At 31.9% G+C, this 69,266-nt stretch overlaps 2 protein-coding genes and 4 non-coding genes across 6 annotated transcripts; 2 read left to right on the forward strand and 4 right to left on the reverse strand.

Moving 5' to 3' along the window:
* Positions 1 to 1,763: 1,763 nt before the first annotated feature.
* Cht5 (chitinase) lies at positions 1,764 to 21,775 on the forward strand. Its single transcript, XM_013310891.1, has 11 exons — positions 1,764 to 1,964; positions 8,135 to 8,199; positions 9,089 to 9,258; positions 10,834 to 10,999; positions 15,987 to 16,209; positions 16,927 to 17,050; positions 17,763 to 17,960; positions 18,841 to 19,137; positions 19,740 to 19,955; positions 20,141 to 20,215; positions 20,744 to 21,775. The coding sequence occupies exons 2-11, from the start codon at positions 8,142 to 8,144 to the stop codon at positions 20,861 to 20,863; spliced, it is 1,647 nt and encodes a 548-aa protein (XP_013166345.1). The 5' UTR covers positions 1,764 to 1,964; positions 8,135 to 8,141; the 3' UTR covers positions 20,864 to 21,775.
* Positions 21,776 to 23,255: 1,480 nt separating this feature from the next.
* Positions 23,256 to 23,327, reverse strand: TRNAP-AGG (transfer RNA proline (anticodon AGG)). Its single transcript has one exon. It is a non-coding gene; the product is annotated as a tRNA-Pro (tRNA).
* A 1,469-nt stretch (positions 23,328 to 24,796) lies between these two features.
* On the reverse strand, positions 24,797 to 24,868 carry TRNAP-AGG (transfer RNA proline (anticodon AGG)). Its single transcript has one exon. It is a non-coding gene; the product is annotated as a tRNA-Pro (tRNA).
* A 2,735-nt stretch (positions 24,869 to 27,603) lies between these two features.
* TRNAP-AGG (transfer RNA proline (anticodon AGG)) lies at positions 27,604 to 27,675 on the reverse strand. The gene has a single exon. It is a non-coding gene; the product is annotated as a tRNA-Pro (tRNA).
* Positions 27,676 to 29,682: 2,007 nt separating this feature from the next.
* Positions 29,683 to 29,754, reverse strand: TRNAP-AGG (transfer RNA proline (anticodon AGG)). Its single transcript has one exon. It is a non-coding gene; the product is annotated as a tRNA-Pro (tRNA).
* A 24,643-nt stretch (positions 29,755 to 54,397) lies between these two features.
* On the forward strand, positions 54,398 to 58,494 carry Dopr2 (dopamine receptor 2). The gene is made up of 3 exons (XM_013310538.1): positions 54,398 to 55,650; positions 57,393 to 57,477; positions 58,435 to 58,494. Exons 1-3 carry the CDS (start codon positions 54,398 to 54,400, stop codon positions 58,492 to 58,494), a joined length of 1,398 nt encoding a protein of 465 aa, XP_013165992.1.
* Positions 58,495 to 69,266: the final 10,772 nt, after the last annotated feature.

The following is a 69,266-nucleotide window of genomic DNA, read 5'->3' on the forward strand; positions in this document are numbered from 1 at the left end:
AAGATCTGTCCATAATCAAGACTTAGATTGGGTTATTTTATTTATATTGCGGGCATGAATATCGTCATCCCTCGTTTGTGTACGTATAACGTCTAAGGTTTAAAAGATAGGAATTTAAAATTAAAAAGATTAAAAAGAATCATAGTCCGTTCTTTGGAAATACAGTGTCTAAAATCGAGCCCTAGCTGCAATTTTGGGCACGCCTATAATAATAATAATATAATATTTATTTATTCTCACTACAAGATTTACAAACAAATACAAACATTAAGTTCAAACACAACTTTGTTGTGACATATTCGTGATTTATATGACCCTAAGTTATGTAAGTATTAAACAGAGCTAATATAAAATACAAAGCAATAAATTTCTACATGCTAATATTTATTTATAACTAAGTAGTCTGATATGCAAAATTACGCTTCTTTACATTATAAAGCTATAACATGTATATAGAAAAAAAAAAATTACAAGTTATTTTACCACTATTACGTATACATCTAAATTGTTCTCTTTTGTAATTACTATATTTTTTATTTATTTTTTTATTTATTTTTTTACAAAGTTGTAGACAAGTTTGTTTTTAGTATTGTACAGCTGCCCTCCGTACTAGTATAAAACTGTATTACGGCAGGGCAGTGAATAGCCTAGTGGGCCTATAAATTGACAAAAAAAAAAACTTTCTAGTGCTAATTTAAGGTTTAACAATTTGGATTAATCTTCTTTTCATTTGTTCGCTTTCTTTTTAGCCGATTTCAAAAAGAAGGAGGTTAATTCGTCCATTTTTTTGTGTGTTACCGCGTAGCTCTGCTCTTGGTGCTCCAATTTTGAAAAAAATTGATGTAAAGGTTGCAGGTTGGGTACCATTTTTTTAATAAACTTTTAAACTGACTTTAAACACGAAAATTTCTGACTTTTTACTTCGTTTATTTCTAATAATGACTACCCTGAAAATTAAGGAAACAGGAGTATTATCAAACTGTTAAACTAACAGTTTGATAATTCTTTCAGAAACAGGGACTTAACAAAAGAGAATCTAAAATACTAATTTCCAGTATCAAATGTGATCGCTTTGTACCACAAATGTTTGCTCTATAACTCTCAATATTAATATTCATTATAAACTTATGTTTACAAGTCAAACAGCGTTATAGGCTGTATTTACATACGTGATTAAGGCAACGGGACATTTGTTCCATCGGTATAAATTTAACACGATGATAAGCTGGCGCTAAGGAGTTTGGAGAACCTTTCCCCGTATACTGGTTTCCGCTGTTCCGTTGTTCGACCTGACCGCTCTCCTTACACAATGCACTTTTTCGGTTTGTCAATGCTCATTATTATCGATAAATAACACTACAGGATGTTCAGATTTTGATTTTTTTATTATTTTTTTAGATCAGTAGCTTTATTATTTATTTTACATTAAATAATTTATGCATATTTCTAGAATATTGCATCTTTAATTTGCAGTTATGCCAGTTCCCGACGTACCAAGATTGAGTAATTTTAAAATTACTTATAATATAATACAAATAAAATTAATAAGAAAGAATGAGTAACGATGAAAAAGATGATAAAATAACTACTAAAAAAAAAGTTAGATTTAATGATCAGTAGTAAATTATAAAATATGTAGAGATTAATAAACTGGTTTTCAATTGATTGAAATCTTCTACTAATTTCGGCATTAATTAACCTTTACAAAAAATATTTACATTTTATTTCTATTTCCTTAACTTGTGATTACACGTCCGATGGGACGTGTAATCACATGTCAGGAAAATTACACTAAATATAGTAATTCTGTGATAAACAGACTGTAGCCTCATACTGTTCCTTAGATGAGATACGAGGAAGTTTCTGATTTGGGACACCCTGTGTAGTCGCGGTGTGCGCACGCGCATATAACCGAGGTGCAACGGACGGATAGACGCACTCGCACGCACGCCTCCGTCACAAACGTGAGTATTATTTTTGCGAATTTGTTACAGTATATTTTTTACGTTTATAAAAATTAAAAAAATATTTTTTTTAAAAGTGCTCAAAAGTGATAGTGTATAAATGTGTGTTTTCTATAAAAAAAATATGGCATTTATAAGCATTTTTTTTTATTAGGATTTATTGCTTATATTTACTTATATTACGAGTACCAAAATTTATATGAAATCCAGAAATATGGTTTGTCCTTTATTTTTGCTTAAAAATAATATCAAATAGCATAACGATAAAACTAATTTTGTTACTTGACACAAAAAATAGAAAAATATTAAAAAAAAATGTCTCATAATTAAATAAACTAATCATCGTCAGCTAAAAATGGCGTCGTGTTTTTTTTTGCAAATCGCTCTTTGACCTGTAATTTAAAAATTACCAATAAATATTTTGTTATATGTAATAAGCATTTAAGATATTCAAAGAATTAAATCTACTCATAAATGTTAAATTTATTTTCAATTATTTAAATCAGTTTTCTCCTTTCTTGCTCTCTTAATCCTCAACAATTAACAAGAACATAATCAAAATCATAATTAATTAATTCTATGAATATTAAGACTTTAAATATAATGTTCTTTGAAGTGGAAAATATTGTACTAACAAGATTTAACAGTTTTACGATATTTATTATAATATTTCGAAAGGTATCGACCAAGTAAATAAGTCTTGGCATTTAATACAAAAAACTTGTTATAAAAACAAATACATTTTTTATTTTTTTTTTGTATTGTTATGTACATTTCGAACATAAACATTCTGCTTAAAAGTAGACAAAGAGATTCTTTGTCATCTTAAAATAAAAAAAAATTGTATCACGTTGTAATCTTAGCGTCGGTGGCTCAAGGGTTTCAACCCTTGACTTGAAATCTGCAGGTCCGGGGTTCGAATCCCGTCATGTACAAATGTGTTTTTCGATTTCCGATTTACATATGTATATATCCGACGTTCTTACGGTGAAGGAAAACATCGTAATGCAACCTGCATATATCTGTGAAGAAATTCAAATATATGTGTGAAGTCAACCAACCCGCACTGGGCCAGCGTGGTTGACTAAGGCCTAGTCACCCTTAACTGTGGGTAGGCTCCGAGCCCCTCAGTGGACATGTAGTGAGCTGATGATGATGTAATCTTACTTATATTATAAATGCGAAAGTTAGATGGATGAATGTCACAGGCGTAGACTATAGTCTGGAAGAACACATAGGTTACTTATTATTTTTTAATTCCGCGCGGACCCAGTTGTAGGCGACAGCTAGTTCTTAATAACTACAGTTCTTAATAACAATATTGATAATGAATTATTTGCAATTGAAATAGTAACATTTAATTCGTAGTGTAATTGTAAACAGATTAAATATTGTTAGCGAAATGTGATTTATTACAGGTTTGTTTGGGCCTCGGGGAGACTATTAGGTTAGATTTGTTGAATGTTAGAAAGGTTTAGCGTGATTAAGAGTAATGCTGCGTCACGCACAACCAGCACGCAGGGAGAAATGTTTTCTTTCAAGGGATCAATCAAATAATGTTTATGTATTATTTACATCGCAAGTGTTTCTTAACTTATATTTAAGATATATAAACGTTGTTGAATTAACCGTTGGTTTCTGAGACGTAATTCTTTGTATAAACATATCGTCATCTTTGTCATTATCTTTGACAAAACAAAGATAATATTATGTTTTAAACGGCGATTTTAATCTCGGAAATCCACGGTAATTGTTTACATCAATATAATGTTTATTAACACATTAAAAAATATTTATTTTTCGTTATAAGACATTACACTTTTTAAAGTTAACGCGTTTACGAGGTGTCGCACCTTTTAATAAGTATTTATATGTTCAATGTTGCCTCAAAATTTATTTGTTAAAAGTTTTTTTTAATAAACTACCTATTCTTTTGGGCCAAGTTTTTAAAGTATAGTTTATATATTTGTGCTGTATCAAACATTATGTTCATGGTTCACAAAAATTTTAATTAAAAAAACTTAATTGACAATTTTATAGTTATACGTTAAGTGTTAATTTGATTATGTAAAAATTTATTCGCATTAATACATGACAACGTATCAGATAATACAATATATAAACCTTTATGTAAATTGGAATATGAGATAGAGTTTTAGTTGACCCGAGCTAAAATTACTTTAGTTAAGGGCCGCTTGAAGTCCACAGATAATATTAGTCTTCCAGTTCGTTGCTTAACACAATATAATAATTGGAGACGTTTGTTGAATAGCACCTGAGTTATTAATTTCATTAACATATGTAACTACGAGGGAAATGAACACTACTCTACTTGTTAGAAATATTAAATCAATTATATAGAATTTTCTACAATGTTTAAATTACTATTAGGGTAAAGTGATAGTGATTAATCGTACAATTCATTTTTTTTTAAGTTTATTATATGGTGTAAAAAAAACTTACTTTTTTGTGTCGTAAATAATTTTACAATAAATAAACTAAATATAGCAAATAGTTCTCTTTGGTAGTTAGAAAAAAATATTAATTATCTAACAGAAGTAATAAGTTGTATAGCGAATAATTTTTTTTTTAATTCGCTGTAAAACTTTTTACTTTTCTTAGATAAAAAAAAAATTAATAACTCGCTAGTGTAGTTTATTCAATTAAAAAAGATTTGGAGTAATAGATACTCGATAGTATTATAATTTATAGATATAATAACCCCACTAGATACGGCATTGTGAGGTTTCACTTTCATGCTGGAAAGGATAATGACACTTGAATATGACTCATCGAAGACAATTTGTATGCTTCATACATTCTCATATGCAGTGGCACGGTGCGTTGGCGTATGCGTGATGTGCAAACTAATTTAATGCAGATTTTCTTGAAATTGATACCATTTTTTTTATCAAGTACCGTTTTATGAATTCCTTTGTTTTTTCCTATTTGTTTTGAAATGGGAGATTTTCTTGAAAATTGAATTTCGAACAATTAGGTTCGAATTTTAAAAAATGTTCTTGAATTTTCTTGTCATTATTGTTTTTGAAAACATGTAAAGTTTTTTAAAATTTTAGTAGTTAAATCAATTTCTTACTAATATTATAAATGCGAATGTTTGGATGGATGGATGTTTGAAGGTGTCTCGAGAACGGCTGTATGGATCTTGCTGAAATTTGGCAAATATGTAGAACATAATCTGGAAGGACACATAGGCTACTAAGTTTTTTTAATATCCAATTTAAAGCTTTTCTTAGTAGGTAAATTTCAATTATTTACTTTATCTTCAACACATATATAAACAGATAATGTTATAGAATATAATTTCATTTAAGAAAATACTGGGACTCTACACAATTATCTCAAAGGTTAAAGTTGCGTCTAGTTAAACTTTTACGTTCGTTGTCTGAACTTTCTGGAAATTCTTGTAATTCATAAAGTACAAGGATAAATAATGAGGCTCTCTCTAATTGTACTCGCATGGCTGTGTACCGTTTTTAATTCAGTCCTTTTCAACCCCTAACTGTTGAATACGATTTAGCATTTTTAAAATGAATTTAACCGTGTTTTAAACTGAATTTAAATATTCAAGAACATATTCATGCATAAAGTTTTAAACGTGTATTTGTTAATATTAAAACTGAAATTAAAATTACATTTAAATATAGCGAATTTATTTTTAAGACACTTTTAATGGCCATTAATATAACTTTCTATTTTATAACATCACAAATAAAACACTGGTCGAAAATAAATTGCTCGAAAAAGTAGAAGTAGAGAAATGTCAAACCGAAAAAAACAATAAATCGGTTGAGGTTAAGGTTTCGTACACACTGAGTCAGACACCGGTTTTTATTAGCATTGCTAATAACGTTGAACTTGATATTTGCTGGTGTACAACCGGTTTTTTTCTTGTCACATTAAGTGCTAATTCTTAACAACTAGAAAACTTTCGCTGGCTTTCTTATTAATGATAATATTAACGTTAGAAATCTTAATTTGTATCCTGTTTTTGTAAATATTATTATAGTTTCAAATGACGTTAAAATAGTAGTAAACAGTGTAGAAACTTGAAGTAGATGATAATTTATAATCATTTAGGTATAGTCAATAAAAAAAATAAGCTGTACATAGCATCAATTAATATTTAATGTCATACTATTATAATATTTTAAATACGAATGTTTGGATGGATAGATGGATGTTTGTTAGAATGTATCTACCGAACGGCTGCATGGATCTCGCTGAAATTTGGCACAGATGTAGAACATAGTCTGTTAAACACATACGCTACTAATGAAGTTTTTTGTTTAATTCCGCACAGACAGAGTCGCGGGCGACTACTAATACGTATTAAATTAAAACAAATGTCACAATATTTGTGAGAAACATTTTATGAAAAGAATAAACATGAAATAACACTATTACAAACTAAATAACTTTTTAACTATCTTTGTAATAAAACCTTTTCATTGATTAGCGACATAATTATTCGAATTCAGTACAAATATAATTAAACATATGTAACCCTGTCTGAATAGTCATTGTGGGTAGACAAAGGTTGTGACGAGTTGCTGTGATGAATTTCAATTGATGACTCAAGTCAACTATTTATCCTGCTTTTGAGGTCTATACACTTTTGTTCTTTGTCCATTAATCGCTTCCTATAATTTATGAAGGAAACAATAGTATATGTTATTAGAATACACGTTTAAACCAATGATAAAACCTTAACTAGAGGTTAAATATTAACTTTTTAAAGATTATTTTAAATACTTTGTTATCGAAAAATAAAGAAAAATATTGTTTTCATTGTTATTACTTATCGTAAGAAAAGTTAAACTTAAAGAAAATGGATAGAAAATTCTACCTAAGATAAGTACGATTGACTGTGGGTTTTTGAGGCCAAATTAAAGTTTAAAACATATTATAGCTGTGTTGGCAACGATGACAGACGATATGTTTTTTATAGAGACAATGGTATCAGAAGCCTACGGTTAATCATTTTTGTTATTAGTCTTTTGTTTTGTTTGGATTGATCTTAAGGTGTTCGGTCGTAGTCTAATTGGGGGTAAAATTTAATTGGGGGTAATTATAGCAATCAATCTATAGAATAGATCTGTCGTCATATGTTCAGATATATCGGATTGCGGTCATGTTTGAAGCGACCAGGTTAATGGGTGAGTGTAGAACTCGAGCAATAGTCCCGTTATGTATAGTGCCGTTATAACGTCGCATGTCACCGTACAATTTTGAATATTGCCAATTTGCAATCACTAGCAATGGCAAAAATCAATTAACCAATTAAAATATTGTTAATATTTAATTAGTTGTACTCATATGTTATAACAAGTTGCATTATTTACAATTTGACGACGATAGATTATAAACTGGTTAGCAGACATACTATTGGTATTTGAAATGATTTAAGGCAGAGCTTTCGTTTTTGTAACTTTAAGATTTTGTATTATTGGGAAGATTATATAATGTCAATATTTATAATATTACGGTAACACAGGACATGTCCCCTCTCTAATTACTCGCTAGAGACTCACTTAAATAACATCGTTAGAACGAGTGCTCGAATTTAAAAAGTTTTGTCGTTTTAATGTTCTTACTCGGATTTGTTTGAGGTTCGTTGCAAATTTTTATTTTTATTCTGCAATTTTGTTGAAACTCATATTAATTTTGAATTTTTTATGCTAATGCGATTTTATATTGCTTCATTGAGCTTTTCTATTTGATATAAAAGTATCACATAGAACTAATGGTATTTTGTTAAAGTTTAAGTTTGGGGCAAGCGACAAAGAATTATACGCTTGAAAAATTCTTAAGTTGAATTTTACGTTTGTTTATGACCTTTAAATACATTTTAATAATGTTCAATAATTCATGCTCAATAAGTCAACCAACCCGCACTTGGCCAGCGTGGCTGACTATGGCCTAGTCACCCTTAACTTAGGGTAGGTTTCGAGCCCCTCTGTGGGGGTGTATAGTGAGCTGATGATGATGAAATCATGCACTGCATAAAAGAGGTTTTAAGAATAAACAATAGGGTCTTCAAAAAAGTACTTTTAGTTTACTTATTTTCTTCCTACAAGACTTAAATCTTTGTTTAGATCTGTATTTCATAATTCATATAAACATAAATATTATCTTTCTTGTTTCAGATATAAAATGCGAGTAATACTAGCGGCGTTGGCTGTCCTGGCAGTCGCGACTACCGCGAAAGAATGTAAGCATAAAAACCAAAATAACTTAGAATTAAATGAACTAAGTATAAAAAAAAAGATTTTCATAGTTGCTATACTAAACTATAACGAACTTCTAGATATTTCACACTAATATTATTAATTTTTAATGAAATATTTATCATAAAACCTTTGTGGTGAAGATCTCTTTGATTAAAAACGTATTAAGCAAGATTTATTAGTAGCCAGTAATCTAGAATTATTAAAAAGAAATTATCTTTTCAATTTAAAAGACCTTGACCGGTGTAATAAAGAAACGAAGCATAAACAAAGATATTGCTGAAAATGAGTTTGTCTAGAATACACGTAGAGAACGCGATGTTACGTTCCTAATTATAAAACTAAACTAGATAATTTTGTACTATGTTAATATGTGAAATCTCTAAGGGGTAAGCAATTCAACTCTACAATTTTACAGCTAATTTCTAAACTTTCTAAGTATAACACATGACAGTTAAGATAATTAAAGTTGTAACTTTACCCACACAAACTCTCATACACCTATCATGCACACATATACAAACATAAAGCAAGCGATGGTTTTAACTTACCCATCACAATATCACCAAAATTTAGTTACAGTGAAGGCTGAAAAAGCGCTGTTCAGTATTGAGCTAGTAGTAATAGCATAGCCCCTTCTTTATGCCTAATGCTTTTTTCATTATTAGCATTTTTTTAGCTTCGTAATTTTCCTTGTAACCATTTCAAATAAACTCGAAACTTGTGCTAAGCCCTAGCCTAGCCTGGGCTATTACATGACAATCGATTGGTGGGATTCGAATTTCGAATCCACGATCGTTAAATCGGTCCGATAATCATTAGGCTATTGGCGCTAAATTGCGGCTAATGTTTTACTATTTTTGTTTCTTGCAGCGGACAGCAGAGCGCGCATAGTATGTTACTTCAGCAACTGGGCGGTGTACCGTCCCGGGGTAGGCAGGTATGGAATTGAGGATATACCTGTAGACAAATGCACTCACATTATATACTCCTTCATCGGTGTCACCGAGCACTCTAAGGAGGTTCTCATCATCGACCCAGAGGTAAGAATATTCAATATGACTGTATTATAAATCGGAATGTTTAGACGTATGGATGGATGGATGGATGTTTGTTAGAAGGTACCTCCAGAACAGCTGCATGGATCTCGCTGAAATTTGTAAAATGTAAATCATAGTCTGGAAGAACACATAGGCCACTGAGTTTTTTTTTTTATTTCGCGCAGACAGAGTCGTGGGCGACAGCTATTAATATACATATATAAATTATAACAGACACATTGCCAAATGTTTATCGAGATCCATTAAGCCGTTCTGATGATACCTTCTAACAAACATCCATCCATTCATATAAACTTTCGCATTTATAATATTTAAGTAAGATAATTTGATTTTAATGATATTTATTTGAAGCATCTTTCCCTTTACAATCTCTAAATCATTTAACAATAAAAGGCGCCAGACAAAACGCCCAGAAATCTTTATTAAATTCTGAACTTGACTCATTTCCATACAAAATACTTATAACTTACCAACAATTCAGTATTCGTTTTTATTATTTGAATTTTTATAAAAAACTTTGCTTTGAAAAGACTTCATTATAAAGATGATTTACTTTTAAAAATATTTGTATACGATTTGTGTAATGAATAAAGACTTTAAAAAAATATAAATACATCTATTTGACAATTTTAATATTTTAAAATTGGAATAAACGTTCACTAAATAATGTGCCCTTTACCATAGGTTTCTGACACCAAAATTTCTGTATAAAACATATCGTCCTCCCTGTCATTATCTTTGAAAACACAGAGACAACAATATGTTTTAAACGGGATTTTTCACTCAGAAACCCACGGTTACCACATTCCTTCAAAATGGCTTGATCGATTTTTATGAAATTTTATTTGAATATTTAATAGATCTGAGAATCGGCCACTATTTTTAATCCCGCGAGGATGGATTCGCGGGCGACAGCTAGTTTATATAGATATAGTTACTTACTATTCAAATTTTTTATATATTGTGTGATTTGGTTAAAATAATTTTGCTGTGCGTTTAGATTAGATAAAACTTGTTAGTAAGTTGCTAATCAATTACTGTACCTAAAGTAACTTGTGTTTTGTTAAAACTATTTATTTTACGAGTAATTCTCATATTTAATGTTCTAGCAATAGATAAACTTGCTTCTTTGTTGATAACATCTCGCTAGACGGACCTTCTCTTAATTAAGGATCCTTATCTGAGAATTTTATTACATTTCTTCGTATATTTTCTCAACTGTTTCTCTAGAACTATATATAGATGCGGGGAAATCGGAAATCTTATTTTCTTGAATGTCAGATTACCTGGTTTTAAATAAAGATCTTTAGTCTAAAAACTCTAAAACTTATTCTAAACACCATAGCAAAGTTTCATAAACAAAAATAAATTTATAAACATACACATTTATATGTCTTGTAAAAACAACTAAGCTCTAGGTAGGCATATTGTCCACGATAACAGTAGAATGCCGTGATTTGAACCTATGACTTAGAAGTCACAAATCGTGTGTATATCTTTAACCATTAGTCTATTGGCATATCTCTAATTTATATTTTTTTAATTTATAATCCGCAGTTAGATGTAGAGCAGAATGGCTTCAAGAACTTCACTGCATTGCGTGGCTCCCACCCTGACGTCAAGTTCATGGTGGCGGTGGGAGGCTGGGCCGAGGGAGGCTCAAAATACTCGCAAATGGTAGCACAGAAGAGCACGCGCTTGAGTTTCGTTAGAAGCGTTGTTGGTGAGTAAAATCAATTTTATAATACTACACAGTTTCCTCTGACATAAAAAATTATAATCTCAGTTTTAGACAGAGAACGACTGACAATATTTTATTGGCTAAACTCAGTTATTGCATTCTTTACCGGCTTTTCACTGTCAGCACTTACGTTATATAAATAATAGTAAATTAAAAACAAACTTGACTAATAAACTCCGGGGGAGCGAGTCGAATAACACCTCATTCAGTAAATGCGTTCCAGTCATTTAGGCTTCAAGAAGTTTCTATGGAATATACGACATACACAGTCTTGTCAGTAGTCTAATTAACTCTTAAGTCTAATTTATAATTTAGTCTCCGAGGCTTCGTAATATCGTATATTAAGTTTGCATTTTCATTTTATATTCTAATTCCAACGTATTTCATACGAGTTCACTTTCTTGCTACACTAATACGTATATTAAAATATCTAGTGTTTTTAATATATCTTAATATATATTTTACCTTATTTTTAGTTAAATTTTAATATGAACATACTTTACATTTTGCTTTACGTTTGATATTAAAATGTACGTTATTTTTAAAATCTAATCTTTGTTTAATTTTAGGATTAAGTTTTTTGTTGCTATGTTTTTATTATATTTAGATAAAAGGATTTTTTCATTAAAATCCATAATTCAAATTGTTGTTACACAATTATGTTTTCTCGTAATATTGTGAATAGTTCACAATTTGACGATTTGTAAGAGACAATTTATAAAATGTCGGGATATTATCTGTTAAATTGTACGTAAACTAGCCAGTATAGAATTTGCTTTACGTGATACCAACAATTATTATAAAAAAACAATTAAAATTAATACTATTCTTTGAAATACATCAACCTACCCTTATCCCTATCGAGGGTCGGCACAGCATGTACTACTCCTCCAAACATCTCTATCAGCCGTCATATCCGAGTCTACCCCCTTCTTACGCATATCCTCTTTCACACACTCATTCCATACTTTTTTGGTCTTCCTCTACCCTTGTAGCCATCCACATTCAATCTCATTACTTTTTTGCTTATATCATCATCATCCCACCTCATAACATGTCCAAACCACGCTAATCTTTTACTCCTCAATTTCTCGATCACTGGCGCTACTTTCAAACTTCCTCTAATATACACATTTTTAACTTTATCCTTCCTTGTCACACCACACATCCATATTAGCATTCGCATTTCAGCTACATGCAATCTTCTTTCATCCGAAACCTTGGTTCCCAACATTCAGATCCCTACTATTCTTTGAAATACAATAATCAATTTAAATTTAATTTTTTTTTAATTTTATTTTATATCATAGATTTAAGAGTTTATGTATTATAAGTATATATATGTATAAGGATGTAAATAATTAATAATCAAATATTCTGCATTATTTCTGTTAATTACATTTTCAAAAATCCTAGTTGTTGTATATAAAATTCAACGAGAACGTTTATGTGCGAATAAAGAGAAAAAGCAGTTTGAGATATTACCCGTTCTTTACACGAGAGGTCGCTACGAGCGAGTGAAATTCAGAAAGGATTTCGTGCAGGAAACGCAAAGCCGATGTGAGAATGCTTACGTGCAACCTGCATATGGAAATGTCTTTAAATTTTGCTTCCAAGTTAAGTCGTATTAAACGATCTAGACGTGTTGTGAATTTTTAAGTTTTGTGAATTCCCGACTGTCAAGTTTTTCATACTAATCCTAGGTGAATTTGTATTTATTTTTTTATATTTTTAGTGGAATTTGATGTTATTTTTTCCTAAGAAACGTTAATAAAAAAAACTGAACAGAGTATGAAATTTGTTGTCGTTACTCAAGTTCGATAGAGCGGTACAAACGTTATACAAATTTTAACATTAATCCTACGAACACTTTCTAGCAAGTTTTCGTGCTAAGTAACCTAAGTGAGCAGACAGTCTGTTCTGCAACTGCGTACCTAGGACGAATGACATGCACCATCGTATCGTCATCTACAAAATTTATATTAAAACTAGCTGTCGTCCGCGACTCCGTCCGCGCGGGATTAAAAATAGATGTTGGCCGATTCTCAGACTTACTCAATATGCATACAAAATTTCATGAGAATCGGTCAAGCCGTTTCGGAGGAGTATGGGAACGAAAATTGTGACACGAGAATTTTATATATATGATTTGCACAGCGCACGCTGTCGGGTGCAAAGTACATTAAAAATATACATCTATCATACTAATCGAATGTTTGGATGGATGGATGGATATTTGTTTGACGGTATATCTGGCATATCTTAATCTTGCTTAAATTTGGTACAGATGTAACTCATAGCCTGGAAGACGTACTACTAATCGAGTTTTATTTATTCTGATTCAGCAAGTTTGGACATAATTCGCGATGATGATACGAAAGCGCTTGTCGCAAATTTCGCTAGGCCCAATGAAGTTGTGTAGGCTGCTTTAAGCGAATGATATAATGGAGCAATAACAAAGATAAATTGCCTGCAACATACACATTATGCAATTTCTTCTGATTACTGTACTAGTCATAAACGTCTCCATGAATTCTTATACAGTAATAAATTGAGTATACACAAGGAAGAATATCTATTAAGAATGATTTTAACACTTTTTCCTACAATTCACCACAGTATGTTATGAGCTATGTCACATAAATTTGACATTGATTTTGTTTTCTAATTAAGGATAATAATCGTTTTAAGTTCTCTTTTTTCAAAGAACAGTTACCTATAATACCGAAAAAATCCTGGAAATTTAATAATATAAGGAGGAGATATAACAAAAAGAATTATAAATATCGTTTTATTTGTCATTTTTAGGGTTCCGTACCTCGAAAGGAAAAAAACGGAACGCTTATATCACTTTGTCCGTCCGTCTGTCAAGACCCTTTTTCTCAGGAACGCGTAAAGTTATCAAGCTGGAATTGATTTAAATATATGATCATTAACACTAGTTCCTTGTAAAATAAGATAGGGAAAGCATGTAATCCCGCGGGCAACTAGTAGTTATGTCACACATACGGCATTCTATCAACATAGCTTTTAGAATGTTTCTCCCACAATTTAGTTTATCGAGACACTTTAAGCAATTTCGCGGCAGGAAATAGTGAGTTACGCCTCCCGTAGGAATTACCTAGAGAGCTTGGAAATTGTCATTTCCTGATGGATGTTTAGGGTTTGCCGAGCAATTTACTGACAGTTTGAAGTTAACACATTTTATATAACATATAATATATAATGATATATTTATATCAGTGATAAATTTTATATGCTTGTTTCTGTTTTGTTCAGTTTATTTCTGCTCTGTGTATTCGTCTAAGATTCAGTCAAAAATTACATTACTTATCGTGTGTTTCTGAAACTATGATATCTTTATAAAACATATCGTGATCCCTATGATGATAGCAATGTTATAAATGGACATTTTGGACTCAGAAAACCGCGGTTAAACATTATTTATCGCAATTTATTTCTACTACTATTTTGCAAAACTTTATACAATGTCAGGAACCTTTAAAACCGAGCATTTGTGACCTTAAGTTAATCAAGAAATGTGTCAAAGATTATTTAATCGTTTATTAAATTCGTTAATAAACTTACAATTTTTTTTTGTATTATAATATAAGTAATAAAAATAATCAAATATCTCTACAAGTAGAACTTTCTTTGTGTAGGACAAAAATAAGGGGCAATATTTTAATGCGACCTCCATTAGTGTCATTGCAGTGTAGCGAGCCTCCGGCGACGCACCGCGCTCGGACTGTTACTGCAAATTGCTTTTTTGCCCTCCTTAATATGTAGTTACGGCTAATTGCGTAATTATTTTATAAAAGCCTTTTCGGTAATTGTCTTATGAATTATATAAAATTCTTTTCACGCGCTTATTAATCATAGTTTAATAAAAAAATAGTAAGCTTTCTAAAATATTATCATCAATTAATTCTTGATTGTTTTTTCTCTGCTACGCTCAGAAAAATGTAGCAACTGTTTTTAAAAATCATGGTTCGTCTTCTTATTAAAGTCAAACCTTGATAAACGAGAATTTAAAAAGCTAGTAAAATATCACGTTCCCTTAGACTCTTGCTTATCTGGTTTAGACTGTACTTCAAACGTTTATTAGCACATCATTTCGAATAGAACAATTTACAAAAGTTTTATATAATATAGTTGTTGCCTGCGACTCCAGCCACGATAAAAAAAAATAATATATAGCCTATGTGTTCTTCCACACTTTGCTCTCCATCTATGCCAAATTTCAGCTAGATCCGTTGCATCCATGCATCTAAACATTCGCATTTATAACAAGTAAGATATGAAGATTACAAAATTTCGTAAAACTTTCTCTAAAATTTTAACTCTAACCTCCAATTCTAACAACAAGCGGTATTCAGGCAAGTGTGGAAGGCAGTTAAAATAATACGTAACGTTTACAGCGTGACATGACTCCGAGTTGTACGAGAGAGGAACATTTTTATATCCCCACATTACCCGAGCACGGCTTCGGGTATGCAAATAAATGTCATATTTCCAGGGGACTTATTACGAACTGAATCCCGGCGAATGCGAGGCACGGCATACTCGCTTTTAATTATTTTCCATTATCGTTTTAGAAGAATGCTCAGACGAGTTAATTTAAAACTTTGCCTTTTGATATTTTTGTAAGCCCATTATGCTTTTATTAAACAAATTTCAAATTGTTACATTTTTTGTATCAAAATAACGTTGTAAATTAATATTTGAAAACAATAAAAGGTAATTTTATCGTTATAAGATGAAAAAAAAATGTAAAATGTTAAGTGTCAAAGCTTGTTTCCATTGCTTAAGAGGGGAGAACTTTTGCCTCCTGATAACTCATTTTCTTAAAAAAACAGTATTTTTTACATGTTTTTGTAAAGATTAAACACTAGACAATCACAGTTATATTCACGAAGTTAAAACACCATGTATTCACATAAAGGATAACTATAGACTGTCGTTACAGATTTCCTAAACAAATACGAGTTCGATGGCTTGGACCTTGATTGGGAATACCCCGGTGCTGCTGACCGAGGTGGCTCCTTCTCCGATAAGGATCGCTTCCTGTACCTCGTGCAAGAATTACGACGCGCCTTCATCAGAGAGGGGAAGGGATGGGAACTGACAGCGGCAGTACCAGTTGCAGCGTTCAGACTTATGGAGGGTTACCATGTACCTGATCTGTGTCGGTGAGTAGTGTCATACAAATTTTATGTCGGTGCGGAATTTTGTAAAGACATGCAGTGATTAAAATTCAATCTAATAAAAATCGAGATAGTTACAAAATAATCTTAAATTCAATTTAAGTTGGTTTGGAAATAGACAACACGAATTGTTTCTCTATCTATGCAGATTCAGTTCAAAAAATGCGGGTTCTTTTGTTTTCAGTTGTAACGATTATAAAATAAATCGATTTATATTCCAATTTTTCATCAGATCGGAAAACCTCTAGGAATCAAAAGCTCAGCTAAGCAATAAAATTGAATATTACGAAAGACATTTCATCACCACATTAGCGTGGTTACGACTGTTATAAAATTGGAGAGAGCAATTGAAATTTTAATAGCAGTAATATCGGTACCTTTGAAAACATTCTCCCTCATTCCATGATGTTTTTAACATTTTTCCTCTCTCGAATGAAATTATATCTCATCTTGTTTGTAAAGAAATTTTCACGGCAATATAGTAAAAGCGAGTGGCTCTTCATGAATAAATGATTAACAGAATCATAAAGCAATTCAGGGAAGATGTTTCTTAATTCTCAGAGCTTGTTATAATAAATGCCTTATTCAAATGTAAAAATCCAGTGGAAATCTTTATCCGACTTCAAAAAGAATTTTTATGTATTTAAGTATTAAACCCATTCAGTCATTTTCACAGTATTCGATCGTGTTAAATATTTGCAGAGAATTGGATGCTATTCACGCGATGACTTACGATCTGCGTGGTAACTGGGCTGGCTTCGCAGACGTCCACTCGCCGCTATACAAGCGTCCCCACGATCAGTGGGCTTATGAGAAACTAAATGTGGTAAGTGACATAAACCGTTCACGACAAGGTCCGTTTAAGATCCGACAAGTTAACACATCCAGTGCCACCGACCCACCGACGAGTTTACTTTAATAAAACAATAGCATTGATAGTGTTTAATCACCGTGTCAGATCATTCTATTGTACTATATGTTATAGAATCTTTGACTAAACGTTAAATATGGTCTTATACTGTTAGTGTTACTACTAAAAAGCAACTTAGTACTTAGGAAGATTATTACATAAAATATGTCAATTAGTATTTTTGAATTCTCTGACATCTGTTATTATGTTTTTAAATTACAATGTTCAATTAATTCACATAAATTATTTATTGTTTTTGTTTAATTCTTATTAATTTCTTTTTGTATTGGCAACATTCAAATTATTATAAACTTTTTTCCTATGCTGGCAACAATGGTGCATTAGACATTCATTGGATATAAGTGTGCTACAGGAAGGCGCGCTATTTTTATAACCTAACTAACTATTCAATAAATAGTTAAAAAAACCACACGACCTCTTGTTTAATTATACAACAAACTGTTTAGCATTAAAATAAATATTCTTGATGGATTATTAAAAAAGAATGAAAAAAATATCCCAAATATTATTTTTTATTGTCTGAGTTAGAAATAATATTATAACAAATAGAAATATAAAATCTGTGATTGATTAATCGTCATACAACTGTTTATATTAAATATTTCAGAACGACGGTCTTAATCTTTGGGAAGAAAAGGGCTGCCCGTCTAATAAGCTGGTAGTGGGTATTCCGTTTTACGGGCGTTCGTTTACATTGTCAGCGGGCAACAATAACTATGGTCTGGGGACTTATATCAATAAAGAGGCCGGCGGAGGAGATCCCGCGCCTTACACCAATGCTACTGGCTTCTGGGCTTATTACGAGGTAACATTGTCTATTATAACATTCAAATAGGCTCTTATACGTTTTCTTATAACCCTGTGAAGAGATTATACTTTTGTTATATTTAATATCAAGCTAAACTAGACTAGATATTTACAAATTCAAAGGCACTAAAGCAATTTAAAAGGACAGTTGTTCCATTAATGTTCAAGACAATAGACATATATTTAGACATTTTTTTAGACATTATGTTTTCTTTCTAAAAGGCTGTTTATTAAAGTTGTGTTAAAAATATCAAGTCATTTTTAGATTTAACTTTATTTCTATGTTGGTTTGTTAGTTATTTAGTAAAGTCGTCGTATTCGGGTTATAGAGTTAATTTTCATAATATCGATGGTCGCGAATGCTATTTAAAAATTCAATTTGTTCGTACTTGAAGTAAACGAAGAAAGCAAACGTTTGTATCAACTTAAGAGGGTTAAATAAAGTACAAATATAAGAATGAAGTATTAAAGAGTTTCGAGAAAATTCCATTGTTTCAATTGGAAAGTTTTTCCAAAGTTTATTTTGTGGAATTTTCTCATTGCGGTTCCCTCGACTTTAAAATTATTGAACGCAATAAAGTCTCGTCGAATGAAATGAAACTATTTTCAGTATTTTCTTATAATACACAAGCTTTCGAATTATTAAAAATTGTTTTGTAAAATTTCGTTTAAATTTTCATGACGTTAAAATGTATTTTAATCGTAATTTTAATTATAATCATTAGCAAACTTTAGCTTACGATATTCTTTAATTATTTTAAACTTGCAGGGTGCATTATTTAGATTTGGGTAATAAATTAAGTTCCCTTCATCAATTTTAACAGCTAGGTATCTTGCTTGTAAAATTGTAGTCCTTTAATTATGTTTTTAAATTCCAGATCTGTACTGAAGTAGATCAGAAAGATTCTGGCTGGACTAAAAAGTGGGATGAACATGGAAAATGCCCCTACGCGTTCAAGGGAACACAGTGGGTTGGATACGAGGATCCGCGGAGCGTGGAAATTAAAATGGATTGGATAAAACAGAAGGGTTACCTCGGAGCGATGACGTGGGCGATCGATATGGATGACTTCAGGGGTCTGTGTGGTCCCAAAAATCCTCTAATTAATATCCTCCACAAAGAAATGTCGGGCTACACCGTTCCCCCACCCCGCACCGGACATACCACCCCCACAGTGAGTATCCAAGGCAAAGAAAACAAACCTCTCCAGATTACTCCGAGCTCGGGCAATATAAGTAAAGTTTGCGTACGAATTTATTAGGCTTAGGACTAGGGATGGATATTTTTTGGCTTTAATCGATATCGAGTCGGCAACGATTTAATGCAATTTAATCAATCGAATACAAATGATTATCGCTGAATAGAAGATATGTTAATTTGGAATTTGATACCTAAGTAAAGTTTTTTTTTATATCGATTAAAATTAACACAGAAAAAATATTTTAGGCTACGATAACTTATAGTTTACCATTATTGAAAATATTTAAATTACATTTATTGAAACTATGTAAAATTGATTCCTCAAAATTTGCAGAAATTTTAGTTTTGAAAAAAATAGAATACAAATGTCAAATATATTACGTGATAATAAATATTGCACTTCATTAATTATCAATTATGAAAGGAAATTTTAACGTACAACACTATTTTACTTGTATATTGCTCCTTAAAGTAACAAGAGATAGGGTATTTACTGTCAAAATATGTTGGCAATCGAGAGGCGATAAATCCTTTGGACAAATGGAAGTCATAAATCATCGCGATAAAATCTTTTAGCCGGAATGGGCGCGGCCACCGTCGACACCTAGCGACCCAGCTGAGGGCGCCCCTGTGATCACCACGACTACAAGGCGACCCACTACTACAATGTCTACTTCCACTAAGACTACGACTATTAAATATACAACTACTCGTGTGACGACAACAACAGAAGCTGCCAGTGAAGCACCTGAACCTGAACCGGTCAATGACCATCCCGAGGAACCTCCAACGGTAAGTTTTATTATTTTTTTCATTGACACTTTTTTGCTGACCATCCATTGATTATACTAAGAACCAATGAAGCAAGGAATGTGTTTGTACATTGATAGATTGTCATTTCTTTCATTCCTTTTGAAAAAACTGAAATAACAATAATTTGTATATTATAAATAATAATTTCATTCCATTTTAAACAGGAAAACGAAGTTGACAACCCTGATATCTGCGATACGGAGGACGATTACGTGCCTGACAAGAAAGCTTGCGATAAGGTACGATAATACAGACAATTTCATATTATCATAAAAATAAACAGCTTTTCTCAGCACCTATTGGTTTAAAATAGTTTGTAACACACTCGTAATGAAAATAATACGTATCGTGACTGTAATATTTGAGAGATAATTTAATATAATTCGGTCTTTAATAAAGCTTGAAGATTCATTCAGATTCAAAATTGCATTCTTAACTTATATGAGATTAGGATGGGTCTCGTATACCGTTAAACGCCTGACGTATGACATTACATTACCATCGCGAACGTTACGACGCCAGATTTGCATTTAAATTATTATCAGGCGCATCTTCGACATTAAATTGCTTATTTATACTATATAAAACTCTTAGTAATCACGTAAATTTTATTTATCATAATTTTGCTTGGTACAAAATCTTTAGAATCTTACTGAACAAAAAGTTTGCTTGACTTGTTAGTGATAACGAACGTAACAATGAAATAACAAGAAAGTTCGTTGCAGAATTAAGTTGCCCGTTTTGAAACAAAATTATTTATTTTTCAGTATTGGCGCTGCGTCAATGGAGAACCAGTGAGATTCACATGTCAACCAGGGACCGTATTCAACACCCATCTCAATGTTTGTGACTGGCCACAAAATGCTAAGCGACTTGATTGTAATTAAACCCAGAAAAAAAACGCAACACGCTCCAGACATTAAAACGTACAAATGTGTTTCTTTTACCAAACACGTGCTTTATAATTCTTGAGCGTGTCAGTAATAATGGAGGGAAAGTTTTTGCATTTGATTTACTGCTGTTTGTTTTTTTTTATAATTTGCGGCGTAATTATCGTGTAATCTATGTAGATAGACATCACTAAAATTGTAAAATACAACAGTCCGTTGACAGCTGTCAAATTAACTTGTTCGAAATTTAAACACTAATAAGAAATTTTAAATTACTCAAAATAATTTTAATTTTGATTGATAATTCATAGAAATATAAAGTCATAGTATTTGTTTCGTATTTTAATTTCTTTTTTTCTTTTAGCTGTCATAACGGACTTTTAATATTTAAAAACTAGAACAGTTTCAGTATCAGACTTGTACAATTCGAAGTAATATTGATACTGAGATTGTTTTACTTTACCAACGAACATTTTAGAATAAAATTGATTGCTGCTCAAATTATATAAAGGAATTTATATTTTAAATCTGAAAAGCCACGAGAGCTTGTACCATAAGTAATCCTATTCAAGTTTCATATAGTTTATAATTTGAAAATTGGTTCAACGGATTTACGAAGTACGAAGATTTGCGTACGTAACTTTTGGATTTATATTCTAAGATATTGTGATTGCTCATTAATAATAATTTGTTTGTATTTAGGTTAAGTTATAAACATTGTTGTGTGACATTTTAAGCAAAAATTATATCTTATCTAGTACTTAATTCGTTGGGAGCTGGGAGCCAATTATAGCTCTTGGCTTCCGTTGAATTTAAATGGCTTTCCAGCCTCCCCCCAATCCCCACCACTCGTCGGAAATGGACGCCGCTTCCCTTAGGTTAATTTATTTATTTTTCCAATAAAATAGTGAATGAAAATATTGACTTTTATTTAAGAAAAATAGTTTGAAGCTTGCCAGTTATAATCTCTTTGGTATTTGAATGAAATAAATACGGTTAAGTTTGTTTAATTGGAAGATTTATCCCGCGATAAATATAAAATGTAACCTATAATCACTAATTTGTAATATCTTGCTATTCAATTAATAAACCTTGGACACTGTAACAAAATTATATATTGTAAAAAATTAACCCGCATGCAGTTTTTGCTTTGAATTATTGAGTTCATCAATTCTTCATAAGTATTTACCAAGCCTTGTAAAGTGTGTCGACGGCTCATTTTGCCGACACTTCAAAGGCGTTGTCAGCATAAATTACATTTCAAACCTTGGATAGTAATGTAAAGAAAAACGTCAATTCATTTTTTATCACGTTTAAAATTTGCAAGACACGTTATTAAGAATGTTTATCGCTTAATGTGCCCAATAACATAATAATCAATTGTATTTTTTTACTAGCGGTCGCCCGCGACTTTGTTAGCGCTCATTATTTCGTTCTAATTCTTCCAAGATTATTATCCAGAACAAACACGGTCTTGAGGACAGACATACAGAAACAACATAACAGACAGAACAGAATAACATATCGATACGATACAGAAATTACATCATGTGTACTGTATATATATATTTTTTGATATTACATACATACACTCCAATTTTATTAATATGTATAGATGGGACATAAAATTATTTTAAGCGCCTGCTGCATTTTAATACCAAAAACTTAGTATAAAAGAATTGCTAAACGTGACACTTAATTATTTATAACGCAATCTCTTTCTAACCAATTTTTTTTAATATGTAGCATTAAAATTACAGTTACCTAGAAAACTTATATCGTTTAGGACACGCTCAATAACTCAACTGTTCATTTATTTAATAGAAAAGTTGATGAAAACGTGTTTCACGTGGCAATGTCTGTTACATGTTTGTGGGTTTATTATAATAACATTTTAAAATGAAAGTCATGTAAAGTTTGTTGCTGGTTTAGCTCAGTAAATGTTATCTCGGATCCTTTTCGCTGTTGGCTATTTTTCGAGAACTTTCTAATGATACCGATTGGAATAATGTTGACTTCTCGTAGCTTATTTTGGGCTTACGAAAATATCGTATCATTTGGAAGATTTTCATGGATAAATTAAATATTGTTGATGAGATGTCATAAATCTTAGTCGTTGATTACAATTTAAAATATCTTTAATATAAGATAATCTTGTCACATTTATCTTTTATCTTGTTCAAACTATATTAGTTAAATGATGAAATAGATAATAGACATTATCTCCGTGTGTATTTTTTATCTACATTTACAACAATAAAAAAACCTAAAATGTAAGTTTTTTTATATGCGAAAGTCTAAGAACTGTACCAAAGAAAAACCTTCTGATAATTATTAAACTGTGTACTTTAGAACAAAGCTAAGATTGTACTACATTAGAAAAAAAATTGGGCTCGTCCGGGATTTGAACCCGGGACCTCTCGCACCCTAAGCGAAAATCATACCCCTAGACCAACGAGCCGGCTGCCATAGTGATTGAAATAAAAAATCTGACCACGCAAAACTCGAGTAAAGTGAAAGTTATTTAGTTGCGTAATTTACTCACGAATATCACTAGATGCTAATATGACGTTGCCGTAAAATTACGCTAACGCAACAATTATATATTACAGTATTGTCAACTCTATCATTCTGATGGAACAGACAGAGACAACAGCATCGATAGGCATTTCGGTAACTTACAATTAGAGTGACACTAATGTAGAGTATGAAGAAAATTTACCTTATAAACTATTTTAAATGCATATCCGTCAATAAAACATCATCATCAGATCAACATGCCCTTTTCCCTATGGAGGGTTGACACAGTATATGCTACTCCTCCATACATCTCGGTCAGCCGTCACATCTGAATCCACCTCCTCTTCCGTATAGCCTCTTTCACACAATCCAAACATACTTTCCATGGTGTTCCTCTACATTTGTAGCCATCCACAACGAATAAAAAAGAAAGTATTTAAATACCTTACGGCTTTATTTTGAATGAAATAGTATTTGTGAGTGTTAAGGCTGTATATTTTTCGACGTTCATCATTTTTATCTATACGTTTTATGTGCTATTTGTCAGCATAATTGGGTTTATAAATCATTCCGACTTAGCCATTGGAATCTCGAACAAAAACTATTTTAACGGGATATTATCATGAAGAATTCTTGTAGACGTATCAACGATTTATTCCAAGCTAGTAGCGGCTCGCGACTCCGTCCGCACGGAATTAAAAAATCTTAATTAGTAGCCTATGTGTTCTTCCAGGTTATGTTCTACATCTATGCCAAATGTAAGCAACATCCACGCCGGTCTGGAGATACCTTCTAAGAAACATCCATCCATCCATTTAAACATTTGCATTTGTAATATTAAGTAAGATGTAAGATTAATTTTTATTGTTATCAATTAGATATCAACAAAACCGATCTTTAGATATATTGCCCAAATACTTGTAACACATTTTCGTCCTACTAACATTTTTTATTTGACACTTATGCGTCCTCCGTAAGGGCGCTTTTTTATCGCGCGTTTAAAAGCCGTTCAAATATTACAAATGAATTTCAATGTAATTTCGAACGCTAAGCGAAGGTAAGAAGAGTTATTTTAAAGCTTTTGTTGCTCGAGAGCCGCCAACTCCCGAATTAACGCGACGTTAAAAAAGCACCCGTGCGAAGGAGGGTTAAATTATTTCCAAAGATGTGCTTCTCTTTAACAACATTTGCTAACGTCTTTATGAGGTCATCAGTATATGAAAGTAGGCCAACCTTATTCCCTTTTTATCACCCCATCTTAATTCGGTCATTCGAAATTTTATATTTTAATGTAAAACATGGAACTGAAAGTAATAAAATTCTTATGTATAAAAATTAGAAAAGTTATTATCACTGCACCTAGGAGACAACATAAGTATTGTTTATTGTAATCTAAAAGAAAAAAAAATTGGGCTCGTCCGGGATTTGAACCCGGGACCTCTCGCACCCTAAGCGAAAATCATACCCCTAGACCAACGAGCCGGTGTTGTAAGTTTAACTATAGCATTTCTGATTCGACAAAGTGAATGTTTTAAAATGTGAAAGTTGTGTCAGAATGTGGTTTTAATACATTGCTATACGATAAAAAACGTGTAACGTTTAATCATAACATTCCACTGCAGTAAAACTTGTATAACAACATGTTATCAAGAAAATAAGAGGTTACAAAATATGTTTTTAAAATAGAAATGCATTGTGTTATTGTTGAAAACTTTGATGCGTTTTAACAATTTACTTTTTCCGTTCACGTGAATAATGACGTAAACGAACAATCTAGTGAATTTATCGTGTTATTCGTTTTTTGAACGACTTTGTTTTTGTTACGCAGTTAGAATTAAAATACCTAATGCATTTATTAATTTATGTTTAAATTAATTAAACGATAAATGGATATTCAATAAGATCATCTTCGAAGATTAGTTTTTAGTATCTGTCCTTAAATCATCATCATCAGCTCACAATGCGTCCCCACTCAGCTTGGAGCCTCCCCTAAGTTAGGAGTGACTAGGCCATAGTCAACCACGCTGATCCAGTGTGGGTTGGTTGACTTCACACATATATTTGAATTTCTTCGTAGATAGTTAAACCACACAAAAGTATATAAACACACAAAAACCATACATTCCTTACATTCAAAATCTGATTTACCAGTCTTTGTATAGGTAATAGCAGTGGAAACTCACCGTTTACATGTTTAGCAACATACATGCTAGTATAAGCACACGTTTCGTGGTTAAAACGATTCATATTATAATTCTGAATGAAGCAATTTTGTTTTATAAAATAATTACCACGTAAACTATAAGGGAACATACCCATACTACGTGAGTTATTTTTTTTAGTTTTTTTGGCCCTCCCTCCCCTCGGTGACCACTCGTAGGATATGCCAAGACACCCGTCTTCCCCTTTAGTTTTTAGGTAGTAATCCATAATTATGATTTTTGATTATTTCACAGGCAAAAATTGAAAAAAAAATTGGCTCATACTCTTCTTTATAGCATAAGACTGCATGCATTCTTAAATTACTAGTGAATTATGTATTATGAAAAAGAACAACTAACGATTACGTGACAAAAACCTAAGCCCCCCCCCCCGCTCCTGTGACTGACCGTAGTATTTTAAGGACTCCGCCTCCCCCACCTAAACGGGTCACATAGTATGGGTACGTTCCCTAACTTAAACACAAAGGAGTTATAAAAAGGTTGAATTGCGTGTATTGAGGTTATTTTTCTGCAGCAAAAGTAGGCTAAGTTCTTAAAATTTGCATTTTATTACCATTAAAAGTATATCCCTAATTGCATCGCTTCATAGTTGTTGTTGTTACTTTTAAATATATATTTTTTATCTTATATAACATGTTAGTTTTAAGATTTATGTTTGGCTTTCCAGCGCTGTAACTGGCGTGCGGACAATCCTATGGGTTTTCACGGAAGATCAGCGCTGCGTGGTCAAGAGAGGAACACCCAGCATACAAAGCTGAGTGAAACCTTATTCGGTCAGCATTGCAACACTCTTTATAAATATTTCCTGTTTCTTATTAATGTTATGTTTTTATGTGTTATCTTTATATATATAATTCTTCTGTGAGTGTGTATGTCACTGAACTTCTCTCAAACGACTGGAGCGATTTTGATGAAATTTTTTGTGTGTGTTCAAGGGGATCTGGGAATGGTTTAGATTCACAATTTTGTCCGCTGGACAATGATATTTTTAATTAATTTTTAATTTATCAGTAGTTGTTGATTTTGGAATGTTTTACATTGGATCCGACAGACGGCGCTACCATCGCAGTGTCAAATTTTAAATAATATTCGAATTTTAATTTTAGTTTATAAAAAAAAGTTTGAAATTTTCAAATTAAAAATGTGTAGACAGGACAACGTCTGTCGGGTCCGCTAGTTTCTCTATAATTATTGTGTGCTGTTTGTGCTTATTGTGTTGTAATATTGAAAGGATTAAATGTTATTTTATTTATTTATATTTATTTATGAACACTACTTACCAAGTAACGAAATAAAACGTATTGTAACAAAACAAATTGTAAAAATAAGCATTCTAAGTGGACTGTTATATTTTAAGTTTAAGTTAAGTTATTGTTAAGTAATAAGTAATTTTAGCCCATTAATATTTTAATTTTTAATGAATATCATTGGATTGAATTTATCTGATTATTAATAAACTATAAACATAGAAATACTTGTAGGTACTAAAAATATTATTGTGTACTGATCCAAAGAGAACACGACGGATAATTTTAGTACTAGTATTTAGGTGTATAAACTTATCTATCTTATATATATATGTAAAATGAAAGTCGTGTTAGTTACACTATTTACAACTTACGAACGGCTTTACTGATGTGGCTGAAAATTTGTGAGGAGGTAGCTTAGAGCCAGGAGACGGACATAGATTTATTCACTTTTTTTCGAATTTATGTCTTGAAGAGCTGCTTTTTATTTAACTTACTAATATTATAAATGCGAATGTTTAGGTGGATCTGATGTGGATGGATGGATGGGTGTTTGAAGATATCTTTAGAACGGCAGAACGGATCTCGATTCAATTTGGCATACGTATAGAACATAGTCTGAAAGAACACATAGGCTACACTAATTAAGTTTTTTATATATAATATATCCACGCAGACGGAGTCGCGGGCGACAGCTAGTATTAAATAAATAGATGTTTTTTTTTTAAAATTTTATAAAAAGATGTTAGGGCTCGTCCGGGATTTGAACCCGGGACCTCTCGCACCCTAAGCGAAAATCATACCCCTAGACCAACGAGCCGGTGACAATGTTGCCGAAATTAAAATTCATAACTGGATGTCATGCTTTGGAAAACTTTATTACATGTCCACTGTTTAACTGTTACTTTTGGTATTGACCTCGAGTTAAAAGTGAGTTCTCTTAATAGATCTTTAAGAGCTCCGCCCAGCTCTCATTACCATTATTAGCCCATACTAATATACTAGCTGTCGCCCGCGATTCCGTCCGCGCGGAATTAAAAAAAACTAATTTGTAATCTATATATTCTTCCAGATTATGTTTTACATATACATATACCAAATTTCAACGAGGTCCATGCAGCTGTTCTGGAGACACATTTAAACAAATATCCATCCATCTAAACATTCGCATTTATAATATTACGAGTAGTAAGATTGTCGACTTATTGAGTTAGCGAACGAAAATAACGGAATTGTTTTGATCGTAAAACGCGGTATAGCCTCGAGCAACCAATGCTGGCTACTTGTAAACAATCTGGCTATAAAAAGTACTGAAGTGTCGGTATTAGAGAGGAATAAACCTTATTTAGGATTTATTTTACAGACTTAACTCAGAATTCAGATATTCAGAACGTAAACAAACAAACCTAAAATGAAATTGTTTTAATTTTTAACTAAAAATACGACACCCAATAAAAAAACTAAACTAAGATTAATCGTATTTAAAAACTTCTGTCTCTGACATTTTAATTATTATACTATATACGGTTTTTAACGAATTGCAAAACAGATGTAAATGGTATAAAATATTCCTTACGAATTTCTTTATTTATTACTAGAACTATATAAAAATCGATTAAATATAATAGTTTTTTTTTAGTTTTTCTCGTTAAAACAGACAAATGGGTAATACATTTTATCTTTTCTTACTTTTTACTATACAATATTTATTGGTCATTTTAAATTACAGGACAAAGAGAGATTTCCAAAAAGAATCTTCGTATGTATACAGAGTCCTCTCGACAAGCACTGATTTCATTTTTTTTTGTGTGACGTGGTCCGACAGTCGGTTGTAGACTGCAGGCCCCATGACGTGGGTCGACTTCTCCGTCCTGGCTAATAAGTGTCGGAGCCAGTTTGTATAAGTATATGGCACAGATATTTAACTAATGCATGCGAATGTTTGGATTCATGGATGTTTGTCAGAAGGTATTTCAAGAACAGCTGCATGGTAGTCGCTAAAATTTGGCATAGATGTAGAACATAGACTAGAAGAACACATTGGCTAATAATTAAGCTTTTTAAAATTCGAATAGATGGAGTCTAGGCCCAAAGTCGTAGCTAATAAATCCGTAATGATTGAACTTCATTCGGCGTTATAGTAAGCCGCCTTATTTCTAATTAAATATAGGGATTAAGCTAACGTGGCTTTTCTGTTAGCATAATATACGAGACGTGTGCGTTGAATTAAGGTATAATTAACGGGAAAATGCGGTCGCCGCTAAATTTAATTACGTCTACGAGACGCAATTGAGATAGAGTTTAGGGGAAGCGCATTTATTTGGAGATAATATTTAAATACTATTTTTTTGTTTAATTTATTAAAAGTCGCTATATCAGATAATAATCTAAAGTTTTGCTTACATTAATAACGTAATTAATAAACTAATTTAATAAAGAACGATTAAATTAACTCTGTTTTTTTTTCAAGGTCTATTGGTGTTATTATTATTATGTGCGGTTTTTCAGCAGTGATAACGCAGCATAAGATCGAAATAAAAGCAACGAAATTCATTTTGTGTATGTTTTTTTGGAATCAAAAAGCAACTAAATTAAACAGCATTTGCTTTCACAGCGTAGCGGACTTAATTCCATTACCATGAGGCATATCCCTATCTGAGTTGTACGCGGCTGTCACCATGAACGTGAATTAAAAAAACAACGTCCGTAAATTTCATCTAAAAGGAATGTTGTGATTTTGTGTTTAAAATATAGACCCTGACAATAAAACTATCGGTTAGTGAATAGATTTTTTTAAACAATACATAATGTTGTTAAAAAAAATATTGGGCTCGTCCGGGATTTGAACCCGGGACCTCTCGCACCCTAAGCGAAAATCATACCCCTAGACCAACGAGCCGGTGAAAGATTACTACTAAATTAAAGAACTAAGATTTTTTAGACGTATGATCAAATTTACAATCATTTTCTATTTTAAGAACAGAGGGCCTAGCACGAATATTTGCGACAAGAGATTAATAACGTTATGGACAAAATATTGCTTTCTAACAGATTTGTTTTCTTTTTTTTTAAACAGAAGGGTGCAAACGAGCATCGGGACACCGAGGTGTTCAACGACGCCCATTGACATCAGCAATACCAGAGGAACCGCAGATGCGTTGCCGGCCTTTGAGATAGTGATAAGCTCGCTTCTTGAAGGACCCTAATTTGTCGATGACGTTACGAAAATGTTCTCACAAATATTTGTAATAGGCCCTCTGTAATAAACCGCTACACAGACTAGAATGCCCGACATAATTTCTTTAAAAAGTCACGTTTCAGTGTTACTCTTTCCTTATTATACTGTTTTTATGTAACTCTACTTTGTGACCTCTTGTAAACCTAAGCGATTTGACTAAATAAGAAGAATAAGGTGTCATTCGAATTGTATTCTTTCCCTCTGTGGTAAAGCATACAGTTATCTGTAGAATAAAAACATGCATCGTAATATAACATCTATATATATAATATATTATATATAATATATAAAAGAAAGTCGTGTTAGTTACACTATTTATAACTCAAGAACGGCTTTACCGATACGCCTGAAAATTGGTGAGGAGGTAGCTTAGAGCCAGGAGACGGACATAGGACTATTTATTCATTTTTTAATTTTTTTTTTTCGAATTCATACCTTGTAGAGCTGCGTTTTATTTAACTTACTAATATTATAAATGCGAATGCTTAGATGGATGTGATGTGGGCTACACTAATTAAGTTTGTTTATAACCACGCGGACGGAGCTGAGGGCGACAGCTATTGGTATATATTTACACCACCTTAAAACATCGTGAAACTAGGTCACAGTTTTTCAATTATGTCGACAAATAAAGTGATTTTGCATTGTAAAAGAATCACTATTAATCTATCAACTCAAACAAAACACAAAGGTTAATTAATTAAAAGTCGGGTTGCGTGCAAACCGGTTATTTATTTCTTGTCAGTATACTAGCTTCTCTAAGTTAACTTCTTTTTGATACAAAAATATCAGTGACTAGCTAACGCCCGAGACTTTGTCCGCGCAGGATTAAAAACAAACTTAATAAGTAGCTTATGTGTTCTTCCGGGCTATGTTATACATCTATGCCAAATTTCAGCGAGATCCATGCAGCCGTTCCAGAGATACCACCAAATAAACATACATCCATCCATCCTTCTGTCCATCCATCCACCTAAACATTTGTAATATTAGTAAGAACGATTATTCCAATTACCAGCAAACGAATACGGAATTCAGATAGTAAAAATAACTAGTTTTATATTACTAGAATATACTAGTCTAAATCTGTACTGAATTGAATGATTTCTCTTATTTTTATCTAGAAAATTGAGATCGAAAAAGCTTATCAAGTTAACGATCGTTGTTCAGAGTTTATTTTTTAAAATTATATCGCAATTTCCACTTTGGCTTGCTTACAAATACACTCTATGATTTTGTGTGAATTATTTTTAAGTAAAAAGGGATATGTGTTACAGATCTATAAAACGACTTATCATTGGTTTCCGAGACCGATATCCTTGCATAAATTTTATTATTATCTTTGTTTTGTCAAAGATAATGATAGGGAATTTGGTCTTAGAAACCGATTATAAGACACGACACAATTCTTATCCATTTTCTAAACCTATTTTCTCAATTTCAATCACAACATTTCAATCTGCAATACTCCGTTAGATTTACGCAATTATCTATTCAATTTATTCTCTTGATTGTCTCTGGCCTTCCTTAATGTAAATAACTTCCGGTGTTTACCTTCATATTGACCTCCACGAGGTTACGCGTCAGCTTTTATTCCCAATGTCGTAATAAATATTATAGCAGCTATATCTATAAACTAGATAAGGAATAAAAACTTCGACGCTTGATTTATGATCGGTACAGTCAGCGACAAAGTGACCTCTAGTGGAAAAAATGTGAAAACTTTCAAATTTAATACATTACAAAATTTGGTTACGTAATTTCAAGATCGAGGTTATGTTTCTTGCATAGTTATTTCAGAGGGTGTAGACAAAATGCATTCGCTCCAAAGCGATTACATAGTGAACTTCAAAAATGTATGGAACTGACGAGCAACAATCACGTGACTAATCGAAAATTATTGTCAGTTCCATACATTTTTGAAGTTTGTTATCGAATCGCTTCGCAGCGAATGCACTATGTCTAACCCCACTGTGGCCTTATTTTTACGTTTTGGATTTGATTTTAAAAATCATATAATACTTAACTAGTAAGGGTGATATTTTTATCCTGCGCTTTAACTTCCCAAATAAAAAAATGGACATTTTATAAAAAGTCTTCAGTACCCATCCCAGATGTTAAAAGAAGATTTAAGATTATTAATTAAAGTAATATTAATAATCCTTTGTTTTTAAATTTAATGTGAGATACAAAGAACTTATCAGTGTGACTCAACAGCGAAGTGAAATAACTGAAATAACTTCCTTATATTGGCTTACTACTGACCTATATCGGTTCTGTATGTTTTTATCAGCGCGTCAATAAGCACTAATGGGGCGTTATCTGCACTCCATAACATGATATTGACCTCATTCTCATGGTTTATTTATATCGCATGGAACTAGAGTCAAGTACAGCTCTACTGAATTGCAAAAAAAATGCTTCATATTAAGTACAGTCAGCTGCATATGTATGCATTTACACAGCTTTAGTAACGTCTATACGCCTTCGGTTTTAAAAATACGTAAGCATGTATCTGTCCTTGTACTTACAACTGTGAATATTTCCTATTGGCGAAGAAGTGCTTACGTATTTTTAAAACCGAAGGACAAATTTCTAAAGTAAATACATACCTTACTAATATTATAAATGCGAATGTTTAAATGGACGGATGTTTGTTTGAAGGTAACTCCAAAACGGCTGCATGGATCTCGCTGAAATTCGGTAAAGATGTAGAACATAGTTTGGAAGCATACTTAGGCTACTAATTAAGTTTTCTTCAATTCCGCGCTGACGAAGTCGCGGTCGACAGCTAGTAGTACATATTTATGCATCTGACTGTACATTAGACAACTTCGTAGTTTTGACTATGCCTAAATGTGATTTTGCGTCAAAACCAAGATGCATAAATATATTCTTTGTTATTATAAAGAGAATAATAAATTACTCTTATAGCACGTATTTAATTTGTGACGTCATGATGTCGAGTGGGACGTACAGAGGCGTTATTAAGCGGTTGTTTAGTAACGGGTAACGCATGAATGAATGACGCGAATGGAGACCCGATGTGGTTTAATATAGACCGAAAATACATGCATCTAAATTTAGACTGACTACGTAAATAACTAACGTAATTGTAATTTATGAACTGAACAATTAAGCACAATACATCGAATATTGTTTCTCAATCAACAGAAAGTTAAGTCAATTCTTTCTGAAAGAGCTTCAATATAAAATACACAATGCCTTCGAGAGAAAGGCAAGTATTGTGTCTAGTCTCGAACAAAAAAGTGCACCAACTTCAAACATATAATTTAGGTTGATGCTCTGTCATAGGAAACCTAAGGTGAGGTCTATAGCCGGAGCCCGCTGCCGCGAAATAAAAAAAAATCAATTTATAGTTTGTGTCCTTCCAGGCTATGTTCTGTTCTACATTTGTGCCAAATTCCAGCGACATCCATGCAGCCATTCTGGAGAAACCTTCTAACAAACATTGACATTTATAATGTTAGTAAGATTTTGAAATTCAAAAGATACATGGAAATAACAAAATGCATTTCGTTTTGCAAACGTCTTTTAAATTCCTTTGCAATACAATTTGTTTTACACGCAAGTTGAGTTACATACGAACGCCTCTTTGACTTCTCACTACATCACAACACGGAGAAGTTAAGAAATTTGAAATCCAATTTTCACGTAGACGAGAAATTTTTCAATCCTTTGTAAATTCGTATAAGATTCATGTTGCATTTAATTTACAAACGTTGATAATTGTTTACAAATAGGCGTTAGATTATTATTATTATTCAATGGTCACTATTATTCAGCCCTCTCTTTTTAGACTAAATACACTTTAAGAAACAATTTGTAGCAAGATGTGACATGAACGGAATTGGGCCAACATCACTATTATCGGAGAAAATGTAAAATGACTACATAATCATTTTGAAACAAAAGATATACGATAACATTAAATACTTTAAACCATAAATAATAAATTAAAATAGATAAATATAGTAATAAAATTCGGTTGTAAAATATTATCGGAAAGACATGTACTGATTATTTGGTATAGACTTATCTATACATAAAACTGAATAACAGACGATTAACTCTTAATAATACAATATTCACATCGCAGATATAACATTGACCCGCTTCGCAGCGCTTTACAATTTACTAATTAAACTAATAAATTTAATTTGTAGTTATTTTTAATTATATACTTTGTTATTTATGGTCGTAATCCAGGGTTAAAGGGGGTGTTGGTTTACATGGAAATAATTAATAGAAATAGGTCAATGAAAGTATTGGAAGGTTGCGACTTTATTCACTGTCAGATTAATCATCATACAGGGTAGCTTACGGAGGCAGTTTTGGGTCCTGATTGTCCATCGAAGTGGTCGCGGGATAAAGGTGACAAGAGTGGTCCTGTTGCCGTAAGACTGTGGAGCAACAGGGAGAGTTTTTCTTCTGGATTACACTCAGAGATAACGAAACCCTCTCTAATGTACTCAAGTTTGGTCACAGAAGGGATTTTAATGGATCAAACCGCACATAACTCAGTCTTCTTCCAGATGGTGGGCTATGTTTCAAAGATGCGGTACTAACATTAAACAAATTTCTTAATCTTGAAATAATTTTCAAGGTCATCGTTAATCTACGTTTAATAATAAGTGCTTATATTTAACTTTTAAACTTAATTAAATTGGAAAAAATGCTATCTCATTAATTTTAGTTTCCGAAACTGTTACATACGAGTAATGATAGGCGACACGAAATCAATCATTATTAATCTCCGCTAAAGCCTAAATGAATTGAAAGCAAAAAGTTTTCATTAGATAATTAGTAGATTATGTTTTTTGTTAGTTCAAATTAATAATAATATTTACAGTAAACTTACACTGCTGAAATACTCCAATGAAAACATATTTCTATCCCTGTCACGCTCTACTTAAAAAATAGAGATACTGATAAGTTTCTATACATGTTTGGAACTATGGAGATTTACAGTTACAGAAAAATATTCACAAAGAGAAGCAAAAATATCAAATTAGACACAGTAAAAATTAATATGAAAACGAAGTTAATGGAAATATTATAAAAAAATGATTATGAATTATGATCGAATTAGGAATGGGTGACTAGTAATTAAAACAATTTTCATATTAAAATGTATTACGATTTTTCATTTACCTTTTCGAAAATTATAGTATAAAATACATACATACATTTAAGTATATAATTAGGCGGATAGATTATAGAAATAATCCGGCTTTAAATTCATTTTGTGTGCAGACTTTAAGGCTATTGAATGGAACATATTTATGTTAGCTGATTTATATTCTAGCAACATTTTGCTGTTTGCCTGATTAAATTGAACACGACTATGGGCGACGTAGGCGGGACATTGTGCAAGTTATTTTTAGTTTATCTCAGAGCTTGTCTTATTCTTATCTTATACAAAAGTAAATCTTGATAAAAGAAAAATTAAACGAATTGTTTTTTATAAAAACTGTTTTGTAAGATTGGTTAAATTATTTAGTTGCATTATTTAAAACTTTTAAAAAGCTTGTACTAAAATTGTTTATTCCCCTATACCTAATGCACAGAAAGAAAATATTTTCTCTTCCCATGCATCCTCTCATCCGGAAAGTCCACTTCCACTTCCCGTCCTTTCCTTATAATAAAAAAGGGTGCGAAGGGAAAGAGGACTAAATTAGGCCTCCGGGACGCACACTCATCAGACGAAACGCGGAATTGCTTCCACTTCACGCCTGTCTTCTGTGTGGTCGTGGTATTTCACCGGGCGAGACGGGACAATTCGTGCGAGGATGTTAAAGCGGGCTATACCACTGTTAAATATATGTTTTTCTATTTCATTTATTATTAACTAACAAAGGGAATTGACGATAAATCAAAGAAGGTTAAATAAAAGAGTTGGTACATTTCTAATTTAGTTTTATAGCTTCACACATTCTGTGTTGTGCGAGCTAGATTGTTCAGCTCAGGCGTAGTATGTTATTACTTAAGGGCGAGACGCTTACAGGTTTTAGTACAAATACTATATCTAGATTATAAGCTTGGGTTGAAATCTGAATAAATCCTCCTTTAAAATACATGTGGATACATTGGAGTATTTACTACACTTCACTGGTTCTTAGTGTCATGGTTTTGACTCTACTTCAATATGAATGAACGATAAATTAACAAATGAAGGAACAATGAAAAAATATTTTATACCCTAGTTTTAAATAGCATTATTGTTATCATTTATTTTATAGAGCTATGCATATTTAATTTGTTTAGTTATTTACTATTCATGGTTATAAAATGAAAAATTTACATATTTGCTTGCCATTAATAATAAAAAAGGTCAATTATTTCAAAATAAGCTTACGTAAGTTCAAGAGTTTTGTCTTAAAGTAACAATTTTAGAGGTCACTGGAAATTTTTATTCCAATGAAAACAATGAATATTTTCCGTACATTAAAACGATATAAAAACGAACGATTTGCTACTTCTTTTCATATAAGTTTTAAATATTACATTTCTAAATCTGGAAGTAAAGCGCTTTAAAATCCGCAAAAGACTGCTAAAAGCGTTATCAGAACAAACAGACGAATAGGATTTTATAGGAACGGAGAAAAAAGGCTTTGTTTTTTAAACATATTTTAGTTGTAAGAACAACCAACCTTATATTTTTTGTAACCCCTGAGGAGCGTTATGTTATGTACGTATGGTTTAATATATGTTGTACATATGTATTTGGTGGTGTCCTTGGATTCATATTTTCCAGAATGTTATAAGCCTACAGTCAGACTGTTTTTTTTTAATTCAATCAAGTTGTAAAACTAGCTGTCTCCCGCGACTCCGTCTGCGCGAAATTAAAAGAAAACTTAACCAGTAGTCTATGTGTTCTTCCAGTCTATGTTCTACCATGCCAAATGTCAGTGCATCTGAATTGGAGATACCTTCTAAGGAACATCCATCCATCCAAACATTCTCATTTATAATATAAATAAGATTAAAAATTAAAATTTCGTACATAAATCTATTAACCATTTTATTATTAAAAGAAGATAAGGTTGATGAACTCTGGTATGTATTATAATTAAAAGTTGAATGCTCTTTAAATGGTAAAATAAATTTAATAATTAAAAGACGCGTAGACGATTAACATTGATTTATGATTCTATGCCAATTGAATTAAAGTTTTTGTAGAATATAAATTAAATATTATAATTCTAGTAAATAAGTTATATAAGGTATAACTTACATATGTTGGTTAATTGTAGAATCCTACGTATACATAAGTTTGTCAAAGTTTAAACAATGAATATAACTTCTATTTGTTTTCAATTAGGTATGTTTTAAGCTCCAAACGACATACACTGTAATCCTCGCAGTAACTTAAGCTCAAAGTAACATTCAAGGTACAAGTCGTCGAACGATTGTTGATCTCGTCGATTTACAATTACTACAGTAATAAATTTTAAAGAGTAATGATTTCATTGCTTTTTTGTGTAAAATGAATAAGCTTCGAAACTACTGAACTGCTTTTGAAATTCTTACACTATTGGGAAGCTACACTAATCACGTTGACAGGCTATATTTAATATTATTATTAAGTTGCGGGCAATTGCTAATGTGAAGGGAACGATTTTTATACAATTTAATGTTCACGTTGAAACATCAATCCCATTTTTTCTATCATAATCCCGTTCTAAACCTTATCTTAATGTATTATTATTTTGTATAGAAAATAAAATTTAAAGATTTTTTACTTAAGGACAATAATTCACAATTAGACGATTTGACATCAGCTAAATTATTGAGAAATAACATCGATTATTTAATTATTTAGTTAATTATTGTGTGATATAAAGTCTGTAGTAAGATTACAAAGTGTCGAATTTCACAATCGGTAGATAACATAGACATTTAAGTTCTCGTATTTCGAGTAACAGAGTTAGTAGGTACGCCGATGTCTATTTTCCGGTTGGGCGATGATGATCCGCGCACCTACGTGCTTTTATAGAACGAGCTTTTAGAGCTTTGCAGCTCACACAATCAAGAATCGAAAAAGCTTTTTGTTTCTTTTTTATGTACGATGAATATTTGGCACTATCGATATTTCAAGTCTTCTATGTTAGATCTCTAAAAAAACTAAAAAAAAATTACATGCAAAATGTGTACGCCAATATAAAAACAAAATTATAGAATTCATGAAAGAAAAAATGGAACGAAGATAAAACAATTTGTTTATTTGGGACATTTAAAAATATATATTTTTTTAAATTTCGTTCAAAAAAGTGTAAAATTAATACAATGATAAAAGTTGTGTAAAATATGACTTGCGCATCGAACGGCGCATTTACTTCTAAACGTTGGACCCGCTACGCGCTAGTATGCCTGTAGCATCTGCGATTGCCACGTCCCTGCTACGCCGCTACGCCGTAGCGATTTGCGCGCGTAAAAGTTATATATCAAATTTATCGATATCAAAACGTTAAATAAAACTTTGTATATAAATTAAATATGTTGTACAAAAATAACTTTGTCTATATGTTTAAATGTATGTTATTCTAAATTCAAGTTATGTGTAAATAAAAATGTCTAGATTTTAATAATAATGTGTTTAGACCAAGTTAAAACTATGTGTGATTTGTTTGTTAAGTGAAATTGTGTAAGTGGTTTTATGGAAATAAAAAACGGAAGTTTTTTATAAGTAATTTAAATCGCAAGTAAGTTTTTTTTTCAATTAACTTGAACTGAAATTTAAGATCAAAAATTATTAAGTGAATCTGAATTATGATGCAATGACTATTAAAAAATTAAAATTAAATTTTATTTAATTATTAATGCAATATTTATTATTATCAAAAACAAATTTACAAAACACTTTTCTTGAATTTAAAATCTGTACGTTACAAATCTATTAATAAAAAGCATATCGGTATTTTTAAGAATTAATTTGCTTTTTTTGGCACAAATTATTAAAACTATATCAAAATTTTAATTGTTCACAATCTTCCTTTCTAATTATCAGAAAATATGTAATTTAATATATAATTAAATTTAATAAAACTTAAAAATTTTTAAAATCAAAAAATATATTTAAAAAAATAAATTCTTATAAATTTTGAGTAAGATCAATTACGAAATAACTTAATCTATTGGCATCATTAAGTGGTAATTGGGGAAACAAATGAAGGTATAATTTGGTGAAACATTCATTGGGCCAGGCTATCAAATTTCCAACCAATAATTAATTATTACCCATCACTAGTCCACGTTTCGAATTCACCTGATGCTAGACGCTTATCTAACGCGAATTGTCTGCTCTTTGTCTTCCACTCCTATTTAATACGGTTTCAAGATGATTTTTTTATTAAATTAATTTTATGTAATTTCGCTATAACTTCAATTATAAATGTCTATGAATGTGTGAACTAGAATAGTGAGCCAGGAATTAATTAGGAATTCTTTCCATAATTTCGTCAAAATCAACTCTTATGATCGGGTTGAATTGCGGTCAAAAGCTAGTTTATTTATTAAAATTCTGTAATCTCTGCCTATCCTTTTAGCCGAGTCTGTCTGTAAGGCCGTGTTAGTTCTGAATAATCTTTGAAACGGCTGGACCGATTTTAACAGAACTTTGACTAGAAAGTAGTTGATTTGTGCGATGATGTTAAAGGCTTATACTTTTTTAACGCGCTGATGAATCTTTTGGTAGTGGATATTCAAAGTAACATAAAATTCGATATAATTATGCAATTTGTGTTTAAACTACTTATAATATAATAAAATTTTCAGTGTAATATAATTTTAGATTTTAAATAATTTGTGTAAATAGACTTCGTTGTCGAGATTGTGATAAAACAACAAAACTCGAACTCGCAATCAACTGGAGGCAATGAAGTTTAAGCGACAATGAAGTTAAAATGAAGACAAGAAAACTTTGAAGAATAATTTCATTCTGATTAAATCGAAGTCCGCGACTTTCTTCGCTGCAGTTGAAGTCTTTTAAAAGAACTACGGCCAACATTAAATGGCTTGTAGTATAGCGTAATAGTAACTACTAATATAAAGGCTGATAGACATGGGCAATTTCAAACTGTCGATATCGATAAGGCTTTAATTATCACTATCTATTAGACATATCTATAACTAAACGTGGAAGAGGCGAGCGAGGTGTGTTGGAACCGCTCTAAAGACTTCTTGGTCTCTGTCCACCCTTCTGGATTATGGATGTGATGTACCTCAATCTAAAGTTTTGATTAATTAATAGTAATATTTTAATATGTCGCTATTTTATTAAAAAATATTGTTTGGTTTACATTTGATTTATCGATTGAAATATATCGGATACAATTCTAAGATAAACAACACTATACTTAAAATGATAGATTGGGTATCTTGGTATGACTAGAATAAAGTACGCCTTATATGATATACGACAAAAATATTCCTAATTCCATTATCTTGTCTCAACACCTTATTTATCAAAGAGAATGTCACCTGAAATAAAACAGTTTTTACGTTATTGCGTAAGAAAAGATTTACGTAAGCTTTTTGAAAATGTTACTGACAAATCAAGAGCAATTGTATTTTACAAAATTCTTTGTTGTTGTGATGAGAACGAGGGTTATTTATCGATATCGATAAGTTATTGGTCACTGATAAGTTAGGCCCAACTATAATTTTAATTATCGTAAATTAAAATATGGAAACCTTTATCATCGGATAAATTATGACGGAAAAATGATATCTTGTTATGAAAATATTAACCATAATTAAGGATAGATCGTTACTCTTATACTTTAGCACAAATTCGACTAGTTGTTAGTAAACTTACCATGGGTTTCTGAACTCAAAATCCCCGTTTAAAACATATTATTATCTCTGTTTTGTCAATACTGACAGGGATGATGATATATTTTATACAGAGATATTGGTCTCGGAAACCCACTGTTAATTCCTTTTAACTAACTCTCATTGGTGTAATGACAGGTCTATTTATAGGCAATTATGCGTTTAACACACGTGTATAAGAGTGTATGCCGTAAATTCTGTCCTTTTCATTAATATACGAGTACATGGTAGGATAATTTACATAAGTGTCAACAAGATGAAGAGAAAATATAAGTTTGTGTTTCTAAAGCAATATACACGTGACGTCATTATATGCCATTTCATGCATTTTAATGACAATGAACTTCGTCACTTTGCAAACTGGACATCGCTATTGGATATGATTCTAAAATTTATAAACATATTTAGTTTGTCATATTATGAACTGAGGGCCTACCATGAATATTTGCGACACGCGCTTTCGTAATGACATTGACAAAAAAAGTCAAAATTTGTATGTTACTTGTTGGTGTACTTTACGAACGGTAGGGGCGCTGCACAAATTTTAATACAAATTTTGTCAACGTTACTACAACGTTCACATGAATATTCGTGCTTAGACCCTGTGATATTTGCGTCATAGCATATTCTAAGAATGAGTGCACTTTACAAATTAATAAACTTTCTTACATTTCATAAACTGTCTAGTAAAATTACAAATTAAACAATTTATAATCATATAATGTTTGTCTTTACTTCCAAAAATGTTTTCTTAACTTCAGATAGCAATACTAAAGATAGTTAAGATTGTTTATTAGTATATTTTTCAAACTAATGCCCCCTTTTCTCTTCATGGACGATAGAGAAAAACAACTAAGTGACTTACACAACTATGAGATTTACGGAGGCGTCGATCGATTGAATTGCGTAGAAGCTTTCTGTTGGCAAACGGCCAAATCATTTTTGCCAAACTCTGTGACATTCAAACAAGGAAATAAATCTAATCAGTGACACAAAATGTTCTCTAACAATAACATATGTATCTTACAAACGAAATTTATCGATATTGAAATATTCAAATGATAGGCTTATTTAAAAATTTCTATTATTATCTTTATATATATAATTCTTCTGTGAGTGTGTATGTCACTGAACTTCTCTCAAACGACTGGACCGATTTTGGTGAAATTTTTTGTGTGTGTTCAAGGGGATCTGGGAATGGTTTAGATTCACAATTTTCATCAAATATTAACTTCATATTAATTTATTCAAATTAAAGACGTGTAGACAGGACGTCTGTCGGGTCCGCTAGTATAATATAATACTAGCTGTCGCTCGAGATTCCGTTCGCACCAAATTAAAAAAAAGCCTATGTATTCTTCTACATCTGTGCTAAATTAAGCCAAGATTTGTTGAGCCGTTCCGGAAATACCTTCTAACATCCATACATTCAACTAAACTTTCGCATTTATAATATTAGTAAGACTTTATAATTATATAAATTAAAAATAGAATACGTTGTTAAATAATAATAATACTGTAAAATATGCATTATTCTTCTCATTAAAACTTTTACCTTTTAAAATATATTTTTTTACACGACAAATTATACTTCTGGCATAGAAAATACTATTTTTATTTATATTAGGATTTGAATCTACGACGAAGGCAGGTTTATTTTACATTTCATTATTTTGTATGACTATTGCGTACATAGAAATGACATTTTTTTATTTGTATTTTAAAACGTGATTAGTTAGAATCCTTTGGCGCAAATAGTGCGTTTCCGTTACCAAGTCTAGTGTCAGATTGATTAGTGAGGGGACATAAACTTTGATATTTTAATAAGACTAGTGTTGCGCCGATACATCGACACAGTGTCCGATTTTCTTCCTGAAATTATGAACTGTAAAACTGCTGAGGCATATTTTTCAATCTTTTGTTACCAAAGAAGAATAATAAAATAAAATAATTTAGTATACATAATCATATATTACGTGTATATAATACGTATAAATGCACTCTTAAGATCAAAAAAAATAACACCAAAGAAGGAAACCACTTGAATGTTTTACGATTCTTGTTTCAATATATTTAGTTATTTTGGATTAACTCCAAGGACACGAGCATTTCTCTCGGAAGCTCTCCCCACATATAAGATGAAGCCAAATTTTCATGCTGTTTGCCAAAAAAAAAATGACAATACTTTGTTTTCATCGGAGTTAGTGTTAAGGTCAGGTTGAAGTTAGTTATACAAAATTGCGAAATATAATTTTCGAGGAAGGCCAATATCATAAAGAAATATACTGTTTTCAAACAAACAACTTTTCCATACACAATTATCTCTAAATTGCCTTTCCTATGGAAAATATAATAATTGCTGGCTTCCGGAAAACTTTAGTTATATTTGTTTGTTTATAAAATTTAGGTTCTCTTTCGGATCAGAGTATAAAATAATTTGTTACCCTCTTTAATAATTTATTTGTCTTACTACAGTTAAAAAATTCATGAGTTTTATATAGTTAGTATAGTGTAGTATATATAAGTGATTTTATACTATTTTTCAGTTTTATTCTTAACATAAAGTTCTAAGAAATATTACTTTGAAATCCTAAATAATCAAATGGACGGAATCGCTTAACTGGTAGCAAAAGTAAAATTTATAAGTCGCTTATTTTTCTTATAAACAGCAATAAATTTCTTAAAGCCACTGTCGACATTTTATTAATAAATTACGTCATGTTATAAAACCACGATAATTTGAACTAATCTACAAAGTGACAAGTCACAATATACACGGTTACATACGTACGTAAAACGTAATTAATCTTTATGTTTAAGATAGTTGGGATTTGAGCCCTTATTCATATGAGATCTGTCACCTTTAAGACAATTAACCCTTCTTCGGGAATTTGAAATAAACCAATAATCAAATTCAAATAAGCGACTTATCTTAATATAGAATGAAATTAATCCTCTAAAAGGTTTTATTTCCTTTAATGAAAAGCTATTTTCTTATCTCCTTGAAAATTCTCGGAAACATTTTGAAAATTATTTTCGTACTTTTAATATTCAATTCTGAAAAAGTTTAGCAAATAAAGTCTTACATTTTATAATTTTTAAAACTTAGTTAACTAACTAATAAAATTAGAAATTTTAGAGCCTAAAATTTATCTTACTTCTTACTAATATTATAAATACGAAACTTTATGTGGTTGTTGAACCACGTAACTCCAGGACTGTTGAAAGATTCTAGATTAAATTTGGAAAAGAAATAAACTACAGGCTGGAATAGTTCAAAGACTTACTAAGTTTTTTTTTTTACTTTTTAAATGATGTTTAAAACAGCGTATAAATATTGCATGCCTATCAAACTGTTCATATACAATTTTAAATTTCGAAGGCATTTAAATTAACCTATATATTTACACTCTGTAGGTATGTATTTATTTCGTAAGCTAAGTATATAAAACAATATAAAAAAGAGTAATGAATTACACGAATATAATTCGTACGTAATCCATTCGGTTTCCCAAAAGCATATTTTGTGTTTGAAATATTTTCACGGAACGTTCCCCGGCTCGCCCATTCACCGCAATAAACACCGCAAACTGAATGCTTGTTTTTATTTTTTTCCGAGTGTTTATATATGTTTAGGTCGTTTAATATTATTAATTTTTATATTTCATAAACATACTATTCTATTTTATTAAGACCTGAAATTCAAAAAATAAAAGCTACTTTTTGTAATAAATGTTCTTGAAATCCCACATTCACATTTTTAGTAACAAACTAGCTGTCACCCGCGACACTGTCCGCGCGGAATTAAAAAAAAAATATTGGTCGCAGCGTAATGTTACATACCCTAAAGCCTTCCTCTATAAATGGACTATCGAACCGACTTCAAAAAGACGTAGGTTACCAATTGTCTGTATTTCTTTATGTTTAATATCTCTATATATATAATTCTTCTGTGAGTGTGTATGTCACTGAACTTCTCTCAAACGACTGGACCGATTTTGATGAAATTTTTTGTGTGTGTTCAAGGGGATCTGGTAATGGTTTAGATTCACAATTTTCATCAAATATTAACTTCATATTAATTTATTCAAATTAAAGACGTATAGACAGGACAACGTCTGTCGGGTCCGCTAGTCTTTCTATAATAATTTTAGATAAGTCTACAAAATTCTAATCGGCCAGTTAAGAAAATTCATATCCGAATTTGAGTATAAATGTAAAAGGCAAACGGTTGCAGAATTCTAAAATTTCTGTTCCAATAGATTTGGTGCACACGCTTCGTGAAACATAAAATATGTCGGCTGAATGCAGTCGACATTTCATAAGCTGGATAAGTATGACGCTTGTATTCAATTGCCGGTATTTTAATATAAATCCATAGATGAAACATATATGATAGCAACTAAATCAGTTGAATTTAGTATTTGAAATCCGTTAATTTATACGAAAATTATGCACATAGTGTTTGAAAACTTTATGGGATACTAGCTGTCGCCCGATTGCGTCTGCGCGGAATTAAAAATAACTTAATTTTGCCTATGTGTTCTTATGTGGTTATGTTCTACATCTATTCAATGAGATTCGTGTAGCCTTTCTGGGGATACCTTTAAACAAACATCCATCTATCCAAACATTTACATTCATAATATTAGTATAAACTAGGACTTCACTATCACATTTCCCTTACATGATATTCTATTTTCTATATAATAAAATTGGTATGTCTGTTTGTAATATCGTCTACGTATTTGCTATACCGTTAACTAAAAACTTATTTTTAAAATTTATATTTGTCTGCCCGCAAGCTTGATTTATTCCGGTTAATCTCCGGAAGGACTGGGCCGATTTTGACAGGACTTTGACTGCAAAATGGCTGAAGGACGCAGGAATAATATAGCCTATTTTTTCCTGGTAGTAAATAATATTAGTTACCCGTAAGTAATAACGAAAAAGGGAGGTTTATAGACCTCTAGCACACTGCCGTGAAAGCGAAATTAGATCGAGGCGAAGGCAAATTTAAATTTAAACGTTTAACAGCTACGCTTACAACGGTACTGAATTTAAAATGGACCAAATTCTGCCTACCATTTTCTCGATCGCTTGGGTTTCGGTCCGTTTTTGCGAAGGTATACTACATACCATAATAGTTTACAGCAAAGCTATTTTTAAAAACTCTTGGGTAAAAATATTTCTTACATATGATTATTTAAAATAAAATCTTAAATTTTTCTCAATGCACTACATTTATGCATACATATATCAAGTTGAACAACTTCCTCCCTTTTGTTTTCTGGTTTAGTCCGGTTCGAACGAGCTCAAAGCTGCTTCTTGGCCTACATTCGCTTCGACGTTCGTTATTCTAACTATCTCGCTTCTTATTTACTTTATATCAGCTTATGTTGCACTAAAGATTACATTAAGAGTCACAAATCTTTGCTTCTAAATTGTCCCTCATCTCATTCTCTTTGTACAAATATAAAAATAGCTTTTATGCCTGGCTTACATTATGCCAGTACAATATCAGCACTGGCATACTGGCACACACTAACTGGCGCCAGTGAACATACAGTCCATGGCAGGTCGACGCTACTGTCTTACTTATCTTAAATAATCTCTGTGTTGTACAATTCATACGGTAAATTTTTTCTTCTTGCAATTTTCTTTTGAGTATATGAGTCTAGGTCATTGTCAGTTGCAGGTCTCTTAGGCCCTTCGTACACATGGTAACCTAAATCTTTGAAACACGACTTAGTCGCTTGACATACGCAATAAAATGTCATATATGTTCATAACAGACACACGATATTTTGTTTTTTAACAGTCAAAACGAGTCGCTCGCAACTTGTTTGTCAAAATAGTCTTTAGAAAAGTCTTTTCAAGATAGACCAAATCTATGTAGTTGACATAAAGTCGCTATGCCTGTATTGACTGAATAGAAGACTCGCGTCGAAGATTCAAAGTTGTGTGATCGGAAGACGCGCAACGCGATAGCCGCTACGCAAGTATGGGACATGAGTTTCGAAGATTTCTAGTTTGTGTACGATAGGCCTTAAAGTGCTTTAATACGACTTTAACGACTCGGCGACCGAATGCAACGATTAGTGTCTGCGCCATACCACATTTATTAAGCCCTCACGATCGCTTAAGCGAACAAACTAAACTTTACAAACTAAACTAAATGTTACAGTCGATTTCCACTGTAGTGAAAATTGTTTTAATGGAAGTTGAGATTACATATTAAATAAATTACAGTGTATATATGATTTAAAAACATTATACTTCTACAGGCCACGTATTTGTGTTGTGGATACATCTTTTTTAAATTTGTGCCTGTTTTTCTGTTTATCCGCAGACTATCACAAGTGTGACTGCAGTAGTTCTGGTGTTGTAGAACTAAATTAATTTGGCGATATTTAATAAAAAAACTAACAAATTATATTTTTCAACTTGGTTGACTTTTTTTGTTGCAGTGAAAACGCACCTTAAACTGTCCAAAAAGAAAACGCTATTCCCTAAAGTGCCCTTATAAATAATAAACCCAGTTCCAATTTAGCTGCTTGGTTGTTGCGATTTTCTGTTGTTTTCAAGCTTTATTCTTTAACGGCTTTTGTTTTTTACAACAGTGATATTGTGATATTAATTTAATTTATAAATAGTAAATTTTAAATTACCCTATGTTTAAGAGATTTGTTTGTCATCAAAATTAATATCAACTTGGGTATCGATACTCGTTAATATTGGTTAAAAAAATATGAATTTAAATGTCTTTTCGACAAAATAACGATAACCCTTATGGAGAAATTCAAATTCTGCCAATGGCTGTAATAAGTATTATATATTTTTTTACCAATCACTAACTGTCGCTCGCGACTCCGTCCTCCAATCCAGACTGTGTTAGATCTATGTCAAATTTTAGCGAACTCCATACAACGGTTCACGATATACCATCAAAGAAACATCCATGCATCCAAACATTTATAATTAAAGAAAATCCAATCATATCATCCTTGAAATTATTTTATTAAAAAAAATAACGACCTAACTGTTCTCTAAAAAGCCTAATCAACTCAGATATAATTTTTTTTATATCATAAAATGACAAACGAGCGAGCGGCCACCTGAAATCGCTGAAATAGCGAAGTGACCGTTGCCCATAGACATACGCAATTGCATATGCGTTGCCTACTTTTTATCGACGGAGGAGAGTATGCACAGAAAGAAAATATCCTTCCATGCATCCTCTCATCCGGAAAGTCCACTTCCATTTCCCATCCTTTCCTTATAAGGAAAAAGGTGGGAAGGGAAAGAGGACTAAATTAGGCCTCCGAGACGCACACTCATCAGACGAAACGCGGAATTACTTCCACATCACGCCTGTCTGCTATGTGGTGTTATGTTTCTGAGAAGATCTCCGTAGTGAGAACACACAGTAAGACTAGACATAGTGTATAATCTAGATAATGTACGAATTAAAGCTAATTTAATAGTAAACTAGCACTAGCGTTGATGCGTGGCTGGCACTAATAACATTATATGTGTACCGTTGTAAAACCTAACCCGTGTAAGCATTAGAGATATACTTTTTTAATTTAATTATAAAGTAGACACGATAGTTGTGTTTGTTTCATGATTTTGTTATTATAAGGTAATCGTGTAAAAATACTTACGCTGTTCATTGTTAACATGTATTTAAACTAGTTGTGCCCGCGACTTCGTCCGCATGAAATACTGTCTTTGAGTAACGCGCGGTACTAGATAGTACTTGGCATTGCATTATTACTGTATTTTCCTAAAATAAAAGATTTTTTTTCTAAAATAAACGTAGTCTAAAAGTTCCGACAAAATCGTTCCAGCCCTTTCAGAGATTAGCCGAAACAAACAGACAGACAGACAGACAAAAATTGTAAAAAAGGGTATCAAGTACCGTATTCATATATGTCGTAAAAACGATTATTTCAATATTACAACAGACAATTCAATTTAACTTGTATATATAAATAAATTTAATAAAAGTAGAATTAAATCGAGAAGTAATCTTTATTTTTGTGCTATTCCAGGCAATTCTTAAGGGAAGTAAATCATAAATTGCCTTTGTACCTATTCCCCGGTATTAAGACAGTTATACCGTATTTCATATTAGATCGGAACTCAATAGAAAGCGTATAAAATTACTAGAAATCAACGCAGATAGAGTTATGGAAATGTAATAAGTTTATTTTTATTAAGCGTTAAGATTTTATTATGCGGTTTAATCATTACCCCGAGAGACAAATACATTGAAAATTATATTTAACACATGATGACACTCGCGACTCCGTCCGCCTGGAATGAAAAAAGCTATTTCGCCGCAATTATTCGAATTTTTTTCTCACCATTTAAACCTTCTCTAGAACTCCACGAACATTTCTAAACCAAGATAAGATAAATACGTTCAGCCGTTCTCGAGTTATAGCGACACTAATGAACAGCAATTGATTTTTAAATATATAGATTATCATCAATCATAAGACTATTAAAAACCTGTTAACATTTAAACAACGGAATAAAATATATACACATCTACGTACTAAGATAACTAGCGAACATAACCCCTCTGCCATTTAAAAATCTTATCTTACTAATATTATAAATGCGAATGTTTAGATGGATGGATGTTTGTTTGAAGGTATCTCCGTAATATTATATCTCAACGTATCTTGATGAAATTTGGCACAGCCATAGAACATAGTCTGGAAAAACACTTAGGTAACTTATTTTTTTATATTATAAGGTGACAAACGAACGAGCGGCCACCTGAAATCACTGAAATAGCGAAGTGACCGTTGCCCATAGACACACGCAATATGCGTTGCGTTTGCCTACCTTTAAAATGTTTATATTAAGTTTATACCTTTATTAAGTTTTTTAATTCCACGCTGACTAAGTGGCGGTTTTACTAATATTTCTGGTATAAATGTTTAGATGGATGGATGTTTGTTAGAAGGTATCTACGGAACATATCAACGGATCTTGATGTAATTTGTTATATATGTAGGACATAGTCTGGAAAAAGCTAGTTTTTAAGTTTTTTTTTAATTCCACGCGGACGAAGTCGCGACAGTTGGTTTAGATATAAAAATTGGTAAATAATCAGTTTATAAACTTTTTCTATCCCATATTGAAAATACATTATTCGAATTTCTTTTAAAGACATCATTATAATATCGAGGAGTGAATTGTGAAGAATCTCGAGCGACTCTAGAAATAAATTGAGGTAAACCCGATATGAAAATGGAAAGTTTATTCTGGTCCCTTTATACTCGCGTGTGGAACTCGTTCGCAACTCAAAATTGATAACTTTGCATAACTTTCAAATAATATATTTATCTTATATTCAGATACTGTTGTGTCTTTTAAATTAACCGTATTATTTCGACATTAATATTGTTGGATTTTATTTATTTATTTAAAATTTTTAATACGCAAAATTTATGAAGTGTCCAGTAAATACTCTTTATAAAATTTTCATATTCCATTTCTATAATGAAATATTCATTAAATGAAAATAAAAGAAATTTGAGTAAAAAACGAAGTATAATTCGTTTATAAGCCTCAAAAACGGCCGCGTCCACTGCGTTTTGTTGAAAATTAAAATGGATCGAATTGCATAAATCGAATTCGCAAAAGCAAAAATACATTTGAACGTGTAGTAAGCTATTAGCTCCCGCATTCTATTTGCCTATTTTGAAATTCAATGCACCAATATCCATTTTGATCGGGATTTGAATTTTAAATATTCTTGAAGACTAGCAAGCCTTGCCTTTAGTATGAATATTTTAATATTTTTAAGGTTATTTGTCGAATAGTTTCCACATAACGGAGGCAGTAAATAGATGAATGCATTCGTATATTGATGCTTAAATAAATATGATAAGAAACTAAATTTTAATTGAATAAAAAAAAATCTTTGTTTATATCAGTTAAATAAATCCCTTTACTTCTTCCATAATAACATATAAGACACATATATACGTCTATTTAGATTTAGGATTAACTTATACAAAGACCTATATATATAAGTGCAAGCAAAAGTATCCAAAAAAAGTCGACTCTACTAAGTACTATAGGGTCAGGTCAACGACATTTAAATTTTTATGAAATTTATTGTTAAATCTACAAAAGTCTATATATTATTTCATGTTTAAAAAATCAAATTAAAATTAAATTCACAAAAGAAAAAAATATCTTATTATGTATGTAAAAATGTTAAATATTCAAATGCCGGAATTGAAGTCTCAACGGCCACTCCTAACATTAGAGCACCGTTGAAAATGTTACTAGCGCCCACCCATCCATTGTACTTACTCGATATACGCTAAATATAATAAAGAATTTATAGTTTTTACAATAGCAGAAATGTACAATAAGGGAATCTGGCAGAATTCGACTTTAAAAACTAGAGCCGTTGAAAGTTATTGTATAAAATATTAAGACGACAACGCCATACAATAACCAATTGGACGCAGCTTTTTAAAGTATACGAAAAAGGTCGTTCAGTTGTAAACGGCTACGTAGCACACGTTTACGCAACTCGCTGCTACCTAATTATTTTTCTTAAAAACGGCGGAGTTTATTTTGTAGCAAGGAATAAAGCAATTTTTCTATAAGTGGAACACCAAGGATTGCCGCGACTGTACATCAGACGTTATTTGAGTTAGTTAAGGGGCGAAAAGTTTCACTAATGTCTAGAATATTTTTTAAAATACTTACACTTTTTTAATATAAAAAAACCTTTTAATGATGCCTTTAGACTTTAATAGGGTAGTGTTATATAGTCATTAATTATTTTGATGTCATACGATATTTTATATAAATTTTAAATTACAATATTTTACTTGTATAAAATAAATACGTTTTATTATAAAAGTTCAGGCCAAATGATGTAATTTTTCAGACGCCACTTTGTGTAGTGCTGTATACAAACTTGCAATATTATTAACTGAGTATAAAATGTAATAAAAATTCAAATGGACTGGCTATGAGACGAATTATTTTGTGCCTACTTGATTTTCATCATTTTGGCGCTGATGATAGCGGTTTATATCAGTGACGTGGATTCGAACTAATATTATAGATAGAATTAACTGCCATGTAACATCAACAGACGCACTTAAATTGCAACAAAGCTAAAACTGTCACTTGAAAGCAATCTCCTATCCATTTACACTTATCTGGGATAATACTTTTCGTCAAAATTAGTATACGGTTACAATAGTAATAGTCAAAAAATCTAATTTATCAGCAATCATTTTTCATTGAAGTAATTTCAGTGAGGAAAGTTTAGAAAAACGTTCTTTTTAACAAACTTATTTATTCCTTTCATGGACTCTGTCTTGATTAAAATACACATGATAAAATGATATTCATCTTTGCCTCTCAAAACTTCGATACAACTTTGCAGATGACTCTCATACGGGTAAATTCTTATTGGCAAAGTTAGACCGGAGTTAAAAGTTATCACGTACGTCACACGGTTGCAAATATAATTTTAATATAAAATTATTTAACGAGTTACTTCCTTGCATATTATATGTAGCCTATTCCCTATTTCAGGGTAGACCATCTTTGTTCCAAATTTCAGGTAGATCAATTCAGCCAATATAAAGTCTACCCTTTTTTTCGGGGGGGGGGGCGCGGTAGTTATGTGGGATTCTCCTCCATAACAGAGGATATCCACTAAACCTCTCTGTTCCTCCAACGCATCGGGACGGGACCACGGGCACGCTTTCGCTCTCGTCCGTGGCCCAATATAAAGTCTACCGTAACTAGCTTTACTATTTATTATTTTCTAAACCGTTCTTTGGTTGATTGATTTCTTGTATTGAGCTGCTAAAATTTATTGTAGTTAAGTTTGTTATAAAAATTTGTGCTTGTAAAGAATTAATGGTATATTACTCTACCAGTTATTGCCCGAAACTCCGTCTGAGCGAAATTTAAAAAGACTTAATTAGTAGCTTATGTATTCTTCCAATCTATAGTCAAGATATATGCCAAATTTCAGCGAGATCTGTTTAACTATTCTAGAGAAACCTAATCACAAACGGCCATATCTAAATAATCGCATTTATAATATTTCGATTTTAAGATTAATTTTTTTTATAACTTTTTCTCTATTTCGTAAACAACTGTTACAATTGAAAAGGTGACTAAAACAAAAAATATTATTATACTCCGTAGTGAATTCATTGAAAACATCGTATAAGTTTGATGAAGTTTTCCGTAGACTGTTGGAACTTTGTCTAGTTGGCCTGTAGCTTCTAAAAAAAGGTAGAAAACTGTTTTTAACAATGCATTTCTTTTCATTTTAAGGCTATTTATTTACGGAACATTTTAGTTTGTTACTATTAGGTAGAAGAATCTTAACAATTAACTTTACCACCTTAGATTTTTTTACGAGACTAATATTTATCAACGACTGACTAACGCCCACGACTCAGACCACAGGAAATTACGAAAAAAAAAACTTAATTGCCTATGTGTTCTTCAACATTCTACATCTATGCCAAATTTCAGCGAGATCAGTCCAGCTATTTTGGATATTAAACAAACATCCATCATTTTATAATATTAGTAAGATTAGTATCGGTACATAATATATTTGGTTTGCAGTTTACTTAACTAATAAATCTTACTATTCGCACCAAAAATAGTCATGTTTTCTCATTAGATGTATTGTACCCAGTTTCATACTAAAGCATTAATTATAGATTATATTATTTCAGCTTAAACGTATCATATTAAATGGAATGTGTTTAAACAGTGTAAATCTAGAAAAATATATCTGAATATAGAGCATACCTCGGTCGGAGCGCCCTCATGCGAGCGGCTTGTGCACGCCCCATAGAACACAATTCGTTTGATCTTTCCGCCTGCTCACTAAACCCTATTTATAGCTAATTCGAACAAGAATAGTGTCATTTAGTTGTGATTAATATTCAATAATTAAGTTAATACTTAAAATTATTTTACTAATACGTGGATATACAAACAAGTAGGGTTGGCGTCATGCATACGGCCGGCCGTAAATAAGCAAAAACCTTAAGGTTTATAAGCCTTTTTAAGGTTTTTGCCAACCCTATATAAGTGGGATAAGTCCAAGAAGAAGATACATGCGTATAAGTCAATAAATACTCTATACGAGTTCAATAAAATATGTTTCATTATAAAGTCAATTAAAAATAAAGCTCGTCAATTACTTTTACGATATTATAACCATGATTCTCTTTTGTTTCAGAGAGCAAAACATTTCTGTAGTGGAAAAATAAAATATGCAAATGGAAGATGCATTTAAAATTGAAATTGCGAAATACCGCCGCCAACAATATAATATACAAATGGTTGCAAACGAAACAAGGGAAATATAAACACAGACCATGGAGCTAGATAACGAATAGAAATATTTTAAAATATGAACGCTTCAGAACCAGAGATATTGGTGGCAAAAGGCCAATATGAAATATCACAAATAGGTCCCGAATATATATGGGAATCGAAAGCTTTCAATATTGGTATAGAATTCAATGCAAGTTTTGATAATAGTACAGGATATAACATTACTGATAATTCCGCTGAGCTCTGGAATGACTACATACATTTACTCCAAGATCGAGCTCTTTTAGTAACATTCCTACTTTTATTTTCACTCACCACTGTCTTTGGAAACATGCTTGTTATAATGGCAGTAGTACGTGAGAGATATTTACATACATCCACCAATTATTTTGTAACATCACTTGCTGTGGCAGATTGCTTAGTTGGTCTTGTAGTAATGCCCTTCTCAGCTCTATACGAAGTATTAGAACATACATGGTTTTTTGGAGTCGACTGGTGTGATGTATGGAGATCACTTGACGTTTTATTTAGTACAGCATCGATTCTCAATTTATGTGTTATATCATTGGACAGATATTGGGCGATTACGGATCCGATAACTTATCCAATGCGCATGAGTGGTCGGAAGGCTGCATTTCTCATAGCAGCTGTATGGGTTTGTTCCGGGGCTATTTCCTTTCCGGCGATAGCTTGGTGGCGAGCTGTACGCTTAGAAGAAGTACCAGATTACAAATGTCCATTCACGGAAAACTTGGAATATATTATCTTTTCATCGACTATATCTTTTTATTTGCCATTATTTGTAATGGTATTTACTTATTATCGGATATATAGAGCTGCGACAATTCAAACTCGATCTTTAAAAATTGGTACGAAACAAGTTATGAGGCCGAGTGGAGAACTTGAATTGACTTTGAGGATACATCGTGGTGGTACAGTACGGCAAAGAGCAGACGTTTGTCACGGTGGGTGCACACCTGAAGAACATGATCAAGAACCTTTAACTGCACTACAGAACAATGGATTATCAAGGTCATCGACACGATTAACTAATGTAACTCATACTAAGCATTTACCAAAGAACTTCTCTTTATCACGTAAGTTAGCTAAGTTTGCAAAAGAGAAGAAAGCGGCAAAGACATTGGGAATAGTGATGGGTGTATTTATAGTGTGCTGGCTGCCTTTTTTCGTCGTCAATTTATTATCTGGGATTTGTTCATCGTGTATCACACACGAGGAAATTGTTAATGTTGTGGTGACGTGGCTTGGTTGGGTTAATTCGTCAATGAATCCGGTCATATACGCTTGCTGGAGTCGAGATTTTAGAAGGTATGTATTAGAATAGAATAAAAAGAGCGTCGGTGGCTCAGAGGTTTGAGCACTTTACTTGTAATATGTAGGTCCTGGGTTCGAATCCCACCATCTACCAATGTGTTTTTACATTTTCGAGTATATATATACGACGTTCCTATTCTGAAGGAAAACATCGTGTTGCAACATGCACATATCTGCGAAGAAATTCAAAGATATGTGTGAAGTCAACGCACTGGGCCGGTGTGGTTGATTGTGGCCTAGTCACTAAAATTCACAACATCCCATTTCAGAAGCAAATCAACTAGATTTTAATATTACGAAGAAGGAAAGCAGTTGCGATCGTTAAATATATATAATAGAAACCAAGTTATGTATAGACTCATGATTTGAAGGTCTGATTCGAAAACCGCAATATTCTTTTGTATATGAGAATCTGATGTTGGTAGCATTGCCCATCTATATGTCAAAACTCAATATACTCGTCCCGACTTTTTGTACTTGACCCTTGGAACACGCTCAATCGACGTCATTATCTTCAAATGTTTCGGGATATTTGTAATTCCATGACCCATCGGTATATTGTTTCGTTCAAGCTCAAGGCCTTTCATAAATTATAAATAGAAAGCGGCTCGTTTGCGACCCAACATTTTACCCGAACGCCAATTGATTTTATCTTAGAGCCAACAAAGAAAAGATCTGACATTTATAGACCACTTTAGATGGCATCTCATGTAAGCAACACATAATCGTGTGTAGAGTTCTGGAATAGAATTTCATATTTGATATAAAAATTGCTTTCCATGTCAAGAAACGACCTAACAAGTCTCTGTCTTAAATAAGTTACAAAGGCCTATGACTAGCAGAAAACGGGCTCTTACTTTACAAACTACTAGGTTAGAAACTCTTATCCTGACTGTTAGATTTTAATTTAAAATTTTAGGATGACTAAATAAGGGTTTCTGTTAATTGCGTATACAGAATAAGATTAGACTCTAGCATTAGAGAAAATTAGCAATTACCAGTAACTCTAATTTATTTAAAGATTTCGTATTAGTTTGAATGAAAACTCTTTATATCTTATTGTATGCAAAACAAGAATGATATAAAGTAATTTGTAGTAAAATTCATATTATACTAGCAGTCGGATTAAAAAAAACTAAATGAGTAGCCTATGTGTTCTTCCAGATTATGTTTTACATATTATATATGCCTAATTTCATCAAGATCAGGTAAGCCGTTCCGGAGATACCTTCAAACAAACATCCATCCATCTAAACATTCGCATTTATCTTATATCTTTAAATTAGCAATTCTTGTATATATATAAATATATAATAGGAATCTCGGAATCGGCTCCAACGATTTTCATAAAATTTAGTATATAGGGGGTTTCGGGGGCGATAAATCGTCCTAACTAGGAGTAATTTTTAGAAAATGTCATTTTATTCGTGTTTTATCGATAATCAACATAAACATAAACTTAACTTTTTTTTATCGGTAAGATCGAAAAATATTATTTATATTTCATCATTTTATTAGTAATTCGTACTTAAATATAATTTCCAAAAACACAAATTAAAAAATCATCCATTTAATATTAGTATGACGTATGATAATCAATATACATATTATGTTACGTAAGTTCTAAAATCTCTTGCATAGAACCTTGCTACAACCTTGATAAAGTTGACTGGATACAAGATCATTGGTCTTATAATGAATTGGCATTTCATTCATAATTCATTATTTTGTTACAGAGCCTTTCTTAGAATTTTATGTACATGTTGCCCGAGAAAGTTGCGTCGAAAATATCAACCGCAGCTGCGCTTCAAACAATCACAGGTATATAAAGTTTATGTACTTTTACATAAGCCAAAGACTAAATATAAAGATATTTCGATGATTTACCTTTTTCGTTATTCGTATTTATTTTCTTTTTAATTTTCAGTTACGTACAACACGTCGTTATTATTCGTCAAGTGAGCTCGTGGGTATTCAGCAAGTTAGGCAAAATTCATGCGAACAGACTTACATATAGCGATATACAGGCTGTTCTTAAATTCTCAATTTCCAAGTGCCTTTTTTCGCATCAATCTTAAATTATCATTAACATTTTCTAGATAACAACATACTTGTAAATTTTACTGTCTTTTGGAGCAAATAGCTACGTTATTACATTATTAAAGAGGTATGTGTGAATAATTGTTCACTTAATACTTCTTTTGCACTAAACATCTCCTTTGCTAAATCCAAACTTTCCTGCTAACTTGGTATTTGTCTGTATTAATTCTATACACCCTGTATGTGCAAACACTTTTCCTTTTTAATACTGATCTTTGTCTTTGATAATTAATTTATTAATTAATCTAAGTGGATATTTTCCTTAATTTGTTCAATATTCAATGTAATTTTTGATCACAAGCGATGCATGAAAACCTCTGAGTAAAGAACGTTACTTTTACAATTTTTTTTCTTTAAATATTTATTTCTTAATTTTATTTCTTACTCAAATATCGATGTGTAAATTTCATATTGCATGAACCTTTTAATATGTCGCAATTCGATATTTACCAACTATCTACAACAAATATTTAAGTAGTTGTTAAGTTTTCTATATTTATGTTTAATATTTTGTTATTTCAAAAAATATTAAAATTCATTATGATGAAAAATTTAATTTAAAAAAAATGAAAATTGCAAAAGAGTATTCAAACTTTTTTGTAACGCTATAAATTTTCCAAAAAAAAAAAGTTAAAAATTCAAAATTTGAACTTCAAAACCTATTCATTTATGTTACAGTATCCCCTATCTACGATGATGTATTCATCGGTATCACAACATGAGATGTGTCGGTTGTGACATCAAGCTCGCGCGGGCACTGGTCGGCCTACCCGCGCACGTTGCTCTTGATGTCAGCGTCGCCCTGGCCGCCGGGGCGACAGGCACATAGACGACAGACTAGAATCTTACCCCATGAGAACTCTAGAACATTCTTACGACGAACATTGTGTCGAAAGAATAGCGTGCAATGACAATATATGCCAGGACTCGGAATCCATAAGTGAAGTGAGTTTAGAAAGTGATAGTCGTCGACAAAGCTTAAAAAGAAATAAAAAGAAAGTGTCGTACCAAATAAAAGCTGAAGTGAACGCGTAGTATAATTTATATGTTAGTTGTTAATGGTCTATTTCTAGTCAAATTTCACATATGTGAATATTATTTTCAATCAGGAGCTGTGATTTATTGATTAGCCGTGTAAATATTTTTGTGATTTCTTTGTAAATACAATCTTTCTAATAAGCTTTCTGAGGGGTTAGACGAAATTCACTTCAAGGCGATACCATAGCGAACTTCGAACTTCGATGTAGAAATGACAATAACTTTCTATAAATCATATGATTGTCAATTCAATTTCATACATTTTTGTAGATCGTTATGGAATCGCTACGTAGCGAATGCACTTTGCCTAACCTGTACTGTATAAACATTGGGAAGTAAAACGCTTCTATTTGTATATATTTCTACTGTAAATTGTAACAAAATACTCTAAATGTATAAGATATTGGAATATTATTAATAATACTTTTTGATACGCTTTAAAAAATTAATAATTATTAGTTCTATGTACATTTATATGATCTCATCTTTCTTCCTATATTGTATAGTAATCGATCCAAGCTATATGTTGTTTAGTCTTATTACGTTATTTAAACGACCTAAACTTTTTTCTTTGTTGTATCGATATGACGTCATCGTACTCAGATCTCATATTGTTGTGATATGATGTATATTTTTGTGATTTAACCAGAAATATTTAAGGAAGATTTGTTAATTTATAAACCTTTCGATTTTTGTAGATTCGTAGTAAATATTTGTTTATTCAAAAATTTTTAAATGCGACATTTTTTAAAACGAAATTAAAATATTTAAATCGATGTTATTGTCTTTTAACTCATTAATTGTAAATGTATAAAAATCCTTAATTAACTATTAAATATAGGAATATGTCTCAAATCCAATCTTTAAATCACCACACTGTAGTTTATATGGTCATAGCCATTTTTATAATATAGAAGAAAATATATGTTTAAAAATTCGTAATCATAACTTGACTTTCGTTAAAAATAAAAGTTATCTGGGCATTGAAAGATAAATATATTTTATTGTTTCCACTAAATTTACATCAAAGTAATGGCCTAAAATTATCGGGTATTTAATAGTATTTTAAAACAAAATAAAACACGATAATACTGAACCTTGAAAAAGAAATTTAGATGATTGGCTACAAAGTGTAGGAATACTGAATTTCTTCAGTCTTCCTACACTTTGTATGGATTGAAGGAAATAAGAGAGTGAATTCAGAAGAATAGTAAATACTGGGCCGGCCTTTCATAGGTAAAAGGGCTGGCAGATAATGAATACTGAACTTTGTATAAGTTTGGGCAAAATATGTTGCAACTAGGCTTACCAATTTTTTGTTTATAGTAAATAACCTAACGCTTGACTACGATCCCACCTGATGAAAGTGTGGTCGAAAGATAGTAAGCGTTAAGCTTAGTAAACGCCTATTCACTCTACTCTCTCTGCCTCTAATTGAAACCAGATTTAAAATCGGATTAATCCGGATAAATGCGGATTAAATTGTATTTTCGCTTTTATAATTTTAGTGAATCGTTTCGCTTTTATTCCTTTAGCTATCTCTTGTACTAGAGGCTATAATAGTGGACATCGGTCCCATTGTTAATGCCACTATATCTGTGTTCATTCCACAAATGTAGTTCTTCTTTTCAAAGATTTGCTCAAGGCAATCCCACGATTTAAAACGTTGCTGAGTACTTATTTAGTATTCCTGATAGTTTCTTTGTTCGTTTTAGTAAGAAATATGTATAAATTGGATTATATAATTATTAAACTATGTATGTTATATACCCCCACCATATACCACACAAAATTACATAACATAATTTTTTTTTAATTTCTGTTACAAATCGGAGTTGAATAAATGTTATATAAAATGTATTAATAATTAGTGTATTTGTCAAAAAAAATGTATTAGATCTTTAAAAAATTGTTGTCTAAAAAATAAATGTATATTTCGTAAGTTAATTAATATAAAAAATATATAAAAATCAGAGCCATTTATAGATCTTTACCAGAGTGCCTGTCTGTTGATTTTTGTAAATAGATTTTCTTACAAAATGCAATCCTTATTCAATAAGTAAATGTTTATATCATAACTATGTTTAGATAGATACATGTAAAACGTGAATACTTCTAATAAAAATAATGGGTTGTCGTATAAATTTATATTAAATATTTTTTTAAATATAATTTTGTTTTTTTATAACCTTAAAAAAAGACAAAGGGTAATGCGAATGCTTTACAACCAATTTCCCTGTCCCTTAAGGTGCGTTTACACATAAGCCGTAATCGTACGAATATCGGCAGACGAGTCAGAGCGAGACAAACGTATAGGAATACATGAGAGCGCTATACCTACTACGCTACTGACGTCATCACCGGACATTCCGAAATGTTCGTACGATTCCGACTTACGTCTATACGAACCTTTATACTTGTAAGTTAATTAAGTGCAAGACAAGCTGTGGCGGGATAACTTGAAGCTTGTCTGGTCTTGGTTAACATTGCAACGGTTTTAGTCACTTATTACATGTAAATCCGTAGCTGTTTGGTATAATATAATATAATCTAAACGAGATTTATGTATTTTATACAAACATATTGCTGAAAAGAGAAATAGGTGATCGCTACGTTAATAAAACAGGCATTAACAACAATATTACTCACGTCCTTAACCCAAACAGGTAAGCAGAAATCTCGGACCACAATTTGGCGCGGTCATTACACCCTTCTCTCGCTTTTTTATTAATAGAAATATTATCAGGTTTTTTGTAAATGTACTAATATTTAGTTTACCATTCCAACTAAGCTGTATGCTTCTGCTAGGATATGGTTTACGACAATAGTTGAATGGCGGCATTCGAACCCCCGACCTCGTGATCGGAAATCCGTATCATTAACCATTAAGCTATTGACGCTTATTCTACATTCATTTGCCTTTGAGTGCTCTTAATTCGTGTAATAATATCATCAAAAAAATTAAAGAATATTTATAATCAGAAACACTACTAAAGCAATGATGGACTAGTTTCGACAGTATACATTTTTGAACGAGGAGTAATTAAAATTCTGATCAAAATCTCGTTCAAAAATGTGTGAAGTAAATTTATTTCATGATTGAATATCACAGTGGAACGAAAAGTAAAATTCAACAAAACAATTATTTGCATTGGAGTGCGATCGACATTCATCGCTTCTGAACACCAATAAAACTTTATTGTGTCTAGCTCTATCGATTGAAAACAACGAGTTTCAGTTCGCGTCAACTTTTACGATCAAGAAATGAATAGTTTCCAGTTCGAATTTCAAACCGACATATTTTAGCGACCCTTTATTAATCTTGTCTCGTAAAATTTAAAGGGTTTAGTTTTCGTTATTGGATTACTTGGGATGTTTATAATAAATTACGTTAATATTATAAAATGCGAAATTAAATAAAAGATTTTTTATAAATTTTTGCCATCGGATTTAACGGAAATATTATTTTTAACATTTAAAAACACAAATTTTATAATAAAGATAACAAAGGTCATGCTCCGTTAAAGTTGTAGCACGATACCCTCGCGTGGGTGTCATTTTTGTTTGAAATAACTTTTAGCCTTTTACCTTTTAATGTTTAAAATGAAAGTAAGGATAACCCTGAGAATTATATAAACGGATTTAAATGTGTTATCTATTTTAAGATCACCCATTACTCTATGAACTTTCATTGACTAATATTTGTACGTAACTTTGAAAAAAAAAAGACAAGTTGTCCTACATTGGAAAGAAAACCTATGGTCATTTTGACCGCATTTTTTTCATACTTAAAGATAATCAAGTCGATTTTTATTCTTCCTAAAAGTGTTGTAGAGTTTATTGTTAATTTTTAGTTGCATAGATTATTTTAAAAATGTTATTTGTGTATAAATTATCGTATTTTATATTCCCTCTCTGTCTATTTTTAACAACGGAGCAAGAAAATTGCAGAATAGACGTACCGGCACGTACCTGCATTTCTCGGGAAGACGTAGTAATTTCCCGCGAGAATTTGCAAATTGTAAATTTAACGTTTTAGGGAATGGAGTTTATAAATTTGATTTACTGGGAACTTAGCATATTTTTTTTAAAGAGGTTTTATAAAGATTTACTATTTTTATACTTTCGACCGGTTCGTTATTCGTTAATTCTGTTTACTTTAATAAAATTACACATATTGACAAAAAATCGGCCCAACGACACTCTTATCTAAATGAAATACCAAACCTAGGAAAGATCATCAACCAGTCTATTTCTTAGGAGATCAAACACATGCACTCGGTGAGTATTTTGTTTTAAGATGCGTAGTCGTCGTAGTCAGCTTATATGTGTCCTCATCGAGGGCCTCAAAGGCTACCCAAATTTAAAGTGACAACGCAATTGTCAACCATACTGGCCCAGCATGGTTTGCTTGACAACATATATACTCGATAATTTAAGATTATCATATCTATGGTTTGTGTTTTAATGAAATTAAATACTCCGACTATTTTTTAAAAAGAGTTAATACGTAAAAAAAGAGAAAAATTGCGTATGTTCCACCATGCGAAACCGAAGCGGATCACTAGTTTTATATAAATCGATTTTATACGTGCTAACCTTTGAACGTAATCGATATATGTAGGTTTGCCGTCGCGTGCAAGATTGATGAATGCTCTGAGAAATGGTCGCTTTTTGTCGCGTCTCCCCGCAACTATTAATACTGATTTTTTTTAGTCTCACTCTATTATTGGTGCCATCAATTGATCGAGACTTTGACATTTTATAAATACTCTAAGACTAAGGAAAAGTAATGCTACAGGATGTCCACAAAGATAACTTCGGAATGCACCTTTTGTCACGAAAGAAAAACTTAGATAAAGTTAAATTTTTCTTTCAATTCTATTTTATTCAACGTTTCAAAGACTTTTAGCGGACGATTGCGACTCCATCCGCTCGGAATTAAAAAAAAAACATAATTAGTAGCATATGTGTTCTTCCACACTATGTTATATATGAATGCCCAATTTCATCGAGATCCATTCAGACGTTCTGAAGATACCTTTAATCCATAATGCATCCATCTAAATATTTGCATTTATAATGTTAGTAAGACAGTAAGATTTATGAATTCAAACATCCGTGGCTTAAAAACCAAGGTACTGGGTTGTAAAAAAATGTATTTTCATTTTCTAGTTCACATCATTTTAATATAGCCTGGAGTACGTTGTAAAATCACAGGGGAATCAATGAGCAAATTGTGAAGAAATCGTTCACAAAACCCAAACTTATTGTATTACCTTTACAAGGGTTTCGTTCATAATTTACAATTTATAACTTTTATACAATCTTACTATTATAAATGCGAATGTTTAGGTGGATGGATGGATGTTTGTTTGACAGTATCTCCAGAAAGGCTAAACGGCTCTCGATGTAACTTGACATGGATGTAGATCATAGTCGGGAAGAACACATAGGCTACTAATTAAGTTTTTTTTTTTTAATCGGCGCGGACATTGTTGCAGGCAACAGCTAGTTTATAATAAAAATAATTGAGTACACGTATGTAAAATGATAAATAGCTTTCACGTAATGCAATTTCCTGACGCGACGTTGCACGACAAGACTCTATATTAATTGTTCAGTAAATAGGGTTCGATAACAATATACGGAAAATTAATTACATCGCAAAATATAATCTAATACACTTAAACACAACCTCTATTTAAATTTGTATTTTCCACGAAGAAGATTTTCAACGCTTTAAATACTTGGGTCTGGGTCAAAGCTAATAATTGATATTTGACCTACCGTAGAAATATTGGTCTGGAATTTATTAGACATGTAATAGCTGTTATCCACTACCCTATATGCGCGGGATTAAAAAAAAATAAGTAGTCTATGTGTTCTTTGAGACAATGTTCTACTGTGCCAAATTTCATCAAGATCCGTTTAGCCGTTCCAGATACACCTTCATTCATCCATCCATCTAAACATTCGCATTATTAACATTACTAACTGTCACCCACTACTCTGTCCGCCCGAAATGAAAATAAAACTTAAGGTAGGTAGTCTATGTGTTATTCCAGACTTTGTTCTACGTCTGTGTCAAATATAATCAAGACCCGTTCAGCCGTCCCCGAGATATCCTAACAAACGTCCGTCCATCCATCTAAACTTTCGCATTTATAATATATGTTAGTAAGATTAGTTTTGGTGCCGTTTGATTATATTTTTTAACAAATTTCTTTGCACCTTTATGTTCATTGCTTATGTTATAGCATTTACTAGTTTTAAAGTAAATAAGATACTCCATTAATTATCCTATATCCTATCCTATAATTATTATATAGAAATTAAATCATAGTAAATTTTAAAGGTCCAATCATTAAAGATAAGACTAAAGCAATATATTTTAAGGGAAAACTATCGTCAATTTTAGAAAATAAATCAGCGAATAAACGTTACAAAGACTGATGGGGGTTCTCAAAAAGGTTAGCCTCCGAGAAATTCACCCATCAATTATTCACATAGGCCTTAAAAGAGAAAATAAACCGTTGAGTTCGACAACATGTAAATTTTAATTTAATATTCGCTTAAATTTTATGTTAAAAATTATTTTTATCGAGATATCATTTTTCAAATTTAAATTTTAATCGATAATATTTTTTTTTTCATTGTACAACGCTTTTTAGTTTTCAGTCAGTTATCCGTTACCGAAAAATTTTATACTAGTTGCCGCCTGCGACTTCGTCCACGCGGAAATAAACAAAAGCATAATTAGTAGCATATGTGTTTTTTTCAGACTACGTTCTATATCTATGTCAAATTTCAGCGACATCCGTTGAGCCGTTTTGGAGATACCATCCATCCATTTATCCATACATCCATACAATCGCATTCATAATATTAGAAAGATTTTGACAATTACTATATTATCGTTATTTTTTCTTTTCATTTAAATTATTACTTGTCTATTTAAATTATTTGTTATTATTAGTTAGAAATGTCACTAAACATTGACAAATACTCTTTGTACCTAAACTAAGGTTCCTAATTAAATCAATAAACATCAAATAATTTTATTATCGAAATGCTGAAATGGAAAAAAAATATTGTTACTTTCTTGAATAAATAAATATAAGACATTTTTGGTAGTAAGTTAAAGTTGTCGACGTAGGCGTCGCTTAAGAAGACCTCGTAAACAGGGTAATGGCAAAGTTGAACTTTCTTTAGGTAAAGTTTAATGATGCTTTTAACGTTTTAAACACTTCTTAATTACTTTCATATCTTAAGCATCGTTCAGTGGCTTCAGTTTATACCGGGAAGTGGGATCACGAGTTTAAGTAGCAACATCTAACTTATAAACAAGTAATAAATAAGTGCAGTTTTTTACAACGCAGGGACGTTGATTAATAATTGAGGGAGACACTTAGTTTAGGTTTCTCTTACTAAACCCAAGACCAACTACAGCATTTACTATTGTAATTTTAACAAAAAAAGAGCTGATTTTTGAAGTATAAAAATTATGTTTTTAAAATGCCACATTATACGAAACTGATATATAAACACGGCTAAACACTCACGTATTTCGCGGACGCCATATATAACACGAATACCACTACCACTTATCCTGATGAAGGGCCCCCGATGGGCTCGAAACTAGTCGGTGCCGCCACCGGACGTATATACGTGAGCGCTTAGCCGTGTTCATATATCAGTTTAGTATAATGCCACATTATATCAAAAGAACCGTGGGTCTGCACTTCCCAAATATGTGTATATAGTTTTCCCTCTTAGTACTTTTGAAGGTCTCGTAAAAAACTTACTATACTATCTTAAAATGAAGGTTTCGGAAACCGTAGCTTATTACTACCACTAGACTTTTCCAAAAAAAAAACAGACGCATTGATTTTGAATTTTTGAAAGATTAGTACTGTACAAATCAATTTATTGTTCGAAGTCAGAGTGCATCGCTAGTTTTATTCTAAAAGAAAAAAACAGAACACTTTTATAAAAGAGAACAAAAAAACTGTAGAGCGATTGGCTAACGCGCTAATCCGCCATTTTATTTGTTTCAAGTTAACAGTCAATACAGCACTTACGAGTCGAAAGCCAAACATTTTGCACTCGCATTTCGGATGCCGGCGCCGATTCATTTTTCAAATCCTATAGCGAATAGTTGACACGGAATTGAACAGTCGAATGGCAATTGTTTCACGTTTAATTGTTTCGTAGGCAGAAATGTTAATGGATATAATGGACAGAAATTTTAATTGTGTTGAAATGTAATTTAATTGATGTCTCGGATGACGTTATTTTACTAACTAGCTGCCGCCCGCGACTCCGTCCGCGTGTTTGTCTAAAAAATAAAAATAAAAATTTAGGGGTGGACTACCCTTAACATTTTTGGGGATGAAAAATAGATGTTGACCGATTCTCAGACCTACTCAATATGGTCACAAAATTTCATGAGAATCGGTCAAGCCGTTTCGGAGGAGTATGGGAACGAAAATTGTGACACGAGAATTTTATATATATGTAAGATATTATATGCGAATGTTTGTATGAAGGTATCTCCAGGAGGGCTAAACAGGTCTCGATGAAATTTGGCAAAGATGTAGAACATAGTCTGGCATAACATACAGGCTACTAATAATGTTATTTTTTAATTCCGTGCGGACGGAGTCGAAGGCGACACCTAATTTTATATAAACCATGATTATCAAGTAGTGTCCTACATAACTTGAATATCATTATGTTGACGTAGTCATTTAAAAGAAATGCAATGAAATAAGAGATGAGTAAGCGTTATTTTTGTGCGTATGCGCACATGTAATTAATTTATATATAACAGGTTACGCTATATTTTCTGGTAAATACAAAATATAACAACATAACTCATGCCCATAACACAGAGGGTTAGGCGGTGACCACGGACCATTTGGCGTGGTCCTGACACACCTCTTTGGCTTCTACATTTATATATCTATGCATACAAGGACGCTGTTTCTCTTAATATCATCCTTCTTGAGTTTTTCATCAATCTGGATAATACAAGTACAATATAAGAAAACTAGTAACACCATTTTATATCTTTATAGCAGGTCATAAGCGACTTTGCGATACAAGTCACGTGAATTCAGTCAGGAATAGTTTTACAACAGTTTCGTTTCTTACAAACTGTTCAAATATATTGCTTGCTATAAAAGTTTATGGCACATCTAGATATTATACATGCACGGTGCAAACATTTTGTAACTGAGGTGTAACTAAAGGTGTAAAAATTACCGTATTACTGCAAGTGTAAATTAGCTACATTTTTTTTGCTTACCGATTAATGTATTAAAATGTTTGTAATAAATTAACTTACCGTAAGTTTTCGAGACTAAAATATACGTTTGAAACATACTATTTGACGATGACGATATATTTTATACGGAGATTTTCGTCTTAGAAACCCACTATTAGTACATTAATTTAAAAGTTTAAATTATATATTTGTTACTAAATTCAAATTTTTTAGAAAAAAAATTATAACAATTAGGCTACGTAGAGCTGAGTTTCGAAATAACAAAAATAAATAAAAGAAGACGTCGGTCAAAAATATACTTGAACTACAAAACAATATAAAACCTCAACTAAAACAAAACACATTCTTGTGTATGTATGTTCACAAAACAAAAATGTGTTTTGTTTTGCGATTCTGTTATGTGAGGGCAATCAATAGTTATTGCATCGAAGCTGGACGGGAGTTTGACAAAGCACTGGAGTACGTGGCGTGCATACCGCCTACATGAAATCTATTCCTCCTACATGTGTTGTTCCAACGCAGTACACTTTAGGACATTTATTTCCTTTACACGTTCGTTGCATTACGAGATCTATCATATCTCTTGCAGGACTTTTCATTGCATTGACTATAATCGTGTTGTCTCAATCCTTGGGTGGCTCTAACGTGAAAAGTACTTTAAGTGTGACTAAGAAAAATATATATATGTCGTAATCAACGCAACACTAGCGCCACTGCGGCAGTCGAGTTTACTACGGCAAGTGACGCCAGCGCCGTCTGTCGGCGTTCGATGGGTCAACACCTTACCAGCCGAGGCACGGCAGCAGAACACTTCTCCTGTGGCTGCCGACTGGAACGGACATTGAACCATCGCGCGTTACCTACGTTATCATAATTGTAATTTGAAGATTGAAAAGTGCACCATGAACCCCTCTGCAAGCGGCAACCCACCTCCGCCGTCATCAGAAGTGGGATCGATGTCCACGCAACATGAAGAGAAGAGCAATGAAGCGAATATTTGGCGTGCCATGTTCGAACAACAAAATCAGAACATGCGCGCGCTAATCGAAGCCCTGCAAGCGCCGAAACATGTCTATCTCGACAATCTACCCACGTTCGACCCCGAGAAACAGGACACCGATGCAAGATCGTGGTGTGCAACCGCTGATTTGTGCTTCTCTGAAAATCCACCAAGCGGCGG

The sequence above is a fragment of the Papilio xuthus genome, unplaced genomic scaffold (assembly GCF_000836235.2).
Source record: "Papilio xuthus unplaced genomic scaffold, Pxut_1.1 DF827714.1, whole genome shotgun sequence".
Classification (NCBI taxonomy): domain Eukaryota; kingdom Metazoa; phylum Arthropoda; class Insecta; order Lepidoptera; family Papilionidae; genus Papilio; species Papilio xuthus.

Bases quoted from the DNA above. Each gene is read 5' to 3' on its own strand.
- Cht5 (XM_013310891.1), top strand. From the start codon at position 8,142: ATGCGAGTAATACTAGCGGCGTTGGCTGTCCTGGCAGTCGCGACTACC. The intron at 17,961-18,840 runs GTAACATTGTCT...TTTAAATTCCAG, and splicing joins GCTTCTGGGCTTATTACGAG to ATCTGTACTGAAGTAGATCA. The intron at 20,216-20,743 runs GTACGATAATAC...TTTATTTTTCAG, and splicing joins ACAAGAAAGCTTGCGATAAG to TATTGGCGCTGCGTCAATGG.
- Dopr2 (XM_013310538.1), top strand. From the start codon at position 54,398: ATGAACGCTTCAGAACCAGAGATATTGGTGGCAAAAGGCCAATATGAA. The intron at 55,651-57,392 runs GTATGTATTAGA...ATTTTGTTACAG, and splicing joins TGGAGTCGAGATTTTAGAAG to AGCCTTTCTTAGAATTTTAT. The intron at 57,478-58,434 runs GTATATAAAGTT...TTTATGTTACAG, and splicing joins TGCGCTTCAAACAATCACAG to TATCCCCTATCTACGATGAT.